This window comes from Sparus aurata, chromosome 23 (assembly GCF_900880675.1).
Source record: "Sparus aurata chromosome 23, fSpaAur1.1, whole genome shotgun sequence".
NCBI lineage: Eukaryota > Metazoa > Chordata > Actinopteri > Spariformes > Sparidae > Sparus > Sparus aurata.
Genome location: NC_044209.1, coordinates 18,665,101 through 18,737,189, shown reverse-complemented (window position 1 = coordinate 18,737,189; position 72,089 = coordinate 18,665,101). Strand labels below are relative to the sequence as shown.

Below are 72,089 nucleotides of genomic sequence, written 5' to 3'. Positions count from 1 at the left end.
GACCAGTTGCTAATAAAACACTTGGGTTACAAGCTACCCACAGCCCAGCCAGGCCAGGGGACCCATGGTATTCTGTGTGTGTGTGTGTGTGTGTGTGTGTGTGTGTGTGTGTGTGTGTGTGTGTGTGTGGAGGCCTGACAGGTAGACAGAGAACACTACAGTAGCAGCAGCTGCTACAGCAGCACTGTTTGTCAGTTTCAGTTGCTGTTAATGTGATACTTCATCCTGAAATCTATATTTTTAGTATCAGAACTGACCCTCTGTAGACTTGAAAGACGGCTGTAAAAAGTGTGTCCTACTTTGTCCAACTTGACTGAATCAGTGACAAAACATCTACCGAAATGTCTAACTCCATTTCAAAATAATCTCTCGGCTCTCCATAAGGATGCTCAGTTTGTCCCACACAGCCTCCGTAGGTCACAATAAATCACTCAGTCAACCCAAGAAGTTCTACTGGAAGCGCTGTAATCATATTTTGAGAAAATTCTGAATTCAGAATAGACATAAGGGTTGGCGGTTGTTGTAGGAGAAGATTTTGTGCTTTGATTTGTATTTCTTTGCCATCATATCCTGTCACAGTTGGCATTCGTTGTAACCGATGTAATCGGAGCTGGACCCACCGCCTCCTCTTGAATAACACAGTTACAAACTGAAGGGAGTTTAATTTGTGTCCGGCAGTCTTGTAATCATAACACACCTCTACGTCATGTCAATAATCAGGTTTCCATCCAAATTCTGCACAAATTGTCGTCTGAATTTCAAGAAAATTGGCAGAAGAAAATGCAAATTGATGTTAGTCTCCATCCACTATCATTGTGAATATCAGGAGATGACCATATAGGACCACAGAGGATGTGATTAAAACGTAATTATTACACGGCTTCTTCTTTTACTACTGTAGAATGCTCCATTCACTTGAATGGGCCTTTCCAACATTCGGCAGTCAATTATTTTCGTATAATTGACAGCTGCTAAGCATATTTGACCGTCGTCAAGGAAAGTGGCCTTTTTGCCTCTGATTCACGTATTTCATAGCACTCTGTCTTTGCTCCGCAAGTAGTCCGGTCACTTTTCACCCCAGCGTCTTCGGTCGCTAAGCAACGTCAGCTGATCTGTAGTCTACTCCATATCAGAAAAAACGTATTCCTAGGCCACTAGTATGGACGAGTTTCACATTAACTTTAACATTTTTGGAAAATAATTTCAACTCTTGGCAAAGGCTGAGTTGTCGTCACCGGTCAAGAAAAGAAAAAGAGAGGAAAGCAGAGAAGAGGGAGAAGTGAAATTAAATAAATTACAAATAAATTGTAAAAAGACACACTGTGTCAAGTTTTTTTGCATGTTGCAAGTAAATGTGTAATAAGCGGGATAATGTATAGAACGGCGGTCACTATCGGGAAAATAAGTCCCGACAGGATGAACCAGATGATTCGTCCTGTCGGGACTTATTTTCCTGATAATGACCGCCGTTCTATACATTATCCCTTACTTAAAAGAGCACCAGTCACAACTGAAATGATGGAAAGATGACATTTATGTTAACTCTGATCTGATCTTTGTTCTCTGTCACATATAATCTCGTCAGTGGATGTTTTAGTCACATGCTTCATGTAGGTCATGAATAATTTGCTAAGTCTGCTGCCATTGCACTTGGATTCGGTTTTTATTTGTAAACAAACTTTTACACCTCATCCAAGAGCCAAACCTATTGGCATGTAATGTTAACAGCACAACAATGTATCTCTTGCATTAAAAGGTACAGTACTGTATGGCATGTTTACTGAAAATAAAACTAATCTAATCCTTTGGAAAAAGGAGGAAGTGGCCTCTTTTAAAGGTGCGATATCAGCCACCTGTTGAACTCATGCTCCAACCAAAAAGAAGAGGAATATACCACCAGAGTAGCTGCTCACTGTAGCTGAGTTAGCTCGGTTAGCTGTGCAGCTAGCGATCATAGTAGCTGACTCGGCCCTGACAGGGGGCTCTGAATTGGTGTAGCCTAAATACAAGTTTATGTTTTGTTGCTGCTGCTACAGTGAAAAGAAATATTATTTTGCTATCTAGCTCAATAAAAAAGAGTATAAGCTCAAGTTTGACCAACAGTTAGACCAAAGAGGCTGGCAACCAACAATGTTCCCATGATGGTAAGCCATCGCCTTCAGTAGGGAGCCTGTAGATTCCAGTATAAAGCAGCCAGCAGCCACTAAGAGGATCCCAAAAAACCACCTCTTGCGGTGTGGCGAGCGCAGCGTTAGATTAAGTTTCAGCCCTGCATCCAGGGCCCTGCCAAAGCCCAGACTCTAGACACAACAAAACCATTTAGGAAACAAAGCCCGAGAAAACGCCACTTCAAACTCTTTCCCCCAGGGGTAGAGACAGGGTGAGAAGAGATAGAGGGAAAGGAGAGGAAGAAAAGAGAGAATGGAGGAGGAGGAGGAGGAGGTGGTGGTGGTGGATATAAGTGGAAGCACATTGACAAGCTGTAGACAGCAAGCACTTCTCTGTATGTTTAATGCCCAGTCCAGCTCCCAATGTTTAGGAGGGATCTGTTGAAAAGATTGGTTACCGACTGCACACTGGGGACACAAAACTCCACTTGATGGCATTTTTGTAATGGATTAGTGTCCACACAAGGTCCCGACTCTTCAGATTTTGAGGAAGGTGTTAACTTGTGAGCATCGTAAATAAAAGACCATCCGGCTGGCAGATACGAGGCACTGCTTCTCTGGAACGGCCATATTGTGCATCTCGTGTAATAACTGGAAGTAAATATTGCAGAATTTGGTACGCTATTAAAGTCATGTCATTTTGGCAGTGACTGGCATTCGACCCATTCAGTCGTTCCGGTATGAGGAAGTGTCGATAACTGTAATACGATGATGGCAAATCAAAGCACCTGCAGACTACAGAGCACCGTTTTTCCTCATTCCAGTCTCAGCACTCCACCACAAAAAAAAAACATTTTTAATCATGTGACTTACACAACCTGGATGAGTTGGAATCTTACCCGGTGACACACAATAACAATAATCATATTTAATATACATAAATAACCTTCGTCTTACTGATGGTCTCCTCCTAGTGCTTTTAAGAAGTAATTATATTTAAAGTATCAGAAATAAGATATTAGAGAGTTTTCTTCTCACTTTGTGTTTAAATACTGACAAACTATTATTTTAAATATATATTTTATTCCATTACATAAGATTATTTATTTGGCGTGTAGCACAAATTAGGGCTGCTTTGGCAGTCAGAGCCCTCCGACGGAAATGAATGATGTGGAAAATGCAGAGGCATTAGTGCAATGAAAACCAGGGTTTGACTTCTCCAGGAATGTCACGGTGGCCAATTCCGATGATTACTGACAAACATGAAACATTTCGGATGCACCGGCCAAACGCAATTAGTTATAACAGACGCAAACACAAAGGGGGTGTACTAAATCAAATCTGACCCTGACCAGCCAAACTCAATGCATTTAGAGCCTTCCAGGAACTGACAGTAAATCAAAAAAACAGACATGCGATCAGAAACGAGGCTGCTTTCAGGTACTCTTTCGAGATCTGGCGTTAATGGGAAAGTGTCCTTTGACCTGGCAGACCGAGCGAACAACGTGCTAATCTGTTTGCTCCCACTGCGCCACTGCTGACCATATTCAATGATTATCTGTTTCCAGAGTTATGCACAAGCTGACCCTGAGTTATTCCTCCAACAGAGCGAGGATGACTGTGCATCTCCCAAACTGTGGTGTGAAGTCATTTGTTGTGGGGAAAGCATGTACGTATGGTTCACTGCGCATGGAAATCGAGGTGTGTCTGCGAGCCAGATTTTCAAACGCTGTGTGGTCCTGCCTTGAGAAGTGGAGAAGGAGAAGAAGAACCTCACCCTTCGTCAACAGAACCGGAGAGCGTATCCTCTGGAATCTCTGCGGAGCGCTGATCTGCTTTTCCCAGAGAACGGTTCAACATAGAGAGAGAGAGAGAGAGAGAGAGAGAGAGAGAGAGAGAGAGAGCTGAGAAGTTGTCTCTACGCCATCAGACCTCAGGGAGCCAATGGCAGGCCAGATACTCCCAGGAAGGCGGGTTCCACAGAAGAGATGAGTCAGCGATCATGAGCAATCACTGTGTCAATAGCCGGATGATTTAACAATGAAAACAGGGAGAATGGTCTGATGTCCGAAGATGAGAGGAGTATGAGGGAAAAGGGGAAGACCAGAGGAGTGGTGAGAGCGAAGGGGAAGGTGGGGGGGTGATCTGGGGAATTATCCATCCGCATCCTCCTTGTTTTTTTTTTTTTTGTTTTTTTTTATTAAAGCAATTTGGGTCAGGCGTGCCCTCCCTCCCCTCCTCCTCCCTCCCTCTCTCTTGGCCTGAGGGTCTCCCCAGCACACATGTTCACTCCGCGGCCAGCTTACAGTGATTAGCCAGGCCTTCCTCTCTGACAGGTGCACCGTCACGCTCTCGCAGGCCAAGTGGAGCCCCCACTGCTCCGCCGCAACAGATACAGGATATGCTCGGCGCATCCCACGGCCAAGTTCAAGTCCGCCTGTTGACGCAAACCAGCATCTCGGCATTCAAGATGAGACAGTCGATCACGCGTCGCCAGTAATGCCGGTGGAAGGATAATCAGTGTAGATGTTAGAGACAAGATACGACTGTTTCATTCTAGATGATGTATATTAGTATTGATATGAAAGCCCAATATGTCTTCAACAATTTATAGTCGTCGGGTTAACCACAGCCAGTGGCATTTCCTCAAGAGGAATCATACGCAGCCAATATAAATTACCAACTTGCATGTTAAAACATTCAAATAAAACAGATATTAGACAGACCACATTATGTTTTCTTGAGTTCTGCGAAAACTAAAGAGCTCACCGCTTCGCCTTTTTCTCCAATTTAAACGGCCTGTAATTACTTTCAGTCTCGGGGAATCAACTTAGGTTTTTACAGTTGTAAGCACTTAAGGAAAATTATATTCTTGGCACCTGAAGTCCGCTGTGGCACATGCTCTGCTTCCCAGGTCCACACCAGTCTGATCGAAAAAACACCGGCAGCAGCAGCGGCGGCAGCAGCAGCAGCAGGACTGTGGCAGCCTCGCTGTTTGGCAGCCGGTGCAGAGAAATCATAAGAATTGCTTGAAAAAAAGAAAAAGAAAATCCAGACATGCCGTCTGTCTGCTTTCCTATTTGCATTCTAGGTGTATGGTATAGTGTGACACTACGCACTGGGGAGGTGGGTGTAAAATGGGAGTTTTATGGTGGAGAAATCAAAGTGAGGATAAAGAATAATAGTGATCGCAACCAGAAGGGATGATAGCGCTGAGTGCCAGACGACGACACCAAGACACGAGTGCACAACAGCGAGTAGAGATACCATCCAACTGTTGTGCTTGGTGAGCATGCCACACACTTTCAGATGGATATGGAAAGGAGATACAGTTGCATGAGCAACGACAGACTCCAACTGTACATGTAACTGACTATTTAAATAAACATTTGCACATGTATCTGTTTACCATATTTTCATGATCTGCATGAGCGCCAGTCCCTTAAACACACCTCAAATTTAAACCTGTATATATTCAAAGTATTCATTGTTTTTTCCATTAGACATAATAGCCAGGAAAGAAACTCTCCTTGCTGGCATTGGTTGATTATGCTATTATGTGCCCTCAAAGGTAACCTTCGAGTGGACAAAACCGTGATAAATATATCAAGACTTTCTGCCTGCTGGTGCCCCTCGAATTCTTTTTTTCGCCCCTGCCCCTCAAACATCGCGAGTCCGCCACTACTAACACGGGAAATTTCAATAGAGAGAATATTTGCAAAGGGTAGATTTGCTTGATTGGCAGGTACGTTTTACATACAAGTGCCTCTTCCAGCTTTCATGAGTGCATCTTTATGATGTCATACGATTAGTTAGCCGTGCTCCACTTCAGAGGCGCTTTGAGCAGTTAGCTAGACACGAAACGCTTTAAACGCCCCGCGCTAAAGAGAGCGTCCAAAGCGAGTTCCGCTGCCCCGGTTGAAACTGTCCTGTACAGTAAATGCAAATTCCCGCTTTTGCATCTTATTTTGCATTCAAAACTTCCCAGTTTGCCATGGCAGCTGGAAAACATGCAGCATGATGTAGGCCAGAAAAGAGAGAGTGCTAGCTTTGAATAACCAAATAAGCTCAGTTCAGCTCCTGCACATTTGTCATTTTTGTCCCAGGCCCTTTTTCTAATGCAAAGTGGCCCACTTGGCGCGATGCCTATCGCTACATGTGTTAGTGTGTCTGCTGAGAAATAGGGAAATGACCGGCGCAGATATGACAGTTAGCTCGGACTGGCACTTCCCTGTTCTACTGGAGTTCAGTTTGGTTGTTTGCATGTTTTTTTTTTTTTTTCCTCACATGAGACTTAAGTGCAAAAAAAAAAAAGTAGTAGTTAACCATTTCCTAGTGCCAGATTGGACACTGTCATCCCTCTGTCACACGTGCACACACAGAAAATCATCTTCTGCCTTGTTTGCGCTGTTGTCTAAACACAAAACCCTCGCAGACCCAGCTCCTAACCCCCCCCCAGCTGTGTCCCAGGGAGGTGAAACCCAAACCAGAGCGCGGAGAGCTCTCTCAACTCCTCAACCTCTCAACACATTCTCAGCACTACCCTTTGAAAATAAACCACGCCGGCAAGCCCCTGTCTCAAACTCTCGCCTCCTATGTGAGCACACATGCCCCACGCTCCGCTGGGAGCTCTTTGGAGACTTCCCCGCCGCTGTTCCAGGAAGCAGATGTGAGAATGGCGGCGATCAGGCATGACGCTCCACTAGGCAATGTGGAGACTATTACTCTCCCCAAAGCAAGATATGGAGGAGTAGTGAGATGCAGTCACCCCCAAGTTGGTTTTAGGATGACACAGCGCTAAGCTAAAAGCGTCTCATCGGTGCCATGACGGCAACATGTGGCTTCGTTTTGACAGAAACGTGGGTTGGACGCGCATCGCGCGGCTTTGACAGATTTTACATGACAAATGAATTGATGAAAATGAATGTAAATGACAGTGATGGGAGAGTAATTGGCCACAAGAACAAAAAAAAAGAAAAGAAAAGGAAAACCATTCAAACAATAACTTCCACACACCCACGAGTGAGCGCAGTTGATGAAATATTGAGCGATTTGATATAGACCAGTGACACGTTCTTACAGCTTCCCACACTCCGAAACATGTGGAGGGATGGAGCTCCAGATGGCTGCAAGTCTGCATCCACCTTCTAATGATGATCTCCCTAACACTTCCACACAAACTGTAATCTGAGCGAGCGAGCGAAAGGGACCCAGAATGTGTTTTTCTGCTGTATCGGATGAACCGGGGCGACAGATAGGAAAATGAAAAATAACCCCCTACGGTCACCGCGTGAGGAGCGGGAGCAGCGTTTCTTCCCTCTGGTGCAGGGAGAAGGAGCCCAGCGGGGTTGCGAGTGACAGCGAGGCGATGGGACTGATATCACGTCGCTGAACTCGCTGTCTCAACAGATCTGCAAGCCACACGGATGCTGGAGGAGAGCTGACCCGCGAAACAAATCTAAGACGTTCAGAAATGATGGAGGGAACGGATGATTCTGGTGACACACTGTCAAACAAGAGACGAACACGCCATCAAAGGGTAACGCAGTCGAGACAGAAAGGAAGTATGATGCGTTCCGAGAAAGCAATAAAGAACGCATGACACGTACCCAGTTAAGTCCCACATGAAAGCAGAACTCTCAGGAATCATGAGTGATGTTCATGTTAAAACACTGATAAAGGCTGTTTTTGCTCAAGAGCGACGGAGTACAGACTGTGTTTGTCCGCCAATCGCAGGACTTTTAGAGACGTCTGCAAGTATCTCAAGGCAGGAATACTAAGTGTGTGGGACAGTGGGCTCTTTCAGGGGAACGACCCCGTTGGGGGGTGCGTAGCGTGTATGAAAATGACATTCAAGCATTTTCGGGGTAGGACAGAAGGACTTATTATCAACCAGGCCGAATCATTGCTCCACCGAACGAGGGGATGGGTGTGCCTAGGTGTGGGGGAGGGAGCCATGTGCGTCAAAACTTTCGTTAAGGACACAGAGAGACTTCAGAGGGAAAAAAAAAGAAAGCAGAATAGTTCACAAAGCCCACGGCTTCCCGCACTGTCCGACTCCTTCGCATCCCTTTAGCATAATGCTTTTATGATTATCAAAAAGCTTGTTTATGGAATATGACGGCAGAGAGGAAACACATGCAAAGTTAATACAACATTCATCCATATTTTGGTTGTTGTTTCCACAGAGAATGAGTCTGTTTTTAAAAATAAAAAAAAAAATGAAAAAGCGGCTCGTCTGGAGCCGATTAGGAGGGAAGATGGAGATGATAAAGCAAATTGGGAACATCGCTTTTCATTTTTCTGCTTCAATAATACTCCAGTGTGTCTACAGTTCTAGAGTATCATCGTGTTTTCTTGTGGATTCAAACATAAATCTAATAAACCAATCTGTGTATCTTTTGCATTTTATGCCACGTTGTTTCCAGTGCGGCGTCCCCCCGCAGAGAGGATGGTGTGACATCTTATCCGAGCGCTCGCCTGCAGGACTTCCTCTCCTCGCTTTCATTCCGTCTCCTGCCACCTTCCTTCTTTGAGCCGCACAAAGCCGGATGAGGGTCATCTTACCAATGTCCCCGTTGCAATGCAGAAATCCAGCATTCTGGCAGCACCCCGACCTGTTAACATCTCCACTTCACAGAGCTGACAGGATCTTCCTCTGCAACGCTTTCGACTGACCTCGTTCACGGAATCGCAAAAAAACCAGGCTCGACTCGGTATCGGGCCTTCGCGAGGCAGCACTTAGGGCTGTGTTTGTGTGTTGTTGTAATTATTTGTGGTGCGTTTTCTAACTTTCTGCCAACATTCTCCCACCGTATGAATGATTCCAGTGATGCACACTTGTTTGAGTGGGCAGTATTTCCACTGAGGCAGTCCTTTGACATGTGCATATTGCCGTATTTCTGTTTTGTGGGTGTTACTCTGTTCGTATTCTGACATGGTATAATGTTTGTTTGTGTGCGTGCCGGGGTGGGGTAGGGGTGCTCTGAAGGATGTATGCGCATGTGTGTGTGTGTGTGTGTGTGTGTGTGTGTGTGTGTGTGTGTTTGTGTATGTATGTGTGTGTGTGTCTGTGTGTGTGTGGGTGGGGGAGGGAGGCACAGCTCTGCAGCCTGATATTCTGGGAACAGCAGGGTGGCGTTGTTGACCCACCTGCTCCCTTCTCTCTTCAGCTGGATCTAGTCGAATTTCAGCAGCTGCATCCCCTCACAAAGCACCTCTTTGTAATCTTCCCAAGGCGCACAAATACAACTGCAACCAGGAGAGGAGAGGAGGAAGGAGGAGGGAGGATGGACAGTGGAGACGAGAGAGAGGGAAAAGGGCGGTAACTGTTCGGCTCGGCGTGCACCAGTTGCACCGGTGGCAGATGATACTGTATCTTTAAATAAAGTTCCATACAGTAGCAGGCAGCCTTATAAGCAAAAAAAAAAAAAAAAAATCCCCTCATGCCGAACATAAATAGCATGACCGTACACTCACACCTGCACATGTGCGTGTATGCAAAAACCGACGGCACAGTTTGATGAGTCAATATTATTAAAAGCAGCATTTTCAAAAGGGTTTATGCAAAGCGTCAAAGAGTTATTTAAAAAAGAAAAAAGGGCAAGCAACGCGCTGATAGAAAGTGACAGGAGCTGAGAAGTGTGGCACATTTGTTTCCCATTAGTGAAATTCCCCCCCCCCCCCCCCCCCCGGGCTCTCTCACTTGCAGAGTATCTCACGCCTATGGAATATGCCATGTCATTTTGCACTACATGCCACCCCTCTAAAGCAGGGAAGTCTAAAGTCCCCTCTCTCCAGGAATCGCATCCCCAAAATAACGAGCCCCGTCCCCTCCCCCCCATCCTGTCTCCAGCGATCGGTCCCCGTGGCCCGAACCCAGACTCACTGGTGGCAGAGGAAAGGAGACGTCATTAAGAGATTAACTACAGCAGCCCACTTTACTGCCATCATAAATATCTGTACCTGAGCTCGAGGCCGTAAATGCAAGCAGAAAATCAGGGCTGTTGGGTGGGAGGCCGGGGGTCGTTGGTTCTGATTATATTTGGTACCAATTTATCCGAAAGCACATGGAGTCATTGACGTGGGCAACCAAAGGGTACTGTGCTGCATAAATGCAAACATGATGTGCACGCACACGCAAACACAAAACAAACAACTTCTGCCAATTATGAGAATTCTGCCTTTGTCGTTTGTTGCGCGGCCTGGATTTAGAGAGTCGTATCGTTGTCAAATTATAGATGATGAATTAAAACGGGGGAGTTCAGAGCTCAGGAGTATAAATGCAGCGTTCAATCAAAACGGACCGACAATGACATGTTCTTCATATAATCCATAAAAGAAAGTTGAGCTTTGCAGAGAACCGTAAAGCAGCATCTTGTTTAATGAGAGACCCTATAGCTCAGTAGATTTACATTCTGCGTTAAATGTAGCCAAAGCTGTCCCAGGGGCTGCCATTAGTAGACTCAAGAGGTAGGCGGGACGGGGGGAGGGGTGCTTGATAATTCTTCAAGTTGGCTAAAGTTAGCAGAATGGCTGAATTGAGATATTTGGTAAAAATGACAATATGCTGAAATCAACCTTTTCTATTGGTCACGACAAAAAGGCAAAAAAGCTGCGACCACGGATGCGTTTTCATGCTCTCATCTGTAAAAAAGACTCCTCGTTACCCCTCGACACCAGGGGATCCTGAGATGAAGGCTGTTTGACTGACAGCTTATTGCCCAACCTGGAGCCTACAACAGCCAATGAGTGATCTTGTAGACAAGTGACCCACTCTCCTCTCTACTTTAATGCCAGTCTCCTGATGACTGATGCACCATGTAGCCAATGAGATCCAGCAATGTATAGTTTAAATCAGGAAATGATGCACGTTCATGTAGTCTTATGTGTTTGGCTCTTTGAATAGGCAGCTAAGCGCTTGTTTTTGACTATTTTACGTGTTAATAAGGAAATAAAGAAATATAATGAGATTTTTCACCCGTTACGCTCATGCAGAGGTATTTTGAGGTCACAAAATTGTTAGTGTTGTGTTTTATTTATTTATTTTTTACCAGGCATCTGAATATTCCCTTAGAAAAATTAGTATTAAGTGTATTATGTTTTCCAGCCAGTGTGGTGAGTTACAGGTCATGTGGAGGATTATTTTTGCATATAATATCTTTGGCGAGAAACATTAATAACCATGTGCTCAAACTCCTGTAGATTAATTACAGAGCCTCTGACATCTTGGAAAAAAAAAGCTTATAACCTTTAAAAACACACCAAAACTTTCCCTTTACTCCAAACAAATAGTTCATTAACAGCTTTGAATTTACTTTCAGCTAGACTGGAAGAGGTGTTTAAGGATAACTTTAGGAGTAAGAACAGGTTAAAAGATTCATGATCTCCAAAGGTGGAAGAGATTGAGCTAAAACATGAACAGGGACACAGTCACGCTCACAAGGTGAGTGTGGTGAGTGGACTCAAATGTTGATTTGACCATCTTTAGCAGATATGTAATTTCATCTACGTGCTGATCGTCCTCAGAGCTGAACAGAGTCACCAGTCAGTAGAGGTTAAACACTAATCAGAGTATTTTCTATGCAACACTGGATTCTCTTTAAAGTGTTATTCAACAGAGTACATCATATATAACATATCTGGGCGATAAACCTGTTTGGGATTATAGCATGAAAACACAGCAGAAGGTGGAGGTGGAGTGCTGTACTTCCAAAGCAAGCGAGTTCTGAGGAAAGTTAAATTCCTCTGTGAATGAAAAGGTCAGGCTCTGTGGTCCACTGAAAAGACTCTTTCTATCCTTCGTGCTACAGAAGTACTTCCGTGCTCTCTTTTGTTCCCAGCTAAAGCTCTGCACCTCTTTAAAGGGAACAGGAAGTGACCCTGCCGACCTTGGACTCCCACAGCATGTGACCTGTAGCTGAGCGCCACCATTCAGTCATGAGCCAGAACTCCCCACAACATCCAATAAACTCAGCACAAATAACCTGCCTTTAGTTTTTATGCATATCCATGGCACACGAGTGCTGTCAGCGTTCAGTTTTCGATTCGGCTCTGTATTAAACACCCGAGAGCTTCAATATGAGACGCTTTTTTTCACTTTTGCTGCAGTGCGTGTGTGCAACAGTCAGGCAAACAGTTGGAAATAGTGAAGTGGCTACCAGGAAATACCCTGTACCTGCGCTGCAAAACGGTTAGCGAGTGCTTCCTTCTTTGACTGCCTGAGGCAAGTGATGTCTGTGTTACAGTTGGTGCTGCATGTTATGGATCGTTTAATGTCAACCTGAAAGGAAGAGTAACATATCCAGTCAGGGCAGGTTACGGAACGAGATCGCATTACACAAATCTAAATATTTCACGATGTGAAAGAAAATGAAGAGCAGCAATGCTTGTCAGTAATTAGCCCACTCATTACATATTTGCCTACTTATTAGAAAAGTAATACAAGTAAAGGCAAAAGTATTACTCAACTCACACACGCACACCCACTCTTGCATACCCTTAGCTAACGTTAAGCTAGCTGTTAGTAAATAACTCCATATTTACTAGCTGATGGTACACACCCCTGTCCTCACATTGAGGCTAGGTCCACAAAACAGCTCTTTCTTCAACGTAGGCAACCAGCGGCTAACATTAGCAAGCATGCTGCTGGGGGGTACAATTCCCCTCTTTTGGTAGAGGCCTTCCAACACCTTGCTTTAGTAGGTAATGCGTTACTAGCACATTTTATCAGTTGCTAAGTAGGCCACTAGATAGACGCAAATCTCACATGGGAAGAGTGCGAGGTCGTTTACCTGTCTGATTCATCCCCATTGATGGATTGGACCCGTCCAGCCATTGTCTAGCACAGCAAAGTGGCTAAATCAACGCACAAGGAAAGGTAAGAGCTGCTAGCTTGTTTAGGTTTCGGGTAACTTACCAACAACTGATTACAACTGATCACAGCACCAGCCCGCATTTGAACTCTTCCATAAAATGAAAGCAAAAAAATTAAACTCTAAAAGAAGATTTTATGTATCAATATACAGTAGGATGAAAGGGTGCTGATGGTGGACATTTGGAAGAGTGCGATGCTAATCCCACATTCCCATGCTGATGACATGTCAGGCACCGTGATTTAATTTGATCTGTACGGGGGCAAACCATGTCTGTCTGTGCGTGGTGCTAATCTCTGGATAATGTTGCAATGTTGGTTCCCTCTGGTCAGTAATGCGGAGCCCGATGGGTGTTTATAGGGGAACAAGGACACGCATTGACTGAAAACAGAATGTGAGAGCAGCGGAGGGCCGACGGGGAGTGCGCGCTACTCTATCTGCAGCTTCAACGTTCCCCCGTCACCTTCCCACCCGCTGTATGTGACTGATCTTAAACAGGGAAGGTGTTATGCAATATGCAGAAACGTGACGCAATTGATATTTAACTTTCCTGCATGGGGAATCACCTGTGATCACACGATAAAGGGCTAACCAGTTCTCAATTGTGCACTAAATGAACCAACATCAGCCCCATGGAAATGATTACAGAGCTGTAACATCATATAACACGTCACGGTTCTGACGCCTCCTCGTGCGGTTAGCAGCAGGTGTGCCGATGTGTGTTTCTGTGTAGTGTTTCTATTAGAAGTTACAGACAGGCTGGAGACAACTGCTGCTCATAAACAATGAACGTCTTGGCTGGTACACCAAAAAAAAAAAAAACCCTAATTGGAGAATTTGATCCACTTCAACAGTAATCATTTTAATGGCTTATAAATTATCCTTTGTGATATATGAATCGTACACAAGAGATTTAGGGTTTCACACTGCGCTGAGCTGTGTGCTGCACGGCATGTGTACGCACGTGCACGCTTTCCCAGACTTTAACTCATTTAGGAGCAGTGCGAAATGTTTTTTTTAATTCTTGTTTTAATTATCTGCAAATAAAAACAACCCACCACAATTATCTTAGCGCTGGGAGGCAGAGTTCCCCCCGCAGCCAGACGAGTCCTCTAAATAGTCCCGCTTTTTGTGGAGCGGCCTCCCATTTCCCGTAAAAAGTCAAGGGGTGGGCTCTCTGTTCTCTCGCCGCCCCTGAGCCCTGTCCTAAATGTCTGCATGTCCCGCACCATCTAATTCACAGGCAAATTAGGGAGATGATTTATGAGAATCAAGGATCAAAAAAGGAGACAATGTGGAAGACTGAGCACACCGCAAGTTTTTATGCAGAACATATGCCGTGGAGATGAGAGGGAAGAGAGGCAGAAAGAAAGGGGGGGTGTGTAGATCAGAAAGAAGCCACACTTCTCTTGGGACAACTCTGGGACAAGATACGCCATGGGAAGTGTCATCTCTGCTGAGCGTCTCGGCGTTTTAATGCTGTCATGTCGGGAGAAAAATAAGCAGGAATGGACGTCTTCTCTGCACACGTCAGAATAAATGAAAGTTCATGGATCCGTTCATCAGTAATCGACCTGAGAAACTTTGTGTCAACTGCGAAAACCATTATGTACTCTGCAAATGCTCTCGCATGTGCGGTGTACACAACCAAAATACCTTCTGCCAGTTCATAGATCAAAGATTTAAGGGCGAGCCTTGGGGAAACTACAGAATGATTTGACATAATCCTTTCCCAGCCTGCTACTACAGCAGCTCCCAAAACCTGTCTGCCCCGTAATCTCCAGTTCATAACATACAGAACAGTCACACGCGAAAACCGCCGCCTCACAACACAGTTATGTGTCAGGGAGAAAACACGGCAAATAATCTGGAAACACTTGAGCTCTTTTTATACTCCTGACATTAAAACGAGTGTGGCCGAAGGCCAAACACACCCTGGGACAGTTTGGACTAATTGTTTCCTTCAGTTTCAAACACTCCCCCTTCAATCTATTTCAAAACTCCCTTCCTTGTGCAAACCCCCCCTCCCTTCTCCTCCACCTCTCTGCATCTACTAATAGGTTTAAATAAAACCTGCAATTGGTCCAGTAAACCCCTCATTATGGTGTTTTAATAGAATGAATTTAGGATAGTGTGGGGTCAGGGGTCACTGGGAGGTCCTAACGCGCAGCAGCTGTCATGGGGGTTGGACTGTGATTAGAACCATCAGCGTCAAACATCCCCGGGTCCCCGACCTCGCTAAGTAGAAAACCTGGAAAATACATTTGGCCACCGACCAAAATGGAAAACATCCACCGTTCCCGACTTCCAGGAGGGGGGGTTGGGATGAGCAGAGATGGAACAGAAGGAAGGAGAGTGGATATCCATCACTGAGAGTTCACCCAGACACGAAACAAAACCAGCTCCTATAACCGTGAATTACAGCGAGAGATGTTCTGTCGGAAAAATAAACCTGCACCCTTCAGCCTTCCAGCTTGCATTTTCAGTAACTGTAAATTCGGCGCTAATCACCTTCTTTGGGAGCGCGTGAAAAACCAAAGATAGAAGTGGTCTGGTTGATGTGGTGCTGGGGTGAAATACGGCTTGTTAGCAGCCCAGGAGTTTGTTCCACATGTGGTCGGGCCGCGGTCGGGATCGTCTGGGTGAGAGGGAGGGCATGCCAGTCTCCGCAGTTCAGCAAGTTTGCGCCGAGTCGACGTGCAATCAGCGGGATTATTTAACAGAATGAGCGCCTGCTGTTTGGGTTGGGGTCAGAGAGATGCGGTGGCTGCAGAGACACGGGCCGCCACGGTTGTTCCTCATGTGGAAAATGTTTTGTTTAAAATTCTGTCAGGATTCTTGTGGTGCAGAATTCATACATCATGCTTAAAAAACATGCACGGTTCGCATGCAATATTCCACTGGATGCGCGGCAGACATTCACCGAACCGTTCCTCTCTGAACTCAGTGATCTTTATCATCGGGTTCGCATCATCGCAACACATCCAACACTCGTTTTCTATACCGTGGCGACTCGTGCCAATGCCGCTGCTCGACATACCCTGTACAATAACTTGGCTCGAGCGAAGAAATGTGCCTTAGTGTATTAAAACACAGAAGCAAAGACCAAAGGGGGCTGAGATTCCTGCGGGTGACTGTGTAATTTAATTTTGTATGCACATTAGAAGCCAGAGAGTATAATTTACATGTGGGGTCGAAGAAGTGACTACGGCCCAGGAGAACTTGGCTGACATGCTCTGCTAAGGCCTGAAACAAAATTTAAAAAAAAAAAGAAAAAAGATGAAGAACTCTGAAAATCTTAACTCTGGTCCTTTCTTTGAGATGCATCTTGCGGAAAACAAATAGCAAAATTAAAACCTTCCTTCCTTCTCGGGGACGCTTAAGGTTCATGCGCGGTTACCTCTCCTCAGTTGCTCCTTCCTTTTCTAATCAAGATCCCACAAACTCTGGCCAGAGTTTCTCCCCACATTACAGGGAGAGGAAGAGGCTGGAGTGTGTTTCAAGTCTGTCTCCTGCTCTCCATCCAGAAACAGAGACCGTCTTGGGATCGGTGTAGGACTAGACGGGGGCCGCCGCTCCGGTCGGGGCTCGTCCCGATTCATCATCAGCTTAATGAAGTGATTGGTGAGAAGCAGCTGCAGAGACTATGTCCTTACCTTAATGCTGTAACACCTTCAATAAGGACTGGGACATACATCAGTATTGCTATCGGGATAAAAGACTATATATCCTGTTGTCTTTTCCTGGTTTTAAGAGCTGCAGTAGTACATTTCTGTATTCAGACGACTGTTTTAGTCATTATATCCACATCACTGATGATTATTTATCAGAAATCTCATTGTGTTAATATTTTGTGAAAGTACAAATAATACAACGATGCAGCAATAACAGATAACAACGTATTTGGACGAAAGTGTTGTGAGATTTTTTTCACCCAGTCCAAGTATATATGAAGTGCTTTGAGGAGATTTTAAAATATCGAAATGTGCGTTGTGTATCGCGATATAACCCTTAAAATGTCGCAATATCATTATTTTAAAGACATTAGGGGTGTCACAATATATTGACGATAGTTGTGATATTTTAAAGATGGAACGTTGATATCGTATTAAAGGTGCGCTTAGTAGTTTTGGAAAATATTGATAAAGTAATAATACAAACTAAGAAATATGTATTTTTCCATAACTGAATAAACAAGCTGAACATAGGAACACCATTAAGCTAAGAAAACAGTATGAAATTGTGTTGTCCTTTAAGATAAGTTTGTTTATTCAGTCATGAAGACAAAGAGAGTTTCACTAACATTTCATCCCGATGCACCTTTAATAATCCAGTGCCTCATCACTTCTGTTTGTTGGTGGTGATGCACTTTAACGCTGGTCCACAACTGCCATGAAATGTGAAAAAAACAACAGAAGAAGAGAACAAGATGCCAGCTGAAAGCGAGACGCTCGCTCTTGTAGAAATCGCATTAATATCGTTATCGCATATTCATCTGACCACGATAATCATGTAGTGAAAATCCGATGTCGTGACAGATTGAAAGGCCGAATCGCCCAGCTAAAAATATCCTGTTCAAGTATGTGTTGTTTATTCCCAGCAAATACAAACCAAATGAAGCACTTTTTGAACTATGACACACACTGCTTTGGTTTGTACTGGTTTGTTTGTTTGTCTGTCGGCAGGGCACTAGACCTGGCAAAAGACACAACTTGAGTCATGAAACAGGGGATTAAGTCTCAGGTGGTGACTGGAAATAGATGTAAAATGGAAGCACATCCAAAAAGGGAATATTAAATGAGTCGGGGAAAATGATTAAATTCATGTCTTAGTGACAGGAGCGATGTCTGGTGTGTTACAGCGACATGATCGGTGAGAGCTTCCTTTCATTATCAGAATTAACACTGTGTCCAGGTGTTTGGTGAGAACATGTGAAATTGGCGCTTCCTACAAAATTTTTTTTAATGTTTTTTGTAATACAGTAAGTTCCCTGACAAAAAGCTCCCCAGTCTCTCTCTCTCTCACACACACACACACACACACACACACAGTAAATACCTTTCCGTGTGTGCAGCAAGACGAGAAACGAGTCACTCATCTTTGACAGCTAGCTGCTGTCCTTATACACACACATGCACGCGCACACACTCTCTCTCTCTCTCTCTCTCTCTCTCTCTCTCTCACTCTCTCACTCACTCTCTCTCTCAGACACACACACCCACATGCACTGAACTTGACCCAGCCGAGCGCTTTTGACAGCAGCTGTTAGAAAGGAGGGTGGCTCGGGACCCACCTAGAGCACACTTTCATTCTTTTTATTTTAAGCGTTTGTAACAGAACATTTTCAAGAAACATATCCACATTACAGGCCGACACCTGATCCTTTCAGTTAATTTCAGCAAGGCCCTCTGCCCCCTCGAGCCTGTTGCTAATGACAGAGCAAACAGTGAAAACTTCTTACCTTTCTGCCCGAGCCGTTACCTTTTCCCCCTTGAAACTCTGTGCAGCAGCAGCTTCCTATTGTCTCCGCGCTCTGCTCGTCCCTCAGCAACCTGCAGTGAGCGTCGAACAAAGCAAACTGCCGTCCAGCACAAACATACCTTGTCTTTTCACTGGGAGGCTGGTGATAAAAATCAAACCCACAATACATGAATACAAAGACACCTTTAACAGAGCCAGCGATTCCATCTACCCGCTTATCTCCTCTGCGCCGTGTATCTTCGGTGCCATAAAAAAAACAAAAGCCGGCTTTATGCCGGTGAGAACGGGTGACTTATGGACCACAAATGGACCCCTGCTAAATCTGAAACATATATGAAACGGGCTCACAGATGATGGGTATTGTTACAGAGGCATTTGGATATTTGTCGGTTCAGGAGTATTTGTTTAAAGTAGACATGTAGTCATGACAGGCTTCACATTACAGACTGAACTAGAGCTGCAACTTTTTATCAATCAATCGATTAGTCATGAAGTATTAAATGAATCGCTCTCTTTAAGTCAAAAGTCTATTAAATGTGAATATTCTCTGTTTTCATCACAGTGAAGTGATTATCTTCAGCTGCAGACGAAACAAGACATTTGAGGATGTTGCTCTGGCTCCTGGGACACACTGATCAACATTTTTCAGCATTTTATGGACTCATTTCACGAGTTGAGAAATTAATCAGTAGAATAATTGACAATAAAAATAATCATTAGTTGCAGCCTTCTGCTGAACAATGTCGTGAAAAGGAGACATAAATCACACATGAGAAAAAGTCGCCCATACAAATAGTACTAAAAGTAAGTAAGTTTTAAGGTGTCATATATATGTTGTACTTAAGTATCAGAAGTACAAGTAAAAAGTAAATTATACACATATTTACTTGTATGTATATTTATACAACGGGTCGAATATCTGATCCACTATTCAACATTTTTCTGATGATCAGAATCAGTGTGGTAGCCTATTTGTTTTGATCCGATTGCTGATTAAATAAATACATCTGACAACGCTGCTTTGGCTCTAATGCAGCATGTAATCTGCAAAATAACTAGTAACTAATGTAATCAAATAAATGAATTGGAGTTAAAAAAAAAAAAAAAAAAGGACAAATGTAGAGGAGTGGAATTATGAAGAAGCAGAAAAATGGAAATACTCAAGTAAAGTTGAAGTGCCTCAAAACGGTGTGTAAGTGTAGTAATTGAGTAAATGTTATATGCCGACACTGACTCTGACTGAGAAAGACTGATGAAGGCAGTTATTTAATGTGGTTTCAGACCCAAAGAGGCATCATTCTGACTGTAAATGACTTTGTAATAAGATTAGACACATTCACCATGTTACATTTAACTAAATTACCTATTTTTTATATAATAAATCCTGCTCTGTGTCATCTTAGAGAATAAAAGCCTTGCTGTAGTTCTTCATTTGCCTCCCTTCTGATGATTCCTGTTGAAATCATGTTCACACGGAGATGTTCAACATCAGTGGTCATTTTAGCAAACATGCACTTTTGGATTAGCTCTCTATTATTCTGAAGAGTAGAATGCAGAAAATAACTTCATTATTTCCTGTCCTGTCAAAATAAAATCCTGCACATCAACATGAAAATAGCATTATTGTTATTATATTACATTTTATAGTATTCAAGTGTTGACTTATGCAATCATTTCCAGATCAGAGATGATTACAACTCGCCCTACCTATAAAATAAATGTGTGTAATGTCTAGTACTCATTAGATTTCCTGACAGCATTATAAAATCACAACGTGTGCAACTTTAATAAAAACAGAACTGTTTCACCAATGAGAGAAGAAAAAAAAGAAAAAAGGAGAAAGTAATTATAATAATGAAGCTCGCATTAAAAGCCTCGAACCAATGAGGGGAAGTGGTGATTCCTCGCAGCCAATCCCGGCCGAAGGGTGGAGTGACGATTTTAAAACTCCGAACTCAAGTTGCTGTAACGTGTAGCTCCTCGGAACATTGTGGACCGCAAACTTTCACGACTGCACCTCCCATGACAGCGCAGGAAAAAACAAGACCAGCGACGACAAACAAACAGGGAAACAGAAGGAAAAACAACGGACGTACGCTGACTGAAGCCGCTGGAGGAGTTTACTGTGGCGCACCGTGCGTAAAAGGCGCCCTGGCCGCTCCCGCTGCGCGCTTGAATTCAGTGCTTTTTTTTGGTTTTGTTCTGTTTTTTTTTTTTTTTTTTTTAAATTGAAGAATACATTCCCGGATTTTTCACCCGCAAGGGGCTGAATCGATAATGTTAAAAATGACAGAGGAGCATGACAAGTGTGTCGGCGACCAGCCCTGCAGTCCATCCGGCACCAACAGCTCCATGTCCCAGGACGAGTCCGACTCGGACGCTCCGTCCTCGCCGACGGGCTCGGACGGCCATGGGTCCCTGCTCACCGGTCTGGGCAAGAAGCTGGACTCCGAGGACGACGACAGGTTCCCGGCTTGCATACGGGACGCCGTCTCTCAGGTCCTCAAGGGATACGACTGGTCCTTGGTGCCCATGCCCGTGAGGGGGAACGGATCCCTGAAGAATAAACCGCACGTCAAGAGACCCATGAATGCGTTCATGGTTTGGGCGCAGGCTGCCCGCAGAAAGCTCGCGGATCAGTATCCACACCTGCACAACGCCGAGCTGAGCAAGACTCTGGGGAAGCTGTGGCGGTAAGGACACAGTTCATTTAGATTATAAGAGAGAAATACGCAGAGGAAGAGGGTGTAAATCAATGTTATTTAAAAGGTAATAACTAGAAGAGGACAGTTATGGGGTGATTATGGCTGATGATTTGGGAATTAAGTCAATCATATCTTTTAAAATAGATTTTAAGCTGACAGCTTTGGCAATTACATGAAAATACAAATGTAGTACATTTCTAAAAGTTGTGATTTTATGAGTGAAAATGATTTAGAGGAAATTAAAAAAGGAAATTCTGAATTTCCTTCTGACTTCACTTCTCTGAAAGGAACTTCAACACAGCCTCTTATTTTGTTTCATTTGACTGCAGACATTGTAATAATTTACAGTTTTTTTTCCCCCACACCACAGTTTGCTCTCAGAAAATGAGAAGAGGCCGTTTGTGGAGGAAGCAGAGAGGCTTCGGGTCCAGCACAAGAAAGATCACCCGGACTACAAGTACCAGCCCCGGCGACGGAAGAATGTGAAACCAGGCCAGAGCGACTCCGACTCGGGAGCAGAGCTGGCTCATCACATGTACAAAGCCGAGCCGGGGATGGGAGGACTGGCGGGGATCAGCGACGGACACCACCACCCTGAACATGCAGGTATGTTGTCAATGCAGCACGCACAAAGTTTGTGGGTTTTATTTGAGGAGTTTGATAGCAAATAAATCATTTTGTAGTTGCAGTGATGAATCCTCACGCTTTGTTTCTTCTCAGGGCAGCCTCATGGTCCCCCCACACCACCCACCACTCCCAAAACAGACCTGCACCACGGGGTGAAGCAGGATCTGAAGCACGAGGGCCGCCGTCTTGTTGACAGTAGCAGGCAAAACATCGACTTCAGCAACGTCGACATCTCTGAGCTCAGCACTGATGTCATCAGCAACATGGAGACCTTCGACGTGCACGAGTTCGACCAGTACCTCCCGCTCAACGGCCACGCCTCGGCCTCCTCCGCCCTGCCCTCAGACCACAGCCATGGGCAGCCTCCGGCGCCTGCCGGATCTTACGCTTCCTCTTACGGCCACGTGGGTGCCAACGGGCCGGCGTGGAGCCGCAAGGGCAACATGTCCTCCACCTCTCCCTCAGCCGGCGAGGTGGGCCAGCACCGGCTCCACATCAAGACGGAGCAGCTGAGCCCGAGCCACTACAGCGAGCACTCCCACAGGTCCCCCTCACACTCCGATTACAGCTCCTACAGCAGCCAGGCTTGCGTCACCTCGGCCTCGTCGGCTGCCTCAGCCGCAGCGTCTTTCTCCAGCTCCCAGTGTGACTATACTGACATCCAGAGCTCCAACTATTACAACCCTTACTCCGGCTACCCCTCCAGCCTCTACCAGTACCCTTACTTCCACTCCTCCAGGCGGCCTTACAGCAGCCCCATCCTCAACAGTCTGTCCATGGCTCCTGCCCACAGCCCCACCGCCTCCAGCTGGGACCAGCCCGTCTACACCACGCTGTCTCGGCCATAAAAAGAGGACAAGGAAAAACGGCGTCAGTTCGCTCCCAGAGACTCACTCAGATCGATGCACTACTAATGAAGGAAGTTGAGGAGCAGGTGGAGAGGTGTGTTGTGTGTGTGAGGCCACCTGCGACCATCTGAACGTGAAACAAACAAAAGAGAAAAAAAAAAGTGCCTGCTGATTTTATACAAAGTTATATGATGAAGAAAAAAAACGAAACAAAAAAATAAAAAAAACACTCTTGTACAGACTTTTTACACAAAGACTAATTGTGTTGTCGGCGAGCCAAAACTCCTCCATGAGGAAATGTCGCCCACACCCACATCCTGTACATCCCACCGTCTTCTTTCCAGTTTAAGATTGCACGTGCGCGCACACTCGAGGTAAAGCAAAGGCCTGCCACTGAGCTGTGTAGGAGAGGAACGCTCTGGCTCGAGTCCGCCGCGAAGCAGATGGAGAAGCAGATACATCGGAGACGGGGACCAATTATGTGAATTTTGCAGTCAAATTTACATTAACGGCCGGAGCTATATTATCACAGCACATTTGGCCATTTTGCATCAGTGGATCAGTCTTAACTAAATGGCTCATTTGAATCTTATAAAAGTCTTATATGTATTTATGTTCATGCATTATTGGTTTCTTTATTTTTTTTATTTCTTTTTTTGTTCTTAAGTAGAAAAACACATGTAATGTGGGTTTGCTTATTTACAGTACTGTTTGGCTTTTTTTAAATTAAATTAAGGTGAACCAAGTGAAGGACGGTACGAGTACAACAATGTCGATATCATTCCGTTGAATTTATTTTATTTTTTCCAGTAACATCTCCATTCCAAGCAAACAAGAGGCGGACCAACAGACTCGCGCAGGACAGAACAGGTGTCTGGAGGCTACGCGTGGCAAATCGCGATTAGTCATGATGTTGGGTTAAAGGAAATGGGGTAAAACAACACCGCGCGCTCTGAGTGACATGTCAGCTGGACCTCCTGCATACGTGGATGGGACAGCACACAGATATGTACATGCACCCATGTGTGTGTGTGTGTGAGAGTGTGTGTGTCAGGGAGATAAAGTGCTTCTGTGCGTGCGAGTCGTTTCCTCGGGAAAAGACGTCCACGCACCAAACGATGATTAAACTGCTTAAACCTTGAACTTCATCCATTGCTCGAAGATTATTTAAGGTGTTCGAGGAGGAAATTTAAGAGTGTGTGCCCGCATTTATCTCATCGACCATTAAGTGCCAACTCACTGGCGCAATCTCGCGCAAAAAAAAAAGAAAAGAAAAGAAAAAAGTTTTTGTGCCTTCTAACGCTTCTTGTCAGTATTTCAATATGAAATTGAAATGATTAACAAAAAACTCCAGGCAGCACAACAATCAAGTAATCCACACCGGGAGCTCCTGCAGTTAACCTTGATTATATCCTTTTATTTGATATCATTCCTTACAGCCTCGGTTTGTAAAGTTCTGTGAGATGCTGTACGAGAAAGAGGTTTCCGTCCACAGAATTGTGTTTTGTATATTGTTATTATAATTATTATTATTATTATTATTCTGGTGTATAATTTTGAGAAAAGGCTGTGAAGATATTTGTTGTTCTATTAACTAGAGTTTCATTCAACACATGCACAGCTAACCCCATTCGCTGGCCATTTTTTAAAAATAAAAAGATACTTTTTTCTTGATGGTTTTTGTCCTTGTCGTTTCTTATTTGCAGCCACATTTTAATTTGTTTCCTAAAAAGGTGCACTTTGAAGTTTCGAGGGGAGCAGATTTTAATGAGGAGAGAAACGTCGTCGTTGACTTCTTCACGCCTCAAGAAAAACTAAAACTCTTTTTGTTTTCATGACTGAATGAACGGAATAAACTGAACTTAAAGGACAACGCAGTTTCGTACAGTGTTTACATGTGGCGGACCCTGCCACCTTCCTAGCTTCAAACAGTGAGGACCTTATTTTCCTCTGAGAACAGCTTGTTTATTCACTTATGGAATAAAATAAATCTATCCGAGTTTGTATCATTTCCTCATTGATGTTCTAAATCTCCAAAACTACATGATGCACCTTTAAATATGTTTGGAAACAATTTGTGAAAAAGACTAAATAAATTAAGGGGTTGGGTCATAGATACCAGCTGTTCATATTAGCCTTCTTGTCAAACATCTGTCCTGTGAGATACAGCTGTGACACCTTTAAGTAACAGTTTTCTGTGCAGTTTTCGCAAAGAGACGCTAATTAAACCACAGCAAAATGTAACTGGATGCCGCCGCTTGAAATCAAGTGGATGCTGGAGTCTATTAAACTCGCAACAAAATGCAAAATATATGTTAAGTTATTCCTTTGCTGCAGACACTGTACGCTTTTCATCTCGTTTTTTTTTTTTCTCTCTCTTTTAAATATATAGATGTCTGAATTAAAACATGACATATGTTGCGGTCTACTTCAGGTGCCACCCTCTGACCTCACAGCTACTTCAACCTTGGTTATAGATGCATCTACCGTAACAGTAAAAGTTCAGATTTTCTTTTCCCGTGAAAGCGCCGACAACAGAGGAATGAGAGGGGAGAGATCCCATCTCCTCCGGTCCAGTGGGTAGAATGCTCAAGTTGGCCCTGGCATGCATGCCAAGCAGCCGTCCCCTAACCAGCCCAGGGAGAAGCCAAGTGCCAGGGCCGCGCTGCTGAATTTTAATGATTCATTATGCTGTGGAGGGGCCCCATTGTGTCCCTTTATCCGGAGAGCTAGAAAGGAATTAATTGGACAGAAAATGGAAGGGCAAGGGGAACTGACAAGCCATTAAGAGGGTCCTGAATGGACGATTAGATGCACATGGGGGAGGATTTTTTTTTCCACCCCCCTCTCGTCGTTTCATATCGCTGCACTCCACAAACAAAACAAAACAAAAAAAAAAAAAACAACAAGAACAGCCACAATGACCACCAGACCAAACTGTAGAAATCATATCAGCGCACATAATCTGTAGATAATAAAAGAAGATAATACCACAGCAGATGGGGTGTGGGTGGCTCAAGAACGACTTGTTGTTTTTCTTCCCTCAAAGTCTTTTTTTTTTTTTTCACCAGTGTTTGCCAAATACTTTCAGGAGGAACTCTTGAGAAAGAACAGGAGTGAATAAAAGTGAGGCAAAAAGGCTCTTCAGGGTGCTTGGGTCCCGTTTCCCTGGAACTTGTCCACAGTTTCTGATTGGACCTCTTGAAAGCCCTACTGTAAATAGCTAAAAAAAAAAAAGATGAAGTGGAATGGGGGGGTTGGGACTTCACCGAGTTACATCAGCGCAGTACACTGAATGAAGACATGAATGAATGAATGAACATTTTTACACTTCGGTTCCGAGAATAACTGTACATTTATGGACGTTATCTCACGCTGAGCACAACCACGGTGCACTGTAACACACACACACACACACACACACACACACACAAACTCTCCCACTCCACGCTTGCATGTGTGCAGAAATTGGAAATGAAACGTAATGTACGGTAATTCTAACACTGCCGCTCTGAGGCTTGTGCTACATTCCAGCTGTCACAGTTATTGTCGATGGATGGAGGAAGGGCGTTATTGGCCGTAGAGGGAGTCGCGGTCTTGGACCCGGAGGAGATGAGGGGGGAAGCGAAATGAACCCAGTGAAACTGGTGCTTCCACCACCTGACCACATCCCATTGTTAGGAGCGGGATAACTCGCCTGGTAATAGTCTCATCCTGTTTAATGAGCCTGACTGACTCAGGGCATGTTTCGGGGAAAAAGGAGCTGGGAACTGTGAAAACTCGGAGAATGCGAGGCTGATTTGCAAGGGAAATGAAGTGGACATAAAGCGTGGTTATGTGCCCAGGCTGATTCCACTTTTAAGTACTCTAAATCTTTACCCATCTGATGGCTCATCAGCGACTGCATTTTATTTGGTGCATTCTGTTGTTTTTATTTTTATCTTTGTTTTTACAATGTAGGTGCAACTTGTTCTCTGCATTTAACCCAAGTCTGAGGAGCAGTGGGCGGCCAACATACGGTGCCTTGGTCACCGACCAAAGAATTAAACTAATATTGTATGTTTTGTTTTTTATTTGCAGAAAACATGATGACTGAGAGTTTTACCTTTTTGAAACATTGGAAACACATACATCGAGTCAAAATGGCCGATGTCGTCTGTAAAAACTCACCGTCCGACCCGCTTGTTTGCTGCCTCCAAAGCAAACACTAACTTTTGGCAACTCCGCCCAAGCAAATGACTTCCTGAGGCTCGTTTTGCCTTGTCTCCCTGTTCTTCTCACTAAATAAAAGGAGTCTCTTTTATTATTGGTGTCTCCTGCGTTTGCCTGCATGACCAGGCCAAGCAAAACAGGGTGGCAGACAGAACCAACATTGACTTCCCCAATTCTTTCGCCCGCATGGAGAAGAAGGGAGGGGAAAGCGGAGTGCCCAAAAAATCTCCAGCTCTCGAAAATGCCACTAAATTGATGCCGGCTCTGCTGAGGTCACCTTTGATTGGCCAACAACAGTTACGTGAAGCAGTTCCTGCGAGGACCTGACACTTGCTTAAATTAAAATGTTTGAGGAAGAAAGAGCAATGTGTCCAGAAACAGAGGCGGAACTAGGATATTTGAGGCCAGGGGGGGGGGCACCAGCTGTATGTGTTGGGCACCGGACAGATGAAATACGTTTATAGTGAAGTGGAAGGTCACTCTAGAGGGCTCTGTGTCTTGTTTTATGCATGTTTTGCATTCAAAAGGGCCCTTTTGCGGCAGCTTTTTGAACATGGGGGCACCATGGGCAGCAAATTGACCCCTGCCCCCCAGCTGGAGTCCACTGATAACGATAAAGTTGCAGCTTGTACGATAAAGACTGAAATATTTCTCAGTAAATCACGAAGGATCAAGGGATAAAGCTCTCTGAAAACTTTGTTTTAGAAAAATCAGAAATCTGGTGGTTCAATCGGGCATCGTAAAAAAAACAAAACAAAAAAAAAACAATTTTGAAGTAATTCTGTCCCGGTGGAGAGACTGATTATGGTTGTTTACTGAAAAGATAATCAGACCTGGGTCTGAAACTATTAGCTAATAATTCTCAGTGTCTGTTTCAACCTGCTCGCAGTGCCAGATGGGGAGGGATTACTACACCACGGGAAGTCACAGAGGGTCCGGTTACTTTCTCTACTTTTCTGATTTATGAAACTTTCTGGTTTTTCACATTGTGTAAAAAATGGTAATACTTCAAATAGAATGCATAAAGTATAGAAACAAAGGTTGGATATGATTTTGAAATAAATAAATAAACGTTATTTTACCAAAAGTGGGGTTTATCAGCAGTGTGAAGTGGTGATAGTGATGGTGTTGAAGACAAACAGTCACCACAGGTGCAGTGTTCCAATTTTTTATCTTCATTTTTTATTTTTTTTTTATAAAAAGGAAAAAAAAAACAACCCACAGCAACAGTTTGACATCTGGTCACGTTCTGTTCTCTGAACAGTTGTCCACAGTCTTTCACTTTCTTTTTTCATTTGTTCTCTCCTTTTCACTTTTTCTTGGCACGTCTGGATTGTGAATGGGGTGGCAGCGTAGCTGCTCATCTTCTTTTCCACAGCTTTTTAAGACTTGTTGATTAGTAACTAGGAGCTGTGTTTTCATTGTCGCAGCTTTCTTGCTTTCATGTTGAACCGTGGCGTGCTTCCACCGCCGCGCACTCTCTCTCTCCCCCCGTCTTTGCTTGAACTTCATCTCAATCTCGAAACACTTCCTGTCTACGCGGAGAGTGAGTTTACAGTCCAGTGTTTGAGACCTCTGATGATTGACTGAATACCTCTCCGTCCACGTAAAAGGAGCTTTTTTAACGCGAAAAATCTGAATTGGACCAGACGCGGACATTAATTAAGTCCTGTGATTTAAAGTGAGGGGGGACTTGAGCGTTATCGAGACCCACATCATTAATTCAAATTTGTTGTTTGTCAATGAGGGAATTTGTCTCCTGGCCAATGTAATTAAGAGTGATGAATTAGCATATTACTGCCCCCACACACAGACACTCACATTGTTACCCTGCCCCGCGGCCCCCCGGCACCCACACAAGTTGCACTCCTCTGTCACCGATGAGACAGAGGAGGGAGAGAGAGAGAGAGGGAGAGAGGCTGAGCCACCAGCATGTGGGATCCTGTAAGACCTAGGAATGTGAAGTGTGGGAGGAACATTTGCCACGAATGCTTCGCGCCACCGATGCACAGAGGTAGCGGAGGTAGGGACGGCGCAGGGAAGAGGAGGAGGGAGGAGAATGTGACGGAAGGAAACGGGCAGGTAGAGAAAGAACAGGAAAAAGAAAGACAGAAAGATCCCCCACCCCCCCTCGATTTCTCTCTTGTTTCGAGTTGCTTTGGCAGGGAGCGCGGCAGGGACAGCAGGACCAGAGTTTTTAAATGTAGCTCGGCTGTTGGCAGAGCTGCGTGTGAGTGCACTCCGTGGGAGCACAAAATTTTGTCGCCCAGCACAACATGGCGATTCAGACAAAAAAAAAAAAAAAACACAGCAGAGCCCATCAGAACCCATTTACACTGCTAGTACGTATATACACCCCACAAGCCTGCGGTCGGATGTTCCGTACCCGCTCCTTACTCTTAATTCTTACGAGCCTATATGCTGTCGTTATCAAGAGGAACGCATTTCTAGAATAGTGTCTCGGAGGGGGAACGATGCCACACTCTCTCTGGTTCCTAAAACGGACAGGACACCGCAACATATTAGGTGACCGTTGCAATATTTGTTTAATACGCACATGATCAGCAACACATGTCCATCGTCTCACACTTGATATCCTTTGTGGTGTGACAAAGAGCAGGGGGGGGAGAAAAAGAGGGAAGAGTTTGTTCTCCCATGCGGTTTTGGCCCATTCTGGGGGGCTTGGAGCAACGCCAGTCGATCCCCCGGTCCAGCCTTTGATATGGATGGGGTTCATTATGTAACTGAAGCTATTGTCAAAGAAGAAAACAATATGGGGGATGTGAAGTGTGTGTGTGTGCGTTTTTGTGTCTGTGGGCCGTGGAGGACCCAAAAATCAAGTGGCCAAAGGGGCATTAACACAATGCTCCCTCACCTCGTCACAGTCAGGACACTGTGAAGCTCTCGTGCTGCCCACTCTGGCGTCGAAACAAGCCACAAGCTGTACGAACAATAATGATCTCCTCACAGGTTTCTCACTTTGCAGTTGTAGTGAGATGTGTTACAGAGTTCAGCATCAAATCGTTCAAGAATTCATTCACTTGTTTTGTTTTTCTGCAGCACTCGCTGATTGACAGTGTAGCTATGATCTAGATCAGACCTGTACTCAGACATTTGACAAAGTTAAGTTCATTTTGCAGTGTGGAATAGGCTGAGCTGCAATAAATAACTCTAATTTAACTTAGTATACATCCGATGCAGCTGGATCCATCTTGCTGGGCTTCAAGCTATACACGTGGTCCAAAACTGACCGGACCAATCAGAGTCATTTGAGGAAATAGACGCAGCAGCTACGGCTGTGGTTTGGACGTGAAGACGCCAAGAAGCGACTGTTAGCCTGCAAACAATGGTGGACACTGAAGACTTTAGCACAGAGTTTTGTCAGAACAGGACAACATATCTTCATTTGAAGAGTAAAAGTAAAAGTTTGATTAAACAACTTGACAGATGATTTGTCCAATCACCTCCTTTGACATTGGAACGCAATCTCATTTCAATGGTCCATTTCTTTACCACAAGCATAAGACAATCGCTGCTAGTTTCCTGATGTCTCAGTAGCTTACTAGCTAGCTAGCTAGCTAAAGTTTCATTGTTATTGCTCATTTGTGCAAGATTGTCCCTCATTTTGATGTGATGAACCAGGACTGCCATAGTAATGCAAGAGAAATCAACTAAAGGTGCGATACTGGACTCTGGTCGCATCTGTTTACGTGAACACCACCGATGATGATGATTATTAAAGGCGTTGAAGGATTGACACCACTACAACACGGGCAGCGTCGATCATGAACCTGATCACCTCCTCCACGGTGTTGCCTCTTTCGTAACACTTTAAGACTCAACATCAAACCCAAGAACTTGATCTGCTGCATTCAGTCAACAGTACCGCAACAAACACAAATAAGAGGGTAAAGCGACCATGACACTGGCTGTCACCCTTGTTCTCCCTCCTGCTCCTACAGCTAGGGAAAATGCTCCCAGGCCTGTGGCCTCACAGTGAGGCTGGGAAGCTGGGACAGAGCATGGGTAGAGAATGGAAGCCATAGCCTTTTAGTGGTCTGCAGAGTTCATTACGGCTGAGCTATGGTGAGAGCAACAAACCTCAGCTCGGTTGCGGAGGTCACCCGCTGCACAATGCTCTGGCGCCTCTAACCCAACACTGGGTCCCTGACCGTTGCTTGCTCTCACAGGCAAGGAGGGAGAGGGGGACACACGGGTCCTTAACTGTGGCTTCAGGGTGTTGGAACAGCGTTTGATAAGTGTCATCACTGCTCAATGCAAATGGGCACAGCGGGTTATATTTGGATGAGCATAGGCTGATGGTGATTTGAATGAATGAAAATGAGAGCAGCATGTTTGCTTTTTGAGGGAAAGATAGAGGGTGAAAGATACACAGACTTTACGGTTGTGCCTGCTCGTTGCCATACTTGGTGTTCTGCAATGCGAGTGACGCACTTTGGAGCGGATGACTCAGTGTAGGTAAATGGTCAAAGGTGGAGTTTGTGCGGGGAGGGTCAACCTTGACCACAGACGGCCAGTAATACAACAGGGGAGCGAGACTGGAGTCTGTGGTTTCCACTCCTCCTTTCTATAGTCCATCCTGCTGAAGGTAACGTTTGGCTTGGTCCAGCTCCAATTTCTTCTGCCGCGTCAAAAATCAACATGACAACAGTCAGTGCTCAGCGACAATTATATTCATGAAAATTCACTGAGGAACAACAACGATGTTTGACAGCACTATGTTGACTTTTCAGGAGGGCCAGGAATAAGCATTATGCTAGCACTCAGTAAGGACGCCCAAAGCCAGAACCCCCAAAAAATAAATGTCCTGGTGTGGGTTCAAAATCAACATAAACCGGAGATCAAATGTCTGCCTGTTTAAATAGTCATTAAGCAGCTTACTGGTTGTGTATTGACTTAAAAAGCTCAACAAAAAGATTCAATAAAACAATTTCAATCTCACGTCTGATGTATTACATGCTGGATGCTCGAATTCCCCCGTGACCGCAGATAAAAGTCTCCCTTACAAGAAGTCTCTCCTCAGTTCTCCTGCCAAGAGTCAAGAAAGGACCTGCGTTTATTCCCCCAACGCTCCGTTGTCCAAGTCGTCCTCCAACCCACTTTCCAGTCACATGTTGCAACCCAGAAGACATCACTCGTCAGTAAAGGACATCTTAAAAAGTCACCATTTGTCTGAGTGACAGAGCCATGATGTCACGTGGTTATGAAGTAATGGCAGTGTCAAATTTTCAATGTCTGAGACAGGACAGCGAGAGAAGACCGGGCCGCAGTGAGGGTGACGTAGCGATCTCTTGCTTGTGCCAGCAAGACAGACTATTCACTGTAGCAGCTAATGAGCTTGAACTTTGACCCTGTGCCTAGGCAGGGGACCTGGTGCTAGACTACCCCTGGTACTGCTTGACTGTTTTTATGGTTTCATGAAGGAAGAGTGGGCTGCAGGCAAAATAGTAAAGCTTTCCACTGAACAAGAATATGTTTCGGAAGAAGTGGACTTGATCAGACATCAAAATCAAATCATTTGGCATCTGGGCATTTAAATGTTTTGTTTTTAGATCTGGTAGCTGCAAAAAGCAAAGATGATTGCTAATAAATGCACAATTACGTACGTAATCTTAATAAACCAACAAAAGAGTAAAAGTGAGTAAGCTAAATGTCATACATTTTGGTTTTAATGCCAAAAGGCTTTTATTAATAGAAAACTCAAAAAATGTTGATGACTCATCCTGCACGTGGGGGCGTGGACTAAGTAAGCTGCCAATTCCACATCTAACAGTGACAGCTTATGCTACCAAACATGCAAAGCCAGGATAATCGCCTGAAGAAAAGAAAAGAGTCATGCAAGTGTGGTGACATAGCGAGGAGTGAGGGGATGGATAATGTACAGTAGCTGCCTTTGGTTAGCTAGCGATCCTGTTTTGCTGACTCGGCCTCTGTCGTCAAACTGGCGCCACCACCTTCTATGATGCAGTGTTGCTCTGTCCTGGCCTAGCTGTGTCCCCCACAGAGTCAGCGACCACTAGCTCCACGGTGGGGGACATAACACACATTTAGCACAACTGGTTAAACACCAATCAATGGGAACTATTAGTTAAGTCTTTTAAACTGTAAACAAGGGTCTTATTTGTGCTTATGAATGTCATAATCTAACAATAAATAGGTTACATGTTACAGAAAAAAGTATATAGTCTTCTTAAAAAGGATTTAAAGGGGCCTTTTTACCAATTAAGTCATGGTCATTACAACCACTTCTACATAAAGCCTCACCCAAAATGTCTGCAAAGGAAATAAACAAACACACAACTGACTGTGTTGAAGTGAGGTCGGGGGCTGTGCAGGGATTATATGATAGAAAGTGAGAAGTGATCCGTAGTTTGAGAGGATGGCTGTCTTTCTTTCTTTCTTTTTTTATTTTTAACCAAAACAGACCTTGCACTGCTTCGTGGTGTGATATCCCTGAGAAGTGGTGCTCTCACTGCTGCAGGGGAGGGAGACGGGGGACAGATGGGCCGGCTGACTGGTGAAGGTTACTGGAGGTCAGAAATCCACAACATAACGTATGAAATCAGCCGAGTGGGCAAATAACTGACAGGCACTTTTGGATACATACAATGAACGAATGAATGAATGAACATTTCTTTTGTTATATAATTCATAATCTAATGCATGCCTTCTATAATTACCATGTAGCACTGGTCAAACCTGAATAAATACTAGTTAATAAAATATATCTTGCCATCTCTTTATCAGGCTTTTTTAAGAAAAAAAAAAAAACACAAAGTTGGCAAATTAACACTGACATTAAAATTAAACAGCGATTCCAAGTTTTGCTCAGCTGCAATGCCAGAATATCTCAGTGTTTTGTCAGGTTTCATGGAACACTAACTCCCATAAATAATCCTCGTAATATGTACGGTACAAAAGAAAATGGAACTGAATTTCCAATCCAATTTTTTTAGCTCTACAATGTTAAACAGTGACATTTCATCCACAATACTTTAAATAGTGCTGCAGTCTCAAAAGCAGGTGTGGTGAGAATGATGGTAGTTAAACTAGTTGAAACAAAAGAAGCTTCTTCCTGCAGTGTGACCTGCGAAATGTTATCGGTGACATCAGTGCTTCTTGCTGTGACACGTCATAGACAGAAAAGGAGACGTACATTAGAAAGCAGGACTGGACAGTTTGCATTTAAAAACTATTCTGACTCTCCAAGTCCTCTGCCACCCACACCTGAAACTACAAGTTTCAAAAGCAATCGATTCCCTGACTGAATTGAATTCTCGACAATGTCTCGTTTAGTTTTTTGGTTTATTTTTTTTAGCTGTTTTAAAAATGGACAATTAGCCCGGAAATCAAAACCACATATTTTTTCTCATGCCTGTTGGCTATTTATCCATCTAGATTGTTTTGGTGTGAGTTCCCGACTCAGCTTGTGGTGCATAAAGAGACAAAACAAATTAATAAATAAAATATATTTGACAAACTCAACAGCAAAGTCTCTTTCTGGAAATCATTACCTGGTTACTCAAGATGATGCACAGAGCAGTTTCCTGGAGGGACTACTTTCTTTCTGCGTCACCTCACAGTAGGAAGCGTGCACCTCATCGTCAACGAGAATTGTTATTTCTTTTCTTTTTTAACCTTTTCACCTTTATTAGATGTACCAATCGAGCTACAGTGGCTCAGCTGGGCTAGCTAGTGGAACAGCTCAGCTGAGGAGGACTCCATTAATGTTTACTTCCCGCGCGATCACTAGCATGAGCCTTCTCGTCCATGAGTAGATTCACGCTTCTGTAGTTCTTCCTCTGGTGATAGAGTTGGTGAAACTGCTCACAGTAAGTCTGTATTTCCAGGAAGAGACGTTAATGTTGACGGCTGATATCTCCAAAACTCACCACCCACACCAAAACAAACCAGATGGATAAATATCACTACACGTGAGAGGGAAAAAAAAATTGTGTTTTGGAGACCATTTTTAAAATAAAAACAATTATAAATATGTTGTGATTCATTGTTTTGTTATGTATCCAAATAACTGTGTTATAAGTGATTCTGAGACCTGCATACTTCATTCCACTACCTCTGTGTAGCTGACTTTATTTATGCTGCCGCTTGTGGTTAGTCAGGAATTTCATGTTTCTTATTTCTCATTTTCCCATCACTCTTGACACTTACCTCTCGTTCTCAGCTTGCTTTCCTTACTTGAGGTGCATGTAAAGTGTGTGTGTGTGTGTGTGTGTGCATGCCTGCCCGCGCACATGTAAAAGAAGCTGCTCTCCCAGGATGGGACTAATCCCGGGCTGGCAGGAGAGGAGGGGGAGCCAGCACATGTGCAAATCTTTCAACTGTGGTCCGCGATGTTTAGTCTTGCTTCGTCAGCACTTCTTGAACCCGGTCCAGAAAAGCTTTCAATAGGCCATAATTCTAGACTCCCTCTGCATCCTGAGGCCCGATCGCCCTCTCTGCCCAGAGGAGTTCCCCATCACACAATGAAAAAATAAAAAGAATAACAAAATGAATATGACCGAAAATCATCATCAAAATGTGATGTTGATTTTCTTAAAAAGTAAAGAAGAAGTGCGTTAGCTCTCTGAGGTTTTCACCCTGTGGGGACTTTCCGGTATCAATCATGATCTTCCATCACATGGCAGGTTGGCACCGCTGGGGCAAAGGTATCGCTTGCTTTTCATACCAATTTTCTTTCCCTTCTCCTGCTCTCTTGTCCCCAGTTTCCCTCTCAGATGTCTCCAGGGCACCTGATTTGACAAGCAAAACAAGCCACATTCTGGCAGGAAGGTCGAGGGGGGTTTCCCTGAAATGTTTTGGGCTGTCAAAATACAGCCCGCAGTTATGTTAAAACATCAAACAGCATCTGAGAGGATGAGAAGGTGCGTGCGTATCACATGCCTGTTTGTTAAAATATCTAAATTATTACATTTATCCGAGCGGTACAAATCTAATGTCAGTCAGACTCTGTTTGCACTGGTGGTCCCTCCAGGCCTCCGTGGGTGAGAGGAGATCATCTGGCTCAAACCATCCCTTCCTGGCCACACCTGAAGCTGCTCAATGTTCTCCTGGATCCATGTTTTCAACCACAACCTGCATATTTCTCTATTTTTGGCATTAAAGGGGCATTATGTAGTTTTCAGAATTAAGTTAAGTTATTAATGAGGATCTTTCTCTTTTCTTACCAAAATGATGAAGTGTGCCTTCATATTTCAGTATGCTGCGATGTTTTGCTGATATATTCTGTCTCCATGACATCTAGACATTAGAAATCTGTTCTCTGTTGCACTTCCTGATGTGTGTGTGTGTATACATACATACATACACATATATATATACATATATATATATATATATATACATATATATATATATATACATATACATATATATACATATACATATACACATATACATATACACATATACATATACACATACACATATACACATACACATATACACATACACATATATATATATATATATATATATATATATATATATATATATATATATATATATATATATATATATATATATATATATATATATATATATACATATACATATACATACATACATACATACATACATATATATATATATATATATATATAAAACCGACTTGACCTACGGTAATATTATTCAGCACCAATTGTCTCTTTCCTTTGTTGTTTGACATTATTGATACATGTACAAAACCCCTGCATCTCTGCTCTCACTTTCACTGTGGGCTCTGCACCTTCAGCTACAATAACACTCAGTGGCCAAACACAAGGACAACTGCTCCATGCAGTAATAACTTTGCATCTGTCGACCAACAGATGCAAAGCTGTCCGGTCACCCGGGTCCTCGGCTCATAACAACAGCTGAGGCTCAGCCCCCTTTTCCTTGTAACGACCCCAGTGTCACGAGTGGCAACACAACCTCAGATACAATCCCTCCAAAGCACCCCTGAAACCGTCATGATGCATTTTTTTGTTGCCTAAAATGATATTTTTTAAATATTTCTCCTAAATTTTATGTACAAACAATGATTGAAAACATGCCCGAACCGACATCCTGAGGGCTCCTCATGCTTCACCCCAATTCTCAGATATCTCATCATCCCAACCCACTCAACACATTCATGCAAGGAAGTAGGAGCAGCTAAACACACAACACCCAGTGTATCTCTTACACCTCGTGACCGCACCTCCAGCGCACACAACTTCCTCTCCCTGCAGGCAAACAGAAAAAGTGATCAGCTTTCAGCCAGCAAAAGTGAGGATACGTATGTCATCTTCACTTTCTCCCGGAAAATATGAGACACACAGGTGGTTTGAGCTGGTCCGGAAAATGACTTCCCAACCCCCCACTCTGAGGAGAGGCCACCTGTTCTTCCCCGGTCACCACAGAAACCGGTCAAATCTGAGCAACAGGACCCTCTATAAGATTTAAAACAAAGCCATAAATCACCTCTGCTGTAAATCTGCGGCTTAGCACTGACAAAGAAATAAATGTACCTATGAGAGCGTGCTGTAAAATGAAGATGATGAATGCACTTCCAGCAAGAGCTGCTGTGTCATTCACACGAGCCGGCGTGGAAACATATCGCGGGGCTCACCACAAGATGGCACCGCAGCCCTTCAGATCAATTCATTCTGGGATCTGTTGCTCCATCCAGTGTCCAGAAGAACACATGACATACAACTGCTCTGTATTTCCCTCCATACCACCACCTCACTCTTTCTGTACACCAAACTGTAAAGGCTTGATTCGTGTGTGCCGATCAGAGAGGTCGTAGCCAAAATCTGCACTTAACTACAAGTACTGTTGCAAAAACAGTTACTCAAGTGGAAGTAAAAGTAGAAATGCAACTGCTTGAGTAAACAAGGAACAATTTCCTCAAAATGGATTCTCAAGTGCTTTCAAACTTTCTTTCACCTCACAATCTGAATCGCTGCTTGGAAATAATATCTGTTCCAACAGTGCCTTTTCATTCAGTTTTAACATGAAGCGCACAAATCTCGAGGGATGCGAAAGCAACCAATCAAAAACGTACTGTTATTAATTTGATGTTAAAGAAGTGGTTTAATGCATTTCTGAGGCTCCTCCCGATCGGCCGACCACTATCAAGACTGCACGCCTCTGTAATTTTAAATGATCATTTGTCATTTTGGGTGGGGATTATTGGTGGCGGTTCAACATCGACAAGTCAAGACTAACTGACATTTTGTGAAATACAATGTGAGTGTTGTAATTAATTACTAGTTGTGAACCTAACCGCAGAATGATGAACTTACCTGCTGAACCTCAGAGGTCGACCCAAATGCAGGCAACAGCAGGCCGGAAGTGCGACAGATGCCGGCACACCAAAGGAACATCGGGGGAAACACACGACAAATGACTCGACATAGAATTAACTAAAGACTGGAGTTAAATATAAACTAAACTAACAAGCGGATAGGTGCAGGTGGAGTGAGACAGAAACACAGGTGATGGTTAGGAGTGGACAGACACTACGAGCAGGGCTGGCCTCATTAGACAGATGCAAGACAGGTGTGTGGATGGAAAACCAGGCTGGTCAGGAGAACAAGAAAACAGCAGGGACACAAAGCAGAAGACACCACAAAAACCCAGAAAACACTGAACTGTCCGGACCGTGACAGAGTGGAGGCAACACCATGTCTTTAAACACACACATTATGCAAATTCCTACATTCTGTATCTTCTTGAGAGCAGACGCAACATAATAAGTCATTTGTTTTCACTGCATGATTTGTAAAAAACAATCCCACTGGGTTCAGGACATGGCCGAGAATGACTAATCAAGTTTGCCTCGAGATATGAACATACGTGATTCTGTCGGTGCACGGAAGACATCCCAAAAAGTGTGCACAATGTAGCTCTTTATTATCCAGTCGCCCAAACAGAAGTGGTATCTGTTAACATAAATAAGTTTTAAAGCGCCTGTCTTGTTTGCGCAGTGTTATTAACTTTTGCAATACATGGAACATTTGATGCAAGATGTTAATCCAACTTAAATTTTATTCCGTACAAACAGACAGCGTCGCAAAAAAAAAAAATTTGATGTGAGCCAAATGATTATTAATTATCGTCGCATCTAAAATTGTTTTCTAGTTAAAGGGACATTGGCTTTCAACAGAGTTTAAAAAAATTCTTGGAATGGCACTTCAGAATATTTCTATCAGAGGATCAATATGATATGAATGTTGTGTTTTGAAGTACTTAGCCAGGTCACAAAGCCTTAAAGAGCACGCTCCAGCTTTGACGTGAAAGGTGTCGAATGGCTGGCGGACACAGTTAGCAACTTGCAGCAGCAGGCGGTGGTGGAGACCAAAAATAGAGCTAAAAGAGAGCGAATGTTGGACTTACATTCGTCACATGGCCAGAAACACAACTCCAAATGAATGCTAATGTTGCCCCTACAAGTTATTACAAAATTGTCATGAACGCCTTTATACTTAGCAGACAGGGATAATGAAATACAGCTAAGGACTATAACAAAACTATTGGCAGAAGACTGCAGTTGTGCCACGTGTCATATTTAATTGAGATGGCTTTAAAAAGATGCTCTGAAGCACAGGTGTCTCATTTCCTGACAGGCTTGTTGCCTCCACTCTTCTCTCCTCTAGTCTCTTCCTCTTGAATTTCATGTTCGACACGAGGAAATGAGTCGTGGGCGTACTAACTGAGAAACGAGATGACTTCTCCTTTCTCGTCTTTCCTTGACATCGTGATGATATTTGCACATCGAGAGCAAGGAATTATGTGTCGGTAAAGCCATTGGACATAACTTTGTTGACTATAGACAATAAATCTAATAATGTCTATCCTAAACTTCAATACAATCTAATAAAACAAGTCAATTTGTGTCAAGAACAAAAACAACCTCCTGGCTGACAGTTTGCCAAACAAGCTACTTTTTTTGTAAATCTGGCAGCGAGCTAACTAACATATAAAAATCTGCTCGAGCATATTTACCACACTGCTGTTTTCATATCACTTCTATAATCCTTTTCACCCGCACGTCACCCACTACTGTGGCTAATTTAGGACAACTGGAAATGGCAAATTGGCAAGCTGAATGAATCGCTCTCGTGTCTATTCAACAGTCCTTTTTTTTTCAGCCCTGGCGTTAGGCTGTTAGGCCGCCGTTGACACATGCAAAAGGCTCTGTTCCCGCTGAGTAAAGCAGGATTATGAGTGGAAATCTACCTTCATAAATGCACAATGCCGCTGGCTGGTAGCTCATTCTTCCCACTTCTTCTGACACTGCGACTCTACGCTGCCTCCGGACGTGGACAAGTTGGTTAATTTGATACGAGACGGATAGGGTAGACAGAGAGGTGGCATTTTGTGGCAATAATAGAATCATGGGACTATTATGAGTGTATGGCATGTAGCAGATAGAGTTTTAAACATGTTAGGTGATTGTTACTTTTACCATATTGGATAATTCAATTGAAATCAGCTCAAAAATCTACCCGTGTACCAGATACCATATGGGAAAATGTGCTCCAGAGCACTGGTTCCCTCTTTGGTACCCTTCCGTCGGAAAACATAGTGAAATGTGCCCTCTCCTCACTAGAAATACACTATATCACGATATCCTGCCCCCTCACATACATGCAGTACCCTTTTTTCAAATAAATGTTTTGTGCGCCTGCCCCCAAACATCCTAAGTCCACCACTGCTCCATAGCGTTGATGAATATTTAACCAAGGCAGAACTGTCCATTCATATTAGAGCGACCTCTGTTTTGCTTTGTAATATGCATATACATCAGCGTAATCAACATTTCGTCTGATATATTTACCTCTGCAGTCAGCAGTAAGCCCTGAAGCGCGCTTAAAATATTGATGCGTGCTTAATATAGATTCGAATCCAAATAAAACAATTAGGCACGTCCATTACCCCCGTACAGTAAACAGAAATTTCATTTCCGATTTCAAGGGCATGTTTTATTAATGCCATTTCAGACGAGGAAATAAATGAACGGAGCCTCGATCAGTTTGCCGCAGAGAGCGGCTTGTGTGCTGAGTCACAAGTGCAGCTTGTTAATGCTGCTGCTCCACAATAACGGGCCGGCGATGCGGGGCAGATTGTTGTTATTAGGAGGCTGGGAGAGGACGACTGTTGAGCGTCGCAAGGAGTGAACCGCAACAAGAGAAGGATTGAGAATGAAAGTTCACGTATCATCCGTGATTATTTGATTTGTATCTTTCTTTTCTACATCAAACCAGGTCCCGAAGTATTCACTCGATAATTCTCATTATGGGGGATGGACAAGAAGATTACCAGTGTGCAGAGGGATGCAGCCAATAAGCACAAGAAAGTCAAATATATATACACAAGTCAGTGGAATAAAATTCATCTCTAACGTGGACTCCACTGCCCACAAATGCAAACATAAAGCAGGTATGGTGTATATATCAGCATGTGCGCGTTGTTTTCTCAACTTCAGTGTCCGAGAGAGGGGAAGAGCTTGGCGGTGAAGAAGAGGCAGAAGGACAAAGAGGAGAGAGAATAAAAACCACAGGGAGCAGAGCAGGTTTCATTCGGCACTTAGGCCTTTATAAGCTCAAACAGCTTCCATCTGAGTCCCTGTTGTCATGGAGACAAGCGCACGATGCAACAAATGTGAGCCTTTGCCAGCAATCTGCATCCAAAGTCAACATTTGCAAAGAGGAACAAGTTGCCACTGTTGTTTAGTGCTCGGCTACACTATATACAGTATATCCGTGTGTGTATTTATATAACCTTCAAAAGGCGCTGTAACAGCAGCAGTCTCCACGCTGAATGACAGATCCCACGTGTTTATGCACAGGGTAAGAGTCACAACAGTGTCAAGCGTGGGCCGCTGCTGATGCAGGAGCAGCTGGAGGAAATGTCTTTGTGAAAGGGGAGAAAAGAAGACACAACATGTCAGGTTTTGGACATTTTGTACCTGTTCCTACACAAAGATTAAACTGAGAGCCGGTATGCTCAGTTGGTCCACGGTACCCTCCAGAGCACAAAGAACACAATATTTCTGACTCATGATGGGACAAGAAAGTGCGAGGATGACTGAGGACAGAGAGGATAAATTACATTTTGGCAGGATTCGGGACGCAGCAGTGTGTTTCAGCAGTTCAGATGTCACGATAAAATGTGGGATGTTGACGCTGATTTGCTCACACTCGTATGTGTCACAGGCCTACATTCCGTATAGACATTTCTACAATATGCGCCGATCATGCTCACAATACGCGTTTTATGACCTGACTACATTCTCAGTAATTGGAATAACCAGAAGACTGCCGAGCCAGTGACCGCAGTTTCAGACGTGTTTCAGACCTTCGATGATAAGTCAGGACAAAGAAGGTATTTTACGCCTTTTCCTAGTCCGAACCGGCTGATTTTTTTGGCAGAAGCACAGCTGTGTCACAACAGAAAACATCAAATTTAACATCACGTGGTTTTGGAGATACATTAATTTCGCAGTTTTTTTTTTTTTTAGTTGTAGACAAGAGATCAGTAAATGCGGCTGTGAAAGCTCGCGACCTTCATGCTAACGAAACAGCATCACTGTCACCCTTTGAGGGTGAGTCTGTGGGAGCTGCGTTCAAGGCCGCGAGCACAGTTACCCAAAAATGGACACGTGGAAAATGAAAGGAATTTTTCTAGATTTTGACAGGCTGTTCCAATAATGTTAATAAGAAATAATGTTGTTATGTTGTTGTTCAGTGTTGTTGCAGCGGGTGACTCACAGGTCGCCAACTTACGTAACAGAGTTCACCTTACTCCTACTTTTACATGCTGTTGGGGACAATAATGCTGCAAAGAACGTCAAATGTTCATCATGCTTGTGATTTAGGTATTTAGGAAGGAAGATCTAGTTTAACAACGTCGGCTGGCTTTTCTTTAACCGTCCTGTTCTGTTGCTGGTCAAATTGATCCATTTTAAAGTAAAAAAGTAAACAGATGACAGACCTGGAGGCTCTGGAACTCATCTTTGGTCATGACAGTGAAATAGAGGAGGATGTTTCTGAAGATGAAGACTGTCTTGAGGTCCCCGAACGTACGTCAGGCAGAACTGTATGCAGGAGAGAAGAGCTGGCAGCTATTAGGACTGTGCGGGACGAGTTGGTAGAGCAGAGGGTAAAGCTAATGTCACAGTGGATGTCAGTCTGGTGCCATTCAGAGGTCGCTGCCCATTTTAGGCAATATTTTCAAAATGTAACAAATGTTTAAAAAATCAATGTCTTGTATAAGAAACGAGTGAATTATCATTGAACCATGATCTTTGAGAGGTAAAGAACACCACTGCACTAAATATTGATTTAGAAGTAGAGTTAATGATAAGATATAAGCAACGTTTATTGTGAATTTCTGGTTTCTGACACTTGGATAATTAAACTTGTGTCACGTTCGTCTCTCGGGAACATCGCTGCTGTTCCCGAAAGACGAGCGTAAAACACCCCTCTGCGTGTCCGCTCTCTCGTGAGTCAGTCTTCCTTCGGGGACACTGAAGATGTCCAATTTGCCTTTCTCTGCTTCTCAGTCGCAGAGATCTTGAGCAAAGCTGAACAAGGGTGACCTTTACGTCAATGTCAAGAGAATCCCAGTCACTCAAAAACTGCTAATCAACATGTGAGCGCCAACTCCTGTGGCGTGGGAACATGCACACGCGAAGGCACTCGAGGCTGAGGGGCCCACGCGTCCCTGCAGTCGTGAGCTTCGAGCTAGGGGAGGTGCCGGGGTCGCATGTGGACGCATGTGCCGCAGACGATCAAAGATGTCCCCCAAGCTCTTTTTTCAGGTAGGGCACAATATAAGTGGTTCCAGTGTATCTGAGAGATAAGAATATAAAATTTAAAAGCATCATTTTTACTAGTTGGGAACCAGGATTCAGATGTCATTGTGATTTATATTGTTTTTTTTTTTTGTACTTCCAGATGTGTACCAAGCACGACTCCAAATTCCTGTTCCTTTAATGTCTTTATGTAATACTTTGTTGCAATATTTCACCATTTATAGTTATTTACTTAGGAGTCCTTTGCACTTTTTTTCTTGTTTTTGCACTTTTTATATACTTGAATTGATAAATGAAAAAAGACACCTACTACAAACACACATCACAAGAGAGTGAAGAAGATACATCTCGGAATGAAAGATGCCGATCTTGAGGCGTCTCAGGAGCACGTTCAGAAGAAAACTCCTCCAGCCACGTGCTTCGAAGCACTTGGGGGGGCCCCTTCACACATCAGTCATCTGACTGCACTTCAGCACCCAGCACCTTCTACTCCAGTCAGACACCACGGATAATTGCACATATGTGACAATCTGTATGAGTGTACACACACTGTATGGAACACTCTGTACATTTACATGATAGTTACGCAGGTATAAGCACACAGATCCATCTAGAGTATATAGTATTTCAATCTATTGTATCTTATTCATTTGAGTGTGTTTTTATTTAATTTTGTTTTGTTTTCTCTGAGTCAGTTCCTTCCCTGCGCTGCTACTTTTTGTGTTGCTTGCACACTGTTCCTCTGTGTTAATGTGTCAAATCGAGGTTCTCCTTCGGGGGATCATCAAAGGTACGTCTGAGCTTGTCTTATCTCATTGTTTAAACCTGGGAGCATCAACTGATTACTCAGGGGACTAGAGGTGCAGGTCCTCAAGGTGCACTATGTAGTGCTGGGGAATAAATGTTAATCAGAAGAACAAATTATCTTGGTTTTCATGACTGAATGAGATGAATAAACAAACTGACGAAACGGACAACACAATTTAATACTGTTTTACTTTGTTTATATGGGGCGGACCCTGCCACCTTACTAGCTTCAAAGAGCTTTCTGTGAACCTTATTTTCCTCTGAGAACAGATTGTTTATTCAGTTACGGAACAAAAACACATATTTTCGCCTCATCAATGTTGTCAATATCAAGATTCTGAGTTTGAATTTCTTCTCGAAAACTACATAGTGCCCTTGTTAACATGAAAGAAATCATATATTTTTTTTTTTATTAAAGCACAAATTAACCATTTTATTTGACCAGAAAAAGAAGAGACAGAGTGGTAACTCTGGTAAAATTACCAAAAATACCAAGACACACTGTTTTGCAAAAATGTAAAAAGGCTGACGCTCCGATGAAGAGTGGTATTCGGAACATGTAGCTGCTGAGCCCACTCATTAAAGACCTTTTACATTTTAACAAAGCAGTGTGCCTTGGAATATTTTGGTTACGACTTACTGATCACAAAGTAAAAGTACAAGTCTCATATGATTCGTACGTTGATCCAATGAGCACTTTCTAATGAAACGTGCATGCCTGAAGCAGTCAGTCGGTCTACTGGCAATTGCTCCTTTTATTAACTTGCTGTACAATCATCATCATCATGGACCGACGGAAAAAGGATTTTAATGTGAAGTCACATACAGTCTTTTAGTGCAGACTGTAAAGATTACCATCCTGCGACAGAAGGTGACCTGAGCTCAATTCTAAATATGACATACGGTAAAGGTATTTCACTTCTATCGGCAGTTCTAAATATTATACTGTAAATATATGTGTTGGTGTGGATATTAGCAAAAAGGAGGACTTTATGTGTTTGTATTGATTTAATTTTCACTTTACTTATAAGCTAATTGATTATCATTTCATTAATCACCGTGCATCAGGTAATGTTCTCTTTAAACCCTGCAGCCGATGCTCAAGGGGCCACTAGATGGCGTATAAATGCAATGCTGCTCAGGAATTAGTTTGTTTTTTGTCTCATCTGAGCATCAGCAAACAGCTGAATTCCACAAACCATAAATTCTGTGCGGAAAACAAAATGTTTCACAGGCTTTTTTTTTACATTTAATTATTATCCTCCAGACTTATACAAGTTCGACACATACAAGAAACTAGATGGTCAGAAAAAAGCACAAAGAAAACTATCATTTCTGGATGCAGGACATATATTTATAGATTTAAACATCAACATATTTAAAGTTTCAGTCTAATCTGATGCAAAGTTTGGCTTGTCTTGCTTGTCAATTCCAAATTAAAGTGTCACCGTGATATGGCTCTCTCAGTCAAGAGAATTTCAGAGGGACTTTGCACACGACATCACCCTTGATGTAAAAGCGGTCGACATTAGTTGTGCCCAGCTTCTGCCCTGCCCACCTATGATTCAGTGTGATTCACCTGTGGTGGTGGTAAGAGACAGAAAAGGGTGAACAGACGTTGTCCCTTACGCACTACCTTGAAAAAACTAAAGGAGGAAAGAGAGAAAGCACGAGGTCAGAGTTGGATTTTGTTCCTAATATAACATTGTGCCGTTTATACAACTCAGCTAAAATCTCTGATGCATCCTTGCCCTTTTCCGTTTAATTTCCGCAGACGGGGTGCACTTGTTACACAGAAATGAGTCAGTCTTTATGTATTTCTTTTTCTTCTTCTTCTTCTTTTCCAAATAACAGGAAAACATTAGGAGTTCTGCAGCTTTATCTGCCTTGGTTGAGCCTGGAGCGGAGTGAGTCATGGTGATTGACGGACGGACGGAGGCAGCTGATGTCATACTGCTTCATTTTCTGAATAAATGAGGTCTTCTGAATGGGCATTTGAGGTGTGAGAGAGGCTTAATTAATAACATGCTGGACTACGTCTAGAGTTACAAAGAGCTGTTAATCCATACATTTACGCAATTAAGGATTTAAAGGAGACATATTCTCATTTCGTTCGTAGTTTTATTTTCTGCTACTACTAGAACAGGTTTATATGCTTCAATGCTCAAAAACACATTGGTTTACTCATACTCTCCAGTGTAGCAGCATTGTATTCCTCCTCCTGTCTGAAACACTGTTAGTTCCTGTCTCTTTAAGCCCTGCCCCCTTTTGACTGCTCTGATTGGTCAGCTCACACATGCCTGAGCCAGCATCGCTAACAATGACCAAGCAACTAACTGCTAGGCATTAATTATGCAAATGTGTGACTCCGTGACCTAGTGCAATGTCATAAAGTCACTGGATTAAAGGCGGTTTTTATTTATTTTCTTATTGTGAATTCTTCTTTGTTTCTTTTTACTTATTTGACTTCTCGGATTTTATTAAATTTCATGTCCAATAAATATACAATGCAAAAACAATGTACGGTCGTTATTAGTGCTAACATTATATACTTACAGAAACTATTAAGTATTCTAAGTGGTCAAAGTAGTGGATCTTGAATAAGAAAATCTGCCAACAGATGAACTAAGGTCATATAAGCAATGTTGTGAAAGTTACGAGATTAAAGCGAAACTCTCGTCAAAATGCAACCTAGGCTTTTTTGGTGAATGTATATGAGTCAAACTTTAATGTAAAAGCATAATTATGACGAAAGAGGCACTTTTAAAATTTACCATATTTTTGTTTTCAATCAAAGTCATTTGACTTTTACGATAGCATTAGAATCTATATTTTTAAAACAGTAAGAAAGCTCAACACAACATGAAACTTTGCTCTGATCTCTACACATGAACACGAGCATTGAGAACATTGTTTGTGTGTACACAGAGTTTACTAAAAGAAAGTTTTTGAACAACTCACGTTAGCAGATTCTTGTTCCAGTAGCCGCCATCATGGCAGCCAAGAAGTATCGATCTCCGAATGTGACTTAACATGGAGGACAGTTAAGGTGGACCGCTCCTAAAACTTCGTTCCATATAAATGCAGAAATAATTTATTGTTTTGTCGGCAGCGAAAAACAATATTGACCTTGAAGTTGAAAAAGGAGCCTCACATAAGAAACAATACTACTAAAAAGCCGGAAAAGTCACGTGAGATAACGTGGATAGTTGTTGCCAGAAGACAGTAGCGGTCCATCTGAACTCTCGTCCAGGTTACGTCGCGTACAGAAATCGACACTTCACCACTAGCAAGACGGCAGCGCGCGGAACAAGCTACTGTTAACGTGAGTTGTTCAAAAACTTTATTTTTTGTAAACTCTGTTTATACAAAGAATGTTCTTAATGCTCGTGTTCATGTGTAGAGACCCTAGTGATACCATGAGCAAAGTGTCATGTTGTGTTGAGTCTTCTTAGTGTTTTAAAAATAGAGATTTTGATGCTATCGTAAAAGTGCCCCTAGCACTCCCATTGAAAATGAGTTTGACCTGAAAACGAAAATAAGTTCAATCTTAAAAGTGCCTCTTTTGTCAAAATTTTGTTTTTACATGAAGGTTAGACTCACATACACTCACAAAGACAGCCTAGGTTGTTTCTCTTTAACACTTTACAACTCATTCAATATCATGAAGCGCTTCACCGTCTAATTCTGACAGGAATACTTTAAAGGTTGTTCTTATTCTTAGCTTCCCTCAGACGCAAGTTCCTTTATTGTTTTGTCAATCTGTGTTAAGGTGAGAAAGTGGGTTGCTGTGGCAATGGCAGAAAAACACACTGAAATCACGACAAAATCCTGTGAGGTTTTTAATTACATTTACACATGTAGGTCACACGTGGACAGACAATCGACTGAGGTTTTGCATGTGCTCCTTTTGTTTTGTCACCAGCCACATCTCCGGCGGTCTATTTTCTCTCTGTGTCTGTGGAGTTGTTTGTTTTTTTTCCCAAATTAAATTACACTCCTACAAAATAGCTTATAGCATTAGCCGTGACCCAGTGCCTGCAGCAGTAATCCAAAAGCATGGAGAGAATGAGCGACCGCAAACGCAACCAGAGCCATAGCTTTTAAAGACGAACATGTATTTTTGTTAAAAAGCTCATCTAATGATGTTCGGTGCAGCACTGTTGAGTGCAACGATATTTTTAAAAATTTAAAAATTGAAGTGACAAAGGACGTCTGTCGGCTGTTTTCTTTTGTCGTCAAATGTCTTCCTGTCTCTCGTCTTTTTATTCAGAAGCTAATGGAGACCAGCATGTTAGTCTGACATAAAACGCGGGGCACAGCCGACAGTTGCATTACAGATGTGCACTCGTCTGACCTCAAAGAGGAGAAGAAAAAAGCCAGAGTACAGAGCTCTCCGAAGAAGGGGAAAGTTGCGATTTTACTGTGTGAGGGACAAATTCATTTCCTTTTAATGCCTCGACAGAAACGACCACAACACAAGGTGTTTTGAATTAGCAAGCTCTGCCAGGCACAAACAAGTTCCAGAGGAGGGGGCAGCAGTGTGTGTCTCTGAGGCAGGAAAAGAAATGCTAATGGCTTCAAGTGCGTAATGGAGGGGAGGGCAAACAATGTGGCTTTATGTCTCTGGCCAGTCAGGGATCCACCTGTGAACACTACACAGAGAATAAAGCTCAGCTGTAGCCTCCAAGTGATTAAGTTTGCAACTGCTCCCCTGGATTCAACTGGAACGGTAGCAGCTAGTTTCCAAACGGTTTACTTCTCTGTAATTAAAAAATAAAGACATTGTGAAAGAATCTTATGTAAGAGAACTGGCACAGGAGGGAAAGGTCACAAAAAACACCAAAAGGAGGTCAACACATCCAGTATTCACCCAGTTCTTTGAGTCCTTCTGGGCATGGAAAGCACAAAATGGACGTACTGTGCGGATGCCTTTGACGCGGTATTACCTTGGCAGTGTATCCTCATCCACGATTACGTAAACACAGTGTCAGAGCACATTTCACAAACCTTCACAAGCTATTTTTATTGCGTTGATTGCTCTACACAGCAGACGGTAGTTATGCGTGTTACAAGAAATGAAATGACAATAAACGTGTAGATGAATATAGTTTCCTCATATAGTCTGGTATCCATTTTTGTGATACTCATGATAAGTGTGAAATTAAATGATGAAATATTGATATTGATTATTGAAATACTGATTAATATTAAGCAACTATTTATTTGAATTTGAATAGATGTTGCATGTTTTCCTTATGGGTTTTGGATGTTCAAGACCTACTACATGAAGTGGAAAAGGTTCTCTATTCTGGGTGAGTTGGCATCGAATGACATATATGTAAACAGCCTGTAAAGATAAAGGTTCATATGTTCAACATGAGAGAAGTGCAAACAACTCCAGATCGGCAATCCATCCACACAAATTTATGTTTAGACGATAGATTTTCCTCAACGACAGATTATCGTCTCATTATGAAAAACTCTCCATGTCAGCGTGTTGAAGGAGGCTTCAGCTTTGACAATTAGGGACTTATCTAGATTGTAATGCAACAGATACATCAATAAAAGCTAGTGAGTACCACCTGGAAGCAGTGGCATGCACAGACTTTTTGAAGGGCAGGGGCGAAAAGAAAAAAAGGGCACATACCAGGAGGGCACTTTAGCACGCGTTCTTGCCTCCCAAGAGGGCACTTTAGTGCACGTTTTACAACAATTGGGCCGCGAGAGGGGGGCGACTGCCCCCCCTGCACAGCACTGCCTGAAAGTGAGAAATTAAGCCAGTTTTCAAACCTAAAGCAAACTTCAGCATCTTGATGCAGAACACACTGACGGCAGCTTGTCGCCAGATGCAAAAGCAGTGATTTCAGTGTGCAAACAGAATGCAAAAAAAAAAAAAAAAAAGCAAAATTATTTGCAAATGTTGAGTCTTTTACTTATTACTGCGCAAGTACCAAGTCCAAACTCAAGTAACTTGATCTAGGAACCCTCATTATCCAGAACCGACTGAATTCAATTTTGAATAGTCTAGTTAATTTATCTTGCTGCATGAATGGATAGTTTCACAATAGTATTCATGACTTTTCCCTCAATTTCGTTTTTTTGATCTTGTATATTAGATGGGTTTTTTGGGGGGTGTGGGATCCTTTATCTGGAACAAAAGTCTAACCTTCTCCAGCCTCAGTGTTCTCTGTTCAGCACGTGATGCCTTTAAAATGGTATGCACATGTTTTAACACCTTCCTTGCACGTGAGAGTCTGATTAGGACTTTCGTGATTTGCTCCCACCTCATCATTGATCTCTTTTTCTCCGGACTGCTTGTCACTTTGGTGACGCCAAGGAGGCTTTTTGTGAGCTGTCTGGGATGCAACTTTATCTTTTTGCCACGTTTCATTGATCAGCGAGTCTCGGTCTGAGGCCTTCCATTAAGAGATGTGCTCACTCATTGTACGATACAATATGTTATTTTAATGACTTTCGTACGCCGGCATTGGTTTGTCTCATTGACTTTATTGACTGTGCGTAATCTAATACACCGCGACCACCTACAGCTGCTGCACACTGGACGTACAGGTGATGATGGCAGACACACACACACACACACACACACACTCAATCAGATGATTTGAGTGGAAGAGAGTTATATACACACTGTTAAATATAGTACCCAATGTACACACGTCGTATGGCCGCTAGCTCTGCACGTGTTCCCTCTCCACTTCCTCATGTGACATGGCTTGTACCTGTTGTTTAGTGACTGCCTGAGCTAGTGACTTGACCCATCTGGATCCACCTACTTGTTCTTTTGCATTTGTGTGTGTCAAGCCCTCCGCGGACGTTTTGTGTACGCACGTGCACGCGGAAAAAGTGTTCATTCGCTTGTACAGTACAGAGCGCGACTCTGGCGGAGAGTGGTCTTTGAGTTTCGTTTTGCATTAGTATGTCACTGGGATCAGCAGACTCACGTGCCTGCGATGAATTGAACCGCGGCTTTGTGGGTAATTGAGCACTCTGCCATCAGAGGTTTCAACAAGTCATCGCAAAGGGAGACACTCGTGCCGGGCTTTTAAATTGGTTTTGCAACTACAATGTAAAGTGGCTGTTGAAAAGAATGCAATCGGATAAAAAGGCTCAGTACGTCTCTAATATTATTTATTCATTGTAATTCAACAACGCGGTCAGGAGTGTTGACGCCCGTTGACAATTTTATACAGGACAAAGAGGTTGTATCACAGAAAACACATACAAAAGGCCATCAGACAAAGCAGACCATCTTTTGTTTCGATTTGGCGTCTTTCATTGTTTTGCATTCCTGCCTTGTTTCTGAAAATGGGGGGGGAAATGTGTTGCTGAGATTCACAGTTGTACCTGTTGTACTTCTTATTGAAGTATCCAGGGACGTAACTTGCATTTTGCCAACAGCCCAGTCGGAATTTATCGGCGTCACTTCCCCATTTCCAGAAAGACTTTGACTGCGGAATCTGCAGGACCCTCAAATTTGGCACACTTGATGTGAAAGCGCTGGTGCCACACACAAAATCGGGAAAACACCAGTTATCTTCTAAAAGTCTCATGCCAAGTCACGCTATCACACACTTCTGTATGCCTTTGTCACCAGTTTCCGGTCCAAGTTTGTCCAGTTCTTCTCGACCCGATCTCTGCGCTGCCTCTGCCATCTCGGAGCCAAGCCACATTCAAACCATCTTCCTTTAAACTTTGGCGTTGAAAGCAGAGGTGCTTTGGATTTTGAACACTGTGTGTGTATGTGTGTCTGTGCGTGCATGTGCACACACCAGGGTCATTATAGTTAACTAAATTAAATTAAATTCCTAGATAAAAATGTAACTAAAACTACTTAATCACTTGTTAAACTAATTCAAATTAAACTGAAATAAAAAAAGCAAACAGAAAAACTGAACTAAAAAAAAACTAAAGAAAATTTAAAAACTACAGTAACCCTGACACACACTCACTCACTCTATTCTTCATTGTTTGAGTTCCTCTGTTAATGGCAATTAAAGTGAAACTCACCTCTATATTACATCGCATTCGGAGATCGACACTTCTCACTGGCAGGATGGCGGCGTGCGGAGTAAACATCTGCTAATTTGAGTTGTCCAAAAACTCTCTTTTTAGTAAACTCTGTGTACACAAACAATGTTCTCAATGCTCGTGTTCATGTGCAGAGACCCTGGTGATACTACGGGCAAAGTTTCATGTTGTGTCGAGCCTTCTTAGTGTTTTAAATATAGCGATTTTGATGCTATCGCTAATTTGCCCCAAGAAAATACGGTAAATCTTAAAAGTGCCTCTTTCATCATAATTATGCTTTTACATGAAGGTTTGACTCATATATATTCACGAAAAAAAGCCTAGGTTGCATTTTGGCGAGAGCTTTACTTTAATGTGGTAATTTTGTGGTAATTCTGGGACCACATTTTTCCTTACTTTTTCTTAAATTTAGTTCAAAATGCGACTTGTTCAAATCTGCAGACACTGTCCTATCACATTCACATTACATGTAGTTGACCCGACATGACTCAGGACTTAGGGCACCAGCTATATGTGAGGGCACCCTAGGGGGGAATTCATCATTTCGTATCGACCATAGGGGAATTCAAGGTGGCACTTTTTCTGTGTTTTTCCGAGCTTGGGGCACCATGGGCGTATCGTGATATTGGAGGTGGAGGGGATAGACACAAGAGGGCTACAGTACTAAGCCAGTGCCCGCAGTTTGAGACTGCGTTTCAACATTTATGAGATTGTAGCCATAGGACATGTTCTTAGGGAAAACTTCGGACAACTTCCGCCCTAGTTTGAGACCTCGGGATAACCTCAGCTGGCAAAACATGATGTTTTCTTAACCCTAACCAAATGTTTTTATGCCTGAACCTTACCCGAACATGGGCACAGTGCGATCATAGATTCAAGCTGAAAATGAAACCTATAATAAAATATAAATTATGTAGATATTCCGTGACTTATCGAATCAAACATTGTCAAGACTTATTTTGGCGGTTGGGTGGCCGTGTGTGATAAATAAATAAAAGCCTAATTTCTGACCTTGAAACCTTTTGGTTCAATTACCAAGAATTATTATTGCAGCACAAACTGAGCAGCCACTCTGGCAATCGATGATAGTTTTTAAAGAAAACCCAGATTTAGGCGTAGGGTGTTTCACATGCAACAGAGTTGGGTTTGCTGATTATGCAGGGTGTCACCATGACTCCATCCAGGTGAACTGCCTTCAAACCATCGCTAAATATATTATTTGCAGTTATGTAAGTGCTAATTGCAACTGGAGGTGTTGTAATCAGCGTCATCGCCAGCTCCTCGGTGCTCCCCAGCCGCTGCTTTACTATAATTGTGCGTCTTTGGTTCCTGCTCTCGAACCGATGAGTCAGACCTGTCAAAAACTCTTACATCACAGGTGGTAAAGTTCCCAGATCTGGAATATTGCTTTTTCACAGCAGCCCACTTTTGACAGTTGATTGAAGGGTTGATTACTTAGAGACAGACACTTGGGAAAATGACAACTTCCTGCCACAGTTATAGTGATTGACATGCAATTAGAGGAGTATTTTAGCTCCACTGGCTGCTGCACTGCAGTAGTAACCAAAAGAAAAACTCACAATAAACCTATAGAACCTAGAGGGAAAAGTATTGTACATAAGTAATAGACTTTGCACCAGAATGTTGCAGGTTCAACACTAAAACGGACAGGTAGAGTTTTTTTACTCGTACCAACGTAAACCCTACTCTCACGTGCCCACTTGGTGACCGTGTGTGCTTCAAATGGTTAAAACTCTTGAAATCTGGACATTTTTCAAACCGTTTTCAAAAGCAAAGACCATTGTAAGCCCATCTACACGCTAAAAGTGACACCTCAATACATTTAAGCACGGCACATGCTCAGTTTCAGTGGGCGGACCCCCGACCTCCACCTGTTAAGTTCGGACTGCTCGCTTCATGTGATGCTGCCGTATAAATAGCCTCACAGCTATTTAATGAGAAGGGGTGTAGTCGCAGGAACAAGTGTGACTGAAGTGATTTGTTCCATGACAGCAGGCCAGGTTTCTATATCTCTGCAGGTCCACGTTGTCTCCTCCCAGCAATGTGTCTAATTAGCCGTCCCTGAGAGAGATTACAGTCTGACAGAGGCGGTTACATAATGAGTGGATGTTGGGAGAAAGTGTCTGTGGTATTAGAGTCAACTGAAACTGAAGATTAAAATAGGGTAAGAGGACAATTGTCTCTTTCTCCGGTCTTTCAGGGCGGTTGTTGAAAGAAATGATTTATATGAAAACCCAAGTCAGAGGTGATAGTCGCACAATCACATGACCACAATTTGAGCTATTCACTGTAGCAGATGTCCAAAAAATATCAACCACAGAATCCTCTAGATTGTTTTCACTCCTTTGTTTGTGGCTTATGAAGTAAAGGTTTTGCCAGGAGACAATTCCTTAAAAAAGAAAGTTTCATCCATGAAACAGGTGGGGAAAAATTAACCAAAGGGGATTTGTCTGGATAAGTGCTTGTTTTTGTAATATTCATTTCAGCCACAAGAAGTGCTGAAGATCACCACTACCTCATGTGTATTTCATTCCAGCTGAGTTTAGTTTCTTGATACACTAAAGTGAAAAAACACTATTTTGACGATTGCGTGATTTTCCTTTATCCATGTTGGGAGGGGGGAAAAATCTGACGTATTCTACAGATACAGACATCAAAACCTAAGTGAAATGATGAGGCAAAACAAAACTGACGTGGGTAGGTTTAGGAAAAATGTTGGGGAATACGTAAATGATGTAAATCCCATCACATAACATACGTGACTTCACTCACGACCTATCCTGTCGCCCCCTGACTTTCGTAGTGCCACCGATCAGGCTGCTGGTGGTGACAACAGTCTGATGTGTTTTTTTAAAACACTGCTGCTTCAACTTTTAATCTTTTATTCATCGCTCTGAAAACATCTCAAATCATTTCAAATGATCACTAACTCGGTAGACTCCAGTGCCGTCGGTGCTGATCAAATATTTAGTTATGCTGCAGATGTGAATATCGAAATGTTTTTAAAATCCACACAGCATCCTATTTTACAAAAAAAAAACCCTATGAACTGATGTTTCCCCCTGAAGGCTTTCATATGAACCGTGTAAACGACACACCTCAGACTTTGTTTGTTTTTCTCTGAACCGATCATAATCATCTTGGGTGGCGCACAGCCCAAGATTTAGCGACGGTGAACCCTCTAAGAGTAGGGTGGGGGGTGGGGGGGTCATACAAGTGCCGATCACTTCGGGTAACAGCCCGTGTATATGTCCCGAAAACCATCAGCGGAAGACGACAACTGACTCTAACTCTACGGTGAAAGCACACATTGGTGGACAAGAGTATAACTGTTATGACTCACACTCCAACCCTGTGAGGGCAAGAAGTGCACCTGAAAGCTGTTTTTCCCATGTTTGCCATTAAAGAAGAAAAAGGTAGAGAAGATGAAACAGACACTAGAGCCAGCTTACCACTAAGTAACACACATGACCTTTATTTTGTATTTATTTGCTTGTTTTTATTGCCTTTTATTTGCATTTTGATCCTTTTTATCGCTATTTTTGCTTACTTTTATCGCCCTTTAAACGCCACCTATAAAATGTTCTAATGTCTTGCTTTGAATGTATTTCTGTGTCCCTGTAAAGCACTTTGGATTGCCTTGTGTCTGAAAGGTGCAACGAACAAACTCACCTCGCCTAAAGACCGGAATCGTTTGTCACTTATCCCCATTGTAGCGCTGAATTCATACCGGACCACGACCCCCCCACTCTGAGGTGTACGCACTGATTTCCGTGCACCATATCTTCCTACCGCTTACAGTTTACTTCACATGCTGAGCTCAACTGCGGATAACCTTCATTACTCAAATCGTACTCATTTCTTACGGACAAAACCACGGTGGTGACCTCCCTTAAACATGTGCCTGTGTAAAAAAAGTTACAAATCCAGAAAATGAGAATGCATTGATTTTCAGCCCCAGCATGTCCACTGTCGGTCCTCTTCTTGCACACTCCTGCTTCTTACACTCGCAAGACACGTACTGTCAGCGCAGATTCTTCTGAAACCACTCACCCTGCTTTTGACTCCCTGTGAAAGAAGAAATGGTGGCTGTGCATATTAAGAAGCAGCCACATGTCTCGTGCGTGATGAAACATCTTAACATTAAATCCAAAATGATGATTACGCGGTGGCTGGATGTGATTGCTCGATATGATACACTGTATTTCTGGATTGCTAATTTCTATTTTTTAAATCATTAACGGCACGCCAACAAATTCATGAATGTCATTAAGCCGACGCATTTTCACTATCGCTAATGAGTGTCAGCGATTGTCTGTGCAAGTGTGTGTATGCACAACGGGTGAGTGTGTGTGCGTGTGTGTGTCTAAGTGTATCTCCAACTGGATGTCTCAGTGTGCACCAGGCACGTGTCCCTGTGTGTGAGCTGGAGAACAGAATGGACGTCAGCAGCTCAGTATGCTGGTTACAACGTAGCATTCATATGTTTTTTTTTACTGTGTGTGTGATGTGAAGCACCCGAGCCTGCTTCGAGGTCTGCCTCTGGTTTTTCTTTGTATTCAGGCACTCTGCGAGGAGGATGATTCACAGGAGCTGTTAGTACAATCACCTGTTGTAAAAGCTTCGGGGTCCCATTTGCATATTTGTTAGTTAAATTGGTGTTTTCATTCAGTCTGAGAGGCCGCTCGCACGCTTCCCAGGCGAAATGGTGATGCGGGGTGATTGCAAACATTCAGTTTTACAAAATGTTCCCAACCCAGTATCATAGATACAATGTGTTTCACTAAGTGGTGAACCTGGACCCATCCTTAGATTGGACAACTGAGCCTTTTGAGGGTGCCCCCTTTCATACCCAATCAAGGCGCTGTCTCCTGTTACAAATTAAACCCGACTACCTGCGGAGCGTTCAAGAGCATGTGTTTTATGAGCATTTGTAAGTCTGTTATTGCCCCCGTTGCAATATGTTTGAAACCTTTTGCTGGCATCCATTCGGAATGACTTTCACTCAATGTAGTTTATGTGGTGAAACATTAAATATATCATCTTCATACTTTTTTCAATATAGTACTTGTGAGAAAGGATTCGCACATTTTGGCATTCTGTTTCAATTTATGTGTTGAACCGACCCAATCGCCAGAATAAATGTTTGCCGGGCACATTTCAGCAAAACCACAGATTAGTTCAAAGGTAACGTTTCTTGATGTCACAACTTCTATGTATGTTTGGGTTGAACTTTCTATTTCTCTCTTGTCATAAAGCTGTGCTCATGCTATGTTTAGGTTTACACACCACACAAAAAAACACTTTGCTGGGGTTAGAATACCTGTTTTGGTGACCACAGAACAAAAAAAGCCTTGAAATGTCCCCGAAGACTCAAACATGCTGGCTTGCCCTTTAGCAAACTTGCAAATGTAACCAAGCACATTTAATCAAGTAATACAAGAGCTCTGGAGTAGTTTGATGTATTTACTGTGACCAAAACTACAATCTTTTCCTAAACCTAACCGAGTTTTGGTGCCTTAACATAACCAGATTGCGATCACCACTTAAAAGCTTTATTTTGAAATTCTAATTATCATTGCTTATGTGGCTGCTGATACACAAAAGGATGCAGAGTCACATTTTGCCAGAAAGGTTCACAGCTGACTGGTGTGTGTCAGAAGATTATTGTAATCATATTTGTGCATGTCCAAAACCAATCATGAGAACTGAGCGCTGAACAAGCATGACGGCCACAGTTGTTTCTCAAGTCAGCTGACAATACTTGTCAGTCAGCTGAACCATGGAATAAAGGCTTAAATAAACCAGCTAGTCTTTGTTTGTGATCATCAAATAAGAATAGGCTTTGATGAATTTGTTTTTAAGAGGCCATGTGCTGGAAAACTTCTGTTGCTCCAACAAATTGGAACGTCACCAGAACTCTGAAAAACCACAACCAACCTCACGTGGCATCAGCAGGCTGTTCAGCTCCTTATAATGAACTCGGCATGAAGTCATTGTCCAAAGACTAGGAAAAATCATTCGCAGCACTGTGAAGACTCCTCAATCCAACACTTGCTTCTCAGAAAATGATCCAGACCGTCATTGGAAATGTCTCATGACTGAGAGCTAATCTATTTCAAGATCTTGTCTGGCAGTGTTAGAAAACAAGCACAGTGGGTCCATCCAACCTCCCGGAGCCCCCATCCCAGGCTCACTGATGCACAAGGTCTCAGCCCCATGTGCAGCTAAACAAGCGTGAAAATGGACTGAAACAAATTGGCAAGCTGTGTCTCCATGTTTGGTTGCATTGGTTAGGTGGGAGTACGTCGCTTTGAAAACTTTCAAAAGTCTTCAGTCGAAACCTTCAAAGCCAAATCTGCATCATTGTTTTTCGGCCTGTTGCGCCGCACCCGCTCGTCGGCTTATAGCAAACAACAATCAGCGTGCATTTGTGCTGATTATCGAGAGGGAACATTGAATTCAAATGTTGTTGTTGTTCTCTTCTACCATACTCATTTGTCAGGGGGATTTAAACGGACATCCCTCCATTTCATTGTGTCTGATTTCTTTCAGATGTGCCTATTGCGCTGACGATGATTCCCGGGGCCACGTTCGCAGAAACATTATTCTTTTGTTCTGATCCTCGTGTGATTGATTTTCTGCGGCTTCGTTCTGGAGAAGAGCTGTGTCACATGAAGAGGAAAAACGTGTGACAAAGTGTGTAAAAAAGTGTTACAATGTTTCACTCCCAGTGCTATGATTTTTTGAGGGTTAGGATTTGGCCCCCCTGATGATGGCTACGCTTTATTATTTTCAAATGCTTTATTTTTCGATGCTTCCTCTGCCGGTAGCAATCCCAGTAAAGATGCGAGATGTAATGAATGAGCAAAGATTATAAATACATACAGTTATCTGCAAGAGGAGCAATGGTACAACGTGTATTTTTCTGAAAATGAGCTTTCTTTACTCCATGCCACCCACCACTAACTCATCTACACTTCAACAAGATTAGCTAACATAATGGACACTGAAGCATGTTTTTATACACACAGAAGGTTTTTATCATCTGATCCTTCCAACCCCTCCTCCTCCACCTCCTCCTCCTCCTCGTCCCTAATGGGAACAACAGAAACAACATGATTCAAGATGCTACCTGTCCCTGCACATTACTGACGGGGATGAAAAAAAGAGATCTGACTGTGCAGTCCGGGAGCGGGGAACGTGTCCAGAGCGGGCGAGAGGACGGGAGATCAGCAGTTTTTCCCCCCTTTTTTGTATAAATAATGGAGAAAAAAAAGGATTCGGTCTGTGCTAAATGCAAACAAGAACATGGTGTGTGTGTGTGTGTGTGTGTGTGCAGTTCAGCTGTTCTGATTTGGAGACACAAGAGGGAAAAAAAAAAAATGAAAACAGGAATCATCAAGGTGTAAAGATGTGCACAACAGGAGTGCATGCACACACACATGCACAGGCACACACAGACACAGACACACACACACACACACACACACACACACACACATACACACACACAGGTCAGGCTGTGTTTGCCAGAGAACAGCTTGTCCAGTGTGTGTGTGTGGGTATAGGTGTGGGTGTGTGGGTGCGTGGGTGTGTGTTCACAAGCCAGATCTAGCCGTCCTCTCCTCATAACCTTTTCCACTACAGGTTCTACTTTTGGCCCAGGCCGTGCTAAGCGCCCGGGATAATGTTCTGCTCTTTCAGCTGCACTCTGACTGCGGAGGGCCTTACAGCACGACGGTCTTGTGATATGGCCACCAGAACTTTTCTCGTTTGTTTGCATCTCTGTGTGCATAATTCCGCTTCCCCCTCGAAAGAACAGAGTGTGATGGTGGAGTCGATTGTTATTTACAAAGTGTTTCCCTTATTTCTACTTGTTGGGAAAAGAGATCCTTCATGAGTGTCTGCTTCAAACGGCCTCAAACGGGAGCATTGTTACAGTTAAATGGGATGAGGGGTGAGAACAATCTGTTCCAGATTTAGCCGGATAAACAGTTTTTCACAGAAGAACATGTCGGCTTAGATAATTTATTTTGTATTTTTAATTATTTATTCATTTTTCCTCATCAGTCTACACTCAGTGCACCATAACGACCAAGCGGAAACAGAATTTTATACATTTTTGGCAATTTATTAAAAAGGAAAAACTGAAATATCGCATCTCTTTAGCTTTTTTAAAATTATTTGTATTCATTTATTTATTTATTTTTTACCATGGCTAAAAGTTGATCAGTCATACGTAAAGGGAAATAATGTGTGGCACATTTAAAAATACGAACAAGAAATGGATTTCTTTTTTACAGACTTACAAATTTTTTTTAGATATTTTATATCATATAATAGTTTATTTTTTGTTTTCATTTTTTCCCCTGTTTCCCTTCTGGCTGTTTCAGAGCCAACACAGTAACAGACATCACTTAACATGTTGGTTCTGTCGACTTTCCTAGTGCAGCTTGTCTTGCTTCACTATTTATATAAGAAAAAAGAAAACACACTTCTCTCCAACTTTGACGGACACATGCAAGCAGTCTCAAAGATACACAATACACTGATAATAATAATAATTTTACTGAACCAGAAGGTTAATGTAAAGTGGATAGCTGAGATTAACATCCTTCCAACACTCATCAAACTTTTGTAACAGGAAGGTGAAGCACGGTGCTCATTCTGACCACTAATCCTCTAACACACTAATGAAATTCTCTATATTCACTTGTTATGTGACCTGGTTATTGTCACCGGGTCCGACAATAACACGTACACCAGTGGGGGTCTGTACGAGGGGGCAGGTGCGCCCTTGTCTCTAGCTGTGCCGAGGGTGTCTGTGTCTTGGATAACCATCACAGCTGCCGCCATGGCTGAAACTCCTGCGTATGTTCCAGCAACTGCATTGTCCTACATAGTCCTTGCTAATGTTAATAACACCGGCAAAATGTTGTGTTCTTGATTATATAATTGGATTAGAAGGTGAGTGTCACAGTGGGAATGGGGTAAAGTGATAACCAAGGACAGAAATGAGTACAGCAAGAGGTTTAGTGATTTATTTTCTCCTAGACTATCAATTATACTTCCATTTAGACACAGGATGTGCACATTTTTACATTACTTCCCTTTTTTCTTACGATTTGAATCTACAAAATAAATGTTTTATGTATTTTTTTTATCACGGTGCGTGCCTGAATAGATACATGTGTGCATTGTTCACCCGTTACGAAAATGAATGCAAATGTGTTATAAAAGTATGAAATTGTGTTTTGCTCGAGTGATCCCATTCGCAGAGATGTGCCAGGAGCGCGATCTGTGGCCAGGGAGTGATCGTGCATGTCATCACGATGATTTAAACGAGGTGTCGTCGCATGTATGGCGCATAATTACAGCTCATTATGAACCCGGGCTGCTAATTGTTATGGTACATCTTGTGCGCGCATTAAAGAACACATTTTAACTCTCGCATGCTCCAGATACGGGTGGTGGATGGACGGATGAGCGTTTATTTTGATGTGTGTTTGCATTAATATTTGTGACAAGGACACCATGAATATGAATGCAGTACATGCAGTATTTACAGTATACCACTGCAAAAATCACGTGATCAAACGTTATACAGTTGGAAATAAACAAACAAAAGGATTTTCAAATATAATGTAAGAAGTCAGGTGACAACCTCAAGTCGTTTAATGGTAGAATAGTTTGAGCTGGATAATGTTCATACGAAGGCTTGTTTTATTTCATGGCCACGTGTTCGAAAAGGCTTAAAGGGGCATTATGTAGTTTTGAAGAATTGATTCAAAGTCAGAATTGTATTTATTTTTATGATACAAACTCAGAAATATATATATTTTTCTCCATTACTGAATAAACAAGCTCTTCTCATAGGAAAATCAAGTCCCCAGAACACTGTTCGAAACTAGAAAGGTGGCAGGGGTCCGCCACATGTAAACAAAGCCAAACAGTATAAAATTGAGTTGTTGCAATTCATTCTGATGTGTAGACACAAACGACAACGGCTCAGTGACACTCTGGCGACTGAGAGCAGCGCTGACATTTGCTGCCAGGCGTCCCCAAATTCAAACCGACTCTCATATCTGACATGAGCTCCGACGTTTGCCTCACCTTGATACAGCCATACACATATTTGCCATTCATTCTATATCTTGCAATGCACCAATAAATCATATCCAACTTCATTATATGATGCTCTGAGCTCTTATATACTTTAAAGTCACACAATAACATTCACGCTGCTCCCTCCTCCTCCTCCATCCGTCCTCCTCTCTTAGTGTCCCTACAGCTGTGGTGACATATTGCATATCTGTAGGCTGCATACGCTGTAATACCTCGGTCGGGAAAAGGCGACCAGCCCTCACAGGACAGATCATCTTCTTGTTGCGTAACAAAATCTCTACAATCAAGTGACAAACCCCCGCAGCAGCTGTAATTATAATGATGGGAGCAGAGGAGGAGGCCAGGTGAATTTGTTACAGAGCGACTAATTAAAGATCGGGATGAGGTCAGGGAATGGCTCATCTGAGGTGTTCTCAGTGAATGACGACATTGCACTTATCGGCACCTGCGACCCCAAAACAAAGACAAAAGAGGTGCGGCCATCACATCATTAAACTGATTCATCCTGTGAGATAGGTGTTTTTTGTTTGACTTGCCGAACTTGGTGCGTAAACAGAGACACAAATGAAAAATCCAAGGCGTCCCATCAGGTGGTGAAGGCGTCACAGCAGCAGCAGCTGTTTCTCTCTCTGATCGTGGATGGCAAAATCAACATGCATCTGAAGGCAAACCTGCAACTGCAGTGCGTTTTCATATTGACAGGTGGTATGTTCTTCATTTCCAGTCCGTTCCCTGTGGAGTACAGACAGTCCTTGGGAAAACATTCCTGTCAAGGTCAGAGCAACAAAGTGTTGTAACTGTGAGAACTTGGCTAGCAGGGACACACAATATGCAGCACAGTGTGTGTTGATATGTTATACTTGCAGCGAATGAATGGGAACAGTACGTACACAATGCATGTACAGGCGATGGTAAACACACAGCAAGTGTTGACTTGTGCCTCAGACTCTCAAAATAAAAATGTATTTATCATGCATGCTGGAGGTGTTGTTCAATTTTGTAATAATAATAATACAGCAGTAGAGGCTGCTCTTGTATTGAATTGTTATGTAATCTTCTTTTCAGCATGTAGCTGACGGACAAACAGCAGCTTTCAAAGACTCTGCATGAAAAATGAACGTAAACGGAAGGCGTGACACAGACAGTTTCGATTACCTGTTACAGGACGGCCCCCGCTAATCGCGTCCAAGCACATCCTCTCTCCAACTATTCCAAATAAACATGCTTCTTCAGCTGTTGCCATTGTAACACAAAAATGCTCAGTGAGGCTCCTGCCACCTCTTCTCCAGTTTGATTACGCAACATCTGACACATTATAAATGCACTGGCAGATGTTAAACCACTCAATATGTAAGCAGAGTCCAGAGTGACCGATGGGACACCAACTCCTTTCGCCATTACACACGACACGTATGCTGTACATACTCAACAAAAAAAAGTTTACATACATATATGACCGTGCATACATGAACGTGTCAACGAGGTGGCCGCACTCAACGTGGCGAGGGAACACTGGGTTATTCAAACCATCTCACCATCTGCCTCGCATCGCCTGGCGGTCTGTATGCGGTGTGCTTGTAACAACGAGAAACACAAAGTCTTTTTTTTTTTTTTTTTAAAACATCCGTTCAGTGTAAGAAGTTCCTGATTAAAGCTAAGTGCCGAATTCTCTTTCTTGTCATTTCTGTCAATGTAAGTGATTTTCCAACAACTGGAAAAATTACCCCGACAGAGGCTTTGTCCAAGTGCTACAGATGTTTCGCGGAGCTGACAGACTGACGTCAGTAAGTGACAGTCATGGATGTGGGGTCGCCTTACCGCAAATTAGCGGCGAATGCTAAAATGTTCTCATTCGGTGGGTTACATAACATCTACTTGACAGCCGAGAGGAAGCTGTGAAGGCAGTGTGGATACAACCTCACAAATCAGACGGCTGCTTGCAGCTGTTGCCGCTATTGTGTACTTGTGTCTGTAATTTGGCATTGAGCGCACTGTGACTATTGACCTTGGGCGCGGGAAGAGATGCTGCCTTCAATAAATCGGTAAGAGTCAGTAAGTGGGCACTTGAATGTCATGAATACCTTGTTTATTTCCAATGACTAAGATAACAAAGGGACAAAAGATGGCACATCGGGCCTCAAAGCTCACCACTTCTGTCAATGTGGAAGGACTTCTCTACAGGGACGACTGTCAGTTTAGCCTTGTCTGTCGATGAAAAGTCTCAAAAAAACAACACTTGTCATTTCACCTGAGCCATTCATATTACATACGTGTGACTGACCTGACTTTCCTGTCCTGAGGTGGACGTGGGGTTAGAGGCTCTGTGTCAAAGCATTTGTAAGTCTGGAACCACTGGATGTTTTTAAGGAGATTTAGGGACAATTTACAGCTCAATTGTGGTGACAACAATAGTATTTTAAAGAAGACCTTTTGTGTTCTTTTTTGTTTGTTCCTTTCCTTCAGTGTTTTGTATCAGTTCTTGTGCATGGATAAGGTCTTAAAAGTTAAAAAGGTCAAAGTCTGCACCAACAGAAGCTCCTCTCTCCCACAGAGAACACTGTTCCTGAAACGCCTCGTCAGTAGTCCTGCCTTTAGTTCTGTTACCTTGTGACATCACACTACGTCACACATTTCGCATAATTTATGCCTAGCAGCTAGTTTGGCATGTAAGATTTACTTTTGTAAAACTAGTCTGTTGCTGTTAGCGGTGCTGGCTCAGGCATGTGCAAGCTGACCAATCAGTGGAGACCCTGGTATTTGGAAGGAGGGGCCTTTAAGAGACAGGAGATAAAACAGAGGGGGAATACAGTATGGAAAAACTGATGTGTTTTTTGAGCATTAAAGTGTGTAAGCATTGTCTGGCAGTAAAAAAAAAAAGAGCATATGTTTCCTTTAAAGCCCCTGTACGGAGTTTTTAACTGGATATGCAAAAGTCTCTGGTTTCTGCTGATGTGTCTCTGTTACCTACAACAGCAAATGAGCCCATCAGTGTGAAGATACGCTATTTCTAAGTAGTCTAATTCTATACCTCTGAAAGTCATTGGTCGGGTCGGACCACTGACGAAGCGATTTACGGCAGTCAGACCGGAACTGACGACATTCAGGATACGGCATAGCTGTTTTGTTGCTACGCTAGCCAGTGCTAACCGAGCTAAAACTTTTGTCATGCCTGATAATGAGACAAAGAAAAGAAAAAGAATTCGAACCGAAGACCAATGAAAGGCCAAGAGGGAATCCGATCGAGCTAGGGCTAAAACACGGATAAACACTGGCGATTCCTTCGAGAGATGGAGAGAGTTGCGGGGCTTGAAGGGAGGGTCGGATCCAGAATTCACCCGATTCCTCCTAGACAGGTTTGTAAATTTTATTTCATTTATGAAATGTAATGCGGGACGTAGTTTACAGCAATACATTAATTTATGTTGTTACAACAAAGCTGGCTAACGTTACCACTAGATTAGCTCTTGATACTACACTCGTGAAAACGACAACAAACGTCTTAGATCACGCATCCATTTCAGCTGTGTGTATGCTTCAGCCCAGTCGACCTGCAACAATGCATCGGTAATATCCTCTGTCATTATAATTGATTCAGTTTCTTACTTAGAACAAAACATCCATCACAATCACTGTGACTTTGCTGTAATGCTAGCTCTGTAGCACCGTGGGTAATATATATAGCTGGCAAATTGCAGTGCAACAGCAGCATTACTTTGTTTCACCGGCGGCATATTATATTAAGTAGAAATACAAATAGACACATTACCTCGTCCATATGCACGCTGCAGATAGCTGCTAAAAAAAAAAAAAAAAAAGTTTTCAAAGCAAGTCCCGTCGTCTTTCCGACGTTTCCAAAACAAATCTACACGCGCCGGCCAGACAAACGTCTTCACGACAGTGGGCGCTAGAGCTCATGGGAAATGCATTGAAAAATTATAGAAAAGGTGGCACATTTGCTCCAAGGTAAGGATGGCAATGTGCTGGCCTGTCTTTCTAAAATGGAGGCGTAATATTCCTCCTTTTCTTAAAGCCGCCTCTGAGGTAGGCATAAACATGTGATGTGACATGAAGCTCGAGGTTGGGCTGTGAACAATGACAATGAATTTGTCTTCAAAATAAGAGCTTTACATTGCACCCCATTGGAGTTTAGAACTGGGTTCTTAGCGGGGGTCTTTTAATTTGAAAGTAGCGACCGTCCTTAGCTTGCCGACACAACAACAAGCTAACACAACCAAACAGCTACAGAGACAGAGGAGATGCTAGCATCTCCTGGATCTCAACCACTGTCCAGTTGCTCATCTTAATGTCCTCGGATGAAATGATGGACTGACTTATGTGATCAGCTGTTTCTTGGTTTTAAAACTTCCCGGCTGCAGGTCGCACAACAGTGCAGGTCATGGACACCTCCGCCCACCTCACGCAGAGGCCGGGAAAATTGCCGCCTCGTTTTTAGATAGCAGGTGAGGCGGAAATAAGTGTACCCTCCGAGGCGGAAAAATCGGCGGACCAAAACAGACCCCCAATTTGCTGGCCTCTATCTAAAACCGCAGACCGAGCCGCCAAAAGTACAGGCAAATTGGCGGCTTGGTGCCCTGTCTAAAAACGGCTAGTGTAAGAGCATGAGCACAGCACTGCAACATGAAGAAATATGAACCTTTAACTTGTCTATGATTTTGCAGAAACTTTGCCAATATTTATTCCACCGACTGGGTTGCAAATAAACCTCCTCTTGGCGACAACAGCAATGTATTCCCAGGTAATACACGGTGTAGTCAGATACACACCACTGCACTTAGTAAGACATATTTAGCAGGCTAGGTTCCCTGAGGTCAGAGAGAAAATGGGTTCACAGGGTTGCTCATTGCAGATGCTGATGACTATCTCCATAAACATGGTGGGTCAAATGAAGATATGAAGGAGGCTCTGGACAGAAAAGTTGCCATGACGCAGAGCGAACTGAGATGGGTTCAAGTGAGAGTTCAGGGAAGAGGCCGCAGCGAGGTTCAGTTTTTGCATGTGCGAATGAGCTACTACAGATCTGTGTGGACATGTGTATGTACATCGACTGTATGTGATTGCACTCGTTCACCTCCGTGTCCACTCTCACCTCACCGAACCGTATGGCTCCTCCATAAGGTTCGTCCCTGCAGCCGTGACAGACCATGAGCCTCTAATGCACTCGGAGAAAGCTGGAAGAAATGATACATGATTAGCCTGCTGCAACAGGCAGTCGGGGTTGACCCAGAATGTAATTGTCTGCTCTCTGTGTGCTCCAGCCGCACACAGGTTGTAGGTAATGGCCTTGTGTTCCCTCATCTTGTCACATGGTCCAAGAAGCTACCACACATTAGCCACATTTAGCAACACGAGAAATTCTATTTTGGTCATTTCCATGTTGAACATTGGATCATTTTGGCTTTCCACACCTCCTAGCACCCGTCCTCTCTCACATGTGTCACCCTTGTTGGTGTTTACATGGAGTGTCCTTGCATTTATCAGCACACTGAATGGAGTAGGTGCCAGTCGAAGGGCAGAGAGAGTCATACACTCAAGGGTGACCTTGTCTTCTATCACTTTGGTTCACTCTTATCCTCTCCAGCCTTCAGCGTCCTGCACTTATCATGAAAAACAAATGAATTCCTTCATTTCAGCGCAACCTGTCACTCTGTAAAAGCTGATAAAAATGTACCTGCACCTCCAGGAAAAGAGGTCTAAAGTTCTTGTTTATAATTGCAGCGTATTTGTGTGCAATCATAGCCATCAAGGTTTTTCTGAACCTGAATTCACTGTGGCAGGCTAATTCATGGAAGCAGTAGCCCATGTGATTTTTATGAACTCCCTGTTCCCAACAATTGACTTTGTACTTAGTGAACCCAGACTACTGATAATTATAAAAAAAGTGTTATTGAGGCAACTTTTACAGAAACAGAAACCACATAGATAGCCTGTTCCCATCATGCCTGCCCACCCATGAACTCGTCTTTCTGATGTGATTGATTCGCTTCCTTGCTTACGAGCTTGAATTCAGTCACTACACAGTCAGACCTGGTACAACTTTACATAGAACCTTTTGTTTCTGGCTGGAAGAAAGCCTCGGGTATCATATGGTGGGTTAATGGCGGTAATTTTCTTACTCTAATAATTTGCAGCCATGTTCTGTTCTGCCAACTCTCAACCACCGTCTGCTGCCAGAGAGCATTTCGACAGTACACATTTTGACACATGCCAGTGAGAAAACCTCCTGTGTACATAATAAAATGAATGAAGGCTGAATTCCATTTGCCGTCTTCAGTTTCAGGGCCCTGGTATTTGGCATTCTGACTCCCTGAGCAGAGAAGTTGTTAATGTTATTGTGACTCGTGTGCAGCCCAGTTGTCTGAATATGTGTAAATTTAACATATCTGTCAGGACACATATGCTAAGTTTGTATGTTTTATAGGTATCAGTGTTTACATCATTCTATAATGTGTCTCGAATCATGTTCAAACCTATGCATGAGCTGGCTTTCTTGGCAAGAAGTGGAAGGAATAGAACTAAAAGAAACACAAAGTTGCAATTGCATCCTCTGTGTTCCATGAAATGCTGCGAAAGTGCCCACTTGTAAGCCTTTACGGTGGAGAAATCATGATAAAGTGCCCTCTAGGGTGGAGAAAAAAACTCTCAATCCCGACTCTCTGCTCGCCTGTGCTTAGTGCCCTTGTAGTTTTTTTTCACCCAAGCCCCTTGAACATCCTGAGTTCGCCACTGTCTTTTCCCATCTCAAGATAGAAGATAAAATGGAAAATGTTATCTAAAGTTGCAAGACAGTCAAATGTAAATATATCCTTGGTTTGCAGAGATGTACTGTACACTGCTGCATATCGTTCCAAAATCTGTGTCTTGACCTTCAATATTTTAGCTTAAACTAAGTTTAAATGGTAATATTACAATCTATCAGCATCTTTTGGGGGTACACCCTCAGGTGTCTGCCATTACTCAAATGACCAGTTGCCGTTGTCCTGCCCAGTCATTCTTTGTTCTGTCATTAACCATCCTCTATAAATAGAAAACTGTTCCCCTCTCCAGATTGTTAATGTTGCACGAGCTCACTCGCTCACTCACAGCATGCCACCTCCACCATCTCTTCCCGTGACATTCAAGACTTCCTCACTCCTGTGTGTCGGCTTGAGGGGCCGTGACGTCCCCAAACAGTCACAGTTCAACAGGGCTCATCGGCCCAGCAGAATTAGGGCCGGGTAGTAACCAAGAACCACATAAGTGGTTGGTATGCAGGGCTTCAGGCTGCCGTCTGCCGGGTACACTTGTCCAGTAATTGAAAAGCTACACAGCACGCACATATGTGGCAAGGGAAAAGTACCACACGAGAAGGTGGCCTTGCATTAATATAATTATTAATTTATATTAATATAATTAATTTTTTTTTACTTATTTACCCTGTATTCTAAGAATTATGGTAATTACTCTGGTTTCTACATTATAATCAATATGTGAAAAAAAACAGAATCATGTACGGATGAAAGTAATTCACATAGATATAACAGATATACAAATTGAATTCATACACAAAACAAGAGTTCAAATTGGACATTATTTCATTTGCATGATTAACTTCTGGTTCACATGTCACGTTGGAAAATTCCCCTGTTGAAGAAGCGATTGCAAGCAATTTCACATAGATTCAAATCTAAATTACATACAGTTATATAATACACATGAAAAGTGTGTGTGTGTGTGTGTGTGTGAAACTGGCAGATTCACATGTGACGTTATTTCCTTTTTGCATGTTAAAATTCAGTTCACATGACATGAAACTGTGTTTGTCACATGTGACAGTTTACTAAGTGGTAATAAATAAGAGATATTACACACAACAACTGAAGTTTAGCTTTGCAACCAGGGGCGACACAAAATGAATCAACGCAAAAATGATTTATTGATGACATGTGGCAGGAATCCGGTGGCTGGATGGGGACGAGACTGAATCAGATAAAGGAGCTGTGCTCCCTCAGCGGAGGCCTTCCACTGCCGGCAGTACAAAGGGGGGTACAAAGGTGAAGAGTCTGGCTGTGAACAGCAGGAGACGAGCTTTTTCTCGCTGTGGACTAATTAGCTGGCCAGCTCTTTTTACCCGCCTACCATCAGCACCCACTGGCAGCTTTTAACGCTGAAAATGTTACGCTTGATAATGGAGGTGAGGTAATGGTGATGATGCATTTCTTGAGAACATAACGGCGTCGCTCTGATCTTGATTTTACAGCCCATCCCTATCCGGATTCATTATATGTTTTGTGTTTTAAACCCTGCTAGTTTTGTGTGTTTTGAACAAACTAGAGGGGTAACTACAAGGTCAAATTGAAGCGCTACAGCCACTCACTGCACTTTTCTACGCACTGGGAGTGAGAAAGGGCCGACTTTGTGACTCTTATTTTACTATTCATGTGTCACACTTCATGTGGTTTCACTGTCACAAGACCTGTGATCCATATTCTTAATTTGCTCTATATGAAGAAAGCACAAAGGCCTCTAGCACTGGCACAGAATGTCCTCAGTTAATTACTATCCATTAAAATCAATTTCTAATTTATGATCAGAGTCAAGAGTCGTGACAGCACAGTAACCTTGCAGGATGACTGCTGATTGTTGTACAGATCACATGAACATTGGGACTTACAGGTTGAAGACTGTGTGTAACTGAGCTTTGTACGAATCCGTTCAAGCGGAAACCTACTGAGAAGCTTTCAGTCTACTGGGATTAAGTATAGCTCAGTGTCCGTTTTTCAATAAGTTTCCATGATGCATGATCAATCATAATGGAATTAAATTTTTCCAAATATTTGGTAAAGTCAGGATGATGTTTTCTGATGCAGCTCTAAGACTTTAGCTTCAGGATCTGAGCCTCGATTACACTTTATCTTGTGCATTTTAAAAGTGGACTGTTTCTGCCTGTTTTAACATTTTCTGTGGATGCATTGTTATTCTTTTGAGGTTTATTGACACCCTTTTGTTATTTAATCAGACTTGCAGACTATGCGTTCAAGCCCACGAGTAGCGTAGCCCAATTCTTATTGGGACAGACAGATAGATCAGAGTAAGAATGAATAATTGGATGTAATATTGTCCTTTTTCTTGAAAAAAAAGAAAGAAATCGCTACTCGTTTGCTGATGGATCGGTAGCCATCTAGCTAGCCAGCTAACATTACACTGTTGTGGCTGATTTGTGCAGAGTTGCATTCTCCTGCTTTGACGGTGCATGACGTCCAAAATTTTACTTAAGCCTGCCTGATTCATAAATGTTCAGACGGTTCTTAGAAAAGAAATGTCATTCACAGTTTTGTTTTGTGTGTGTGTGTGTGAGGTATGTTGGGTCCATGTGATAGCTTCCTGTTTGTATCCTTTCA

The 72,089-nt window shown here is 43.0% G+C and overlaps 1 protein-coding gene and 1 long non-coding RNA gene across 2 annotated transcripts; one reads left to right on the top strand and one right to left on the bottom strand.

Annotated features, from left to right (window-relative positions):
• The first annotated feature begins 20,413 nt into the window (after positions 1–20,413).
• LOC115576250 (transcription factor Sox-8) lies at positions 20,414–24,317 on the top strand. The gene is made up of 3 exons (XM_030408763.1): positions 20,414–21,156; positions 21,539–21,774; positions 21,889–24,317. Exons 1-3 carry the CDS (start codon positions 20,741–20,743, stop codon positions 22,641–22,643), a joined length of 1,407 nt encoding a protein of 468 aa, XP_030264623.1. The 5' UTR covers positions 20,414–20,740; the 3' UTR covers positions 22,644–24,317.
• Positions 24,318–33,305: 8,988 nt separating this feature from the next.
• Positions 33,306–38,404, bottom strand: LOC115576251 (uncharacterized). The gene is made up of 4 exons (XR_003982801.1): positions 38,168–38,404; positions 35,477–35,629; positions 35,132–35,335; positions 33,306–33,403 (listed from the first exon to the last, which is right to left on the bottom strand). It is a non-coding gene; the product is annotated as an uncharacterized LOC115576251 (long non-coding RNA).
• Between the last annotated feature and the right edge of the window lie 33,685 nt (positions 38,405–72,089).

Coding starts and splice junctions, on each gene's coding strand:
- LOC115576250 (XM_030408763.1), top strand. CDS start 20,741: ATGTTAAAAATGACAGAGGAGCATGACAAGTGTGTCGGCGACCAGCCC. Junction 21,157..21,538: donor ACTCTGGGGAAGCTGTGGCG/GTAAGGACACAG, acceptor CCCACACCACAG/TTTGCTCTCAGAAAATGAGA. Junction 21,775..21,888: donor CCACCACCCTGAACATGCAG/GTATGTTGTCAA, acceptor GTTTCTTCTCAG/GGCAGCCTCATGGTCCCCCC.